General features: G+C 39.8%; 3 protein-coding genes and 1 non-coding gene across 5 annotated transcripts in view; 3 read left to right on the top strand and 1 right to left on the bottom strand.

Annotated features, from left to right (window-relative positions):
- The window catches only part of LOC110794204 (zinc finger CCCH domain-containing protein 6-like), a 1,654-nt gene extending 861 nt beyond the window's left edge, over positions 1 to 793 (bottom strand). Inside the window, exons 1-2 of the mRNA XM_021999149.2 lie at positions 607 to 793; positions 1 to 65 (exon numbers count right to left, since the gene is read on the bottom strand). The exon at positions 1 to 65 is cut by the window's left edge and continues 861 nt beyond it. Coding sequence (XP_021854841.2) covers positions 1 to 65; positions 607 to 793 — 252 coding nt within the window. The remainder of the gene's footprint in view (positions 66 to 606) is intronic.
- Positions 794 to 2,483: 1,690 nt separating this feature from the next.
- LOC110794206 (protein TIFY 6B) lies at positions 2,484 to 4,349 on the top strand. Its single transcript, XM_021999151.2, has 6 exons — positions 2,484 to 2,751; positions 2,826 to 3,061; positions 3,132 to 3,222; positions 3,307 to 3,625; positions 3,760 to 3,817; positions 4,000 to 4,349. Exons 1-6 carry the CDS (start codon positions 2,641 to 2,643, stop codon positions 4,136 to 4,138), a joined length of 954 nt encoding a protein of 317 aa, XP_021854843.2. The 5' UTR covers positions 2,484 to 2,640; the 3' UTR covers positions 4,139 to 4,349.
- Positions 4,350 to 21,352: 17,003 nt separating this feature from the next.
- On the top strand, positions 21,353 to 52,603 carry LOC110794202 (methylcrotonoyl-CoA carboxylase beta chain, mitochondrial). Of its 2 annotated transcripts, XM_021999146.2 has the most exons (10): positions 21,354 to 21,717; positions 21,922 to 22,041; positions 23,150 to 23,584; positions 23,782 to 23,872; positions 25,388 to 25,629; positions 25,738 to 25,902; positions 27,145 to 27,219; positions 50,152 to 50,283; positions 52,072 to 52,128; positions 52,236 to 52,603. In XM_021999146.2, exons 1-10 carry the CDS (start codon positions 21,502 to 21,504, stop codon positions 52,437 to 52,439), a joined length of 1,737 nt encoding a protein of 578 aa, XP_021854838.1. In that variant the 5' UTR covers positions 21,354 to 21,501; the 3' UTR covers positions 52,440 to 52,603. The 2 variants fall into 2 exon arrangements, 1 of the variants encoding a protein (XP_021854838.1); XR_002534956.2 differs by lacking the exons at positions 52,072 to 52,128; positions 52,236 to 52,603 and adding an exon at positions 48,913 to 49,043 and having other exon boundaries at positions 21,353 to 21,717; positions 50,152 to 50,284.
- LOC130464552 (small nucleolar RNA R71) lies at positions 42,788 to 42,892 on the top strand. The gene has a single exon (XR_008924950.1). It is a non-coding gene; the product is annotated as a small nucleolar RNA R71 (small nucleolar RNA).
- Positions 52,604 to 72,089: the final 19,486 nt, after the last annotated feature.

Below are 72,089 nucleotides of genomic sequence, written 5' to 3'. Positions count from 1 at the left end.
CTGCCCAGCACACACTATATCTGGTGCATAAAATATTGCATTCAACCGCAAAACATCAAGAAAAACTCGTAATCATAAAAAATAAAAATAAAAAAAAAGGAAAGAGACTAGAGAGAGTAATACCTGAAATGTAATGAACAGATTATACATATAGTGATTTTCTTGATTTTGTTGATCATACCTGAAGTGAAATGAACATATACCTGTGAGACTATAAAAGATGACTTCTTATATAGTGATTTTTTGGTTATTCCAAAATAGTGTTATAATGCTTTTTACATTTCACAAATATGACATAATTTTTTTTATGTGTAGATTAATGATGATTCAGGTGGCAAAGGTAACAATTAGATCAAGATATGAAGCTCCGATCTCAATCACGGGGATTTAGGAACCAACAGTTCTTTGATGTTAAAGGAACGAAATAAGTTATTTTTATTTCTAGTGTGATTTGTTAAGACAAAAATTTGATGTATGGATATATAATATAGGATCCTATTTTTATTTTGGTATGTTCTTAACTAGTTTGATTATTGGACAGTGCAAATACGCACATTGATGTTTTTAATTAAAATTAAGTATGTGATTACAAGTACGTTTGATTACTGGACAGTGCAAATATGCACATGGATGAGTGTTTGCTGCTGTTTTGTTCTGTTGTTGCAGTCAGTTGTTTCTGTTGTGGTTGGTTGCTGAGCTGTTTGCAGGTTTTATAGTGTTGCTGCTGTGCTTCTTCTGCCTTCTGTGGTCTGCTTGGTGCATGTGTACGTTTCTGCTGCAGTTTGGGTTTCATGGACTGCGGGTTTTTGGGCTCTTTTGTGTTGAAGGAGCTGCTGGTGTGTTGTTGCTTGCAGGTTGTCTGCTCTATTCTTTACTGCTCAATGATTCTAGGTTGTTCTGATGGATGCTTGCTTTTTGGGTTTGTCTCTTAGGGTTGCGGTCTGTACACCCATTGTTGTGGTTTTTGTTTCTTCGTTTGAACTTTTCTTGTAATACTTCATTTTGGTTATAAAGTTTCTCTATTTAGAAAAATATTAAAAACAATATGATTGGTAGCTAAATTGTGACGCTTTTTTGCATCAAAGGTGTTTTGGTGGGAAATAATGGGGAGGTAAGTTGTGACGCTTTTTTGCATCATAATCGTTTTGGTGGAAAATATGGGGAGGTAAATTGTGACGCTTTGTGGCGGCACAATCGATTTGGCTCAAATGTAACTCGACAAAAATCAACCATTAAAAGCGTCCTTATATTGAAGGAGTGGCTCAAAAATACGTCACAAAATTTGAGCTTTGTGGCTACTAAAAGCGTCATTATATAGCGGCCCAAAATATAATGACACTTTTGTGAAGCGTCACTATAGAAAATTGTGACGCTCTTTAGCGCCACTTTTTCGACCAAAAAAGCGTCACTATGAGTCATTTTTTTTTGTAGTGGTTGTTGTGAAGCTAAACAATTTGAAATTCAAAATTAAAATCTCAAAACAAATTTCAAATTTCAGTTTAAAATTTTAAAGGGAAGGGAATCTTTTAAAATAATGTGGCATATTTTAATTGGTGGTATGCAAGATGCTCTTACACACCATGTGTACTCCTATCATCCCTAAGTTGCGACAATATTTAGTTGTCACAATCCTACCTGTCATATTCTAAATGGTGCATATGAGCGTCACGTAGGTCATGAATCATCAAAATATTTCTTTACTATCAATGCAATATTTTAACTATGAAAATATGTAAATAAGATATTCGATACAAAGAAAGAAAGAAATATTTCATATACAAATCATAAATATTTTTTGATGTAAAAAGACTCCGTATTCAATTTGTAAATTAGAATATTCCCTCCGTTCTTGTTTATTAGTCCCATTTCCGTATTGTGTTGTTTTTTTATTAGTCCCTTTTAAAATATTTCCTCATTTGTTCAACAATTATTCTCCTTTTACCCTTACAGTACAATTGTAATTCCCTATTTGTCACAAATAAATACGCATGTGGTCCCTTTATTTTCTAATTTAACAACACTAAGCATCCATCTACCCGTATTTTCTTAATTCTTTATCTGTTCTACCCACATGGGTCGGATTCTTTAGAGATTTACATGCAATGTGTCATTTTACTAGATTGTTCAATATTTTCAAAGGGACTAATAAACAAGAACGGAAGGAGATACAAGTTAAATATTTTAGTTTCCAATTTAAATCACGACACAAAAAACATGTCATGTCATCATTGTAACCTTTTATCATTTCCGATTAAATAATACGGAGTAGTAGTAGAGTTGAGTGCATTAGACGATTAATAGTCAGATGCATGGTTGTATAATGTACTAATATAGTAATTTAATACGTGGTTACTGCTCCTTTAATTTAATTAATATGATTGCTTATTTTATTCAACATTGCTGGAATTATTAATGTGTTTACAGCCATATATTATATTTAATTAATTTAGTTTTAAAGTTAATTATATTAAAAATTTGGGTTATTATTTAGAGTTTTAAGGGGGGCATCAATGGATCTGATGCTGTTTTAGCTCCATTACATATTCATTTTAGGTCATAGTATAAAAAAATCAAAAGTGTGAGAAAAAGGCGGTTATTCAAGCTAATCTTGATCAAAATAATCTTGTTTTAGCAGCAAGAATGAGAAAGTCTAACTTGCAATGGTCTTTTTCAACTTCCCAATTTCTTTCTTTCAAGTCTGCTCAAGATCAAGCAGGAACTCACAAACAATACCCTCCTGGCTTTTCACAGGTTTGTCCATTTAGAGGCATTGATTGGCATTGAAATAGTATTAATTTTGAATTAATGTTTGATCTTATTTGCAGAAGAAGTTGGGTATGGATATTAAAGGGGGAAGTCAATATCCAATAAGTAGTCATCATAGTTGGCAGCCTAAAGAGGTGGTTTCAGTAAATCAGTCCCCTGATATACTAAGCAGGATGTTTCCTGCTATTGGGCAAGCAAACCAGTTTATTCCCGTCATAATAGGTTCTGCCGTGGGAGGTGCAAATGTTTCTGTTACGCCTGCAAACGGTCCAGTCGTAGGAAGTACTGATCTCAAGTATGTAATGGAACTATATTTGACTATATTACATTGGAAAAATGAGAGTGGCTAATGATGTTTTCTGTAGGAGTTGTCCAAGTATTGCAACCGGTTCCTGCCAGTTGACCCTCTTCTATAATGGATCAGTTTGCGTCTATGATAATGTTTCCCCTGAGAAGGTATGTACCCGGTACCCCTCATTCTATTTTACTCCATGTAATCAGTTTCTTCTTTATTCAGTTCCCCGTCTCAACTTTATTCAGGCTCAAGCCATAATGTTATTAGCTGGAAATGATGAATCAAACAATTCCACTGCCTCAGCTGCTGTACCTAAAATACAGCCATTAGTGCCACCAGCAAAAGAAGCTGCTGTTCTAAATCAGTCTGCAGGCATCTCAATCCCTGTTTCATCGCCCATGCCTGTCAGTTCACTTCCTACATCTGCGCCTAATTGTGCAGTTGAACTAAATCCAATAATAAAACCAGTTGTTGCTCCTTCTGCACATGTTAAGACCCCTGAATCACCTAAATCAGCTGCCTTTGTCGGAGCTGTTTCTGGTGCTGTAAAATCAATTCCATCAGGTATATCTTCAATTAAGTTCCTGTTTACATACCACTCTCTATATTATACAGTGTTTCTCAAAATAAGATATTTCTACCAGTTGATTTCATCCTTGTAATTAATTTCATATGACTGTGTGCTATATCTACTGCAGCTGTACCTCAGGCTCGAAAAGCATCTCTTGCAAGATTCTTGGAGAAACGCAAAGAGAGGTCAGCAAAACACACCACTGCTATAATTAATTCAGTCAATATACTATAATTTCTCTGGAAATGATGCATTTTTACAATTAAGGCCTAAAGCTTTCAGGAAGTTCTGATCCTAAACCTGAAAGATTTTGGTGCCAATTGGTACTAACTGTTAAAAAATGACTAATGAGATGTCTGCCAAACAGGGTAACTAGTGCATCTCCTTATGTTGTTAGCAAGAACGCCTCCGGATGCAGCATTGTTGAACCTGGTAGATCAACTTCACCAGCGAAATTGACCTCCTCAACTCCCCTACCAGCTACCAGTGTAGATATTCTCCGATGAACTCTAGCACTAGGATTGTTTTGAAAATATATTCAACTTGTTAAGATAATCATATATTCACATTCACTGAATTCAAATATTTATCGCAATTATAATATATTGTATTCTTTTGACTTCAAATTTATCGCTATGACAATATATTCATGTTCTGTTTTATTCGTTATTTTTTTAACAGATGCAAAAAGGCTAATGCCAAGGCTTACTGCTATAATCCTACTCATATAATAGCTAAACACCTTATTTTTTAATAATACTAGTTGGTTGTGACTTGTGCGCACGGTCTCCCAATGTATTACATACTAATTATCAAAACCGAAGGTTAACTAGTTGGTGATTAGGTCTAGGAAACTACATTAGTGGCAGAGGTCAGAAACATGTAGCAGCTTATAAATCAATTGAGTTTTATTCGATAGTTGGAATTAAAATTTGGGTTTGTGACTTGGTGATGGCACTGGTGGCAGCTTTGTGGAGAAAGGGAATGTAGAAGCACAGACGGAGTTAGGGGGGCTAAGTGTGCTGTGGCCTTCCATCATCCAAAATATTACTACATTTGTATGCAGAAGAAAGCAATAGCTCAATTGGTAAACATGCTTCTTGGAAAAATCCTTGTTCCACAGCTGAAGTAGACAAAAACTAATACCGGTTTAGTAGGTTTTTTTTTTTTTTTTTTGTGACAGCTAGCTAAACAAAACTACAAGAGAAAATTGTCCGTTCTTGCCCTTTGTGCTAGAAAGTGGGCCTGATGGACTGTAACTCTTCTAACTTTAAGAATAATAACAAAGGAAGCTAATCTAGCTACAATATTAATTTTCGGAACGAGAGGTCTGACTTTCGGTGGGCTAGAGCTTGGGTCTTTGATGTATTCCACAACATTCTTGCAATCCGTTTTTATGATAATATTTGACTCACAGATAAGGTCCTCCCGTAGGCCACGAAGAATAGCTTGACATTCAGCCTAAATGGGGGAGATAGCAAAGATACGATCCGCTTCCAAGATATAACTACCACTTTCAATAGCCCCCCACCGCTGCCGACCATGAGCCGTTCCTACAGTCTTGGCTACTCTTCCAAGTAGCGTTCGCCAAAATAGGAACGATTATGTGGGAGTTGACTGAACCATGCTTCCAATGACACCCTTCCCTGTTACCTCCATTTCTATTTTCCCTAGCTCTTTCTGAATTCCAGTTTGCTCTCCTGGTGTCTCCACTCCGAGATGTATCCTCCCACCTGCTCTTAAACTCTTTAATGCGTCTCATGACAGTATCCAAGCTCGGGGTTATTCCTTTAAAAATGATATCATTCCTATGAGTCCAAATAGCCTAGAGAGTTATAGTAAATTGAGCCACCCTATTATCACCTTTCTCATCCTCCTTCATTAGGTACTTGATGATGTTTTTAACCCATCTTTGTACAGGTATGCCCGGCCGTGAAGAACAAATACCTAGGTGACCAGCTCTCCATACTCTATCCGAAAACGGGTAGTCCTTGAACAGGTGGTCCAACGTTTCGGCCATGGTTGTAGAGGCTGCAGCCCTCATCCAAGTTTATTCCCCGTTTAGCAAGGATGGCCTTCGTAGGTATGGCTTTATGCATGAATTTCCAAAGGAACAATTTCCATTTAGGTAGGAGACCTCGTTTCCACCATTGCACCCAGCATTTGTCTTTCATACTCTCTCCCATTAAGTTCTCCATTATAATCCAATACCCTGACTTGATGGGATACGACCCTGAAGTAGTGTTGTCCCACACGATCTCGTCGACACAACTTTCAGCTGGTAAGTGGTTTGCTAAAATGTTTCTGCCGTCCTTTCTTTCAAAGGAATTCCAGATGAGGTTTAAGTTCCAGATACCTGGAGCAGACATTAAAGAGTCAACTTTTTGGTTTTGGAGGGTCGTGACGACTTCTTGTCTTACCGTAATTGTGTTCTTCCCCACGCATTTATCTCCCTCGGTAAGGGTACTCGCTGTTAGGTTATGATACATATGACAATTCATAAATCATGCGGAAAAAAACCATAAACCCAGGAAAACATATTATTTACACATAATCATTTAGCATAGATTAGATGCATACTCTTTGTTGCGTGCCTTCCCTAGCTGCGCCCGAACCGAACAAGAACAAGTCTTTAGGACTCCAAGTGTCGTCCCTCCGTAGATAGTCCACAGCACGTCCGGATCCGCCTTAAGATTGACCAACTAGAATCGCCCTTAAGGTACTATTATTTTCGGCACTTTATGAGCAAGATGTGTGTTTTAATTTTCTCTCAAAAACTCACTTTTGAATACTTTGAAACTTGTGTTATAAATTGTGAGCCCTAGCCTCATATTTATAGCGGTATGGAAAGGGAATCGTAATCCTATTCAGATACAAATTAATCAAACCTAGAATCCTACAAGAACTCTAATTTAATTAATTTATCAAATAGAATTAGGAATTTAATCATTAACCGAACTCTGCATGTTTTAGGAAACGTGCACGAACACAAAACACTTGCACACACACGCACGACAGCCACGATGGGCCTCATGCGTGCGCGCGAGCAGCAGCCCACTCAGCGCCCGCGCGCGCTGCGCGCTGCGCGCGCTGTGCGCGCTGTGCGCTGCGCGTGCTGTGCGCGCTGCGCGCTGCGCGCAGCCTGCTGGGCCTGGCCTTGCTGTTTGTGCGGCGCGCTTGGCTTGCTGGGCGATGGCCTGGCTTCGTGCTGGGCCTCGTCCGGCAGGCCTCGTCCGATGCTTATTCGTACGATGCGCTTCCGATTAAATTTCTGATTCCGGAATTCATTTCCGATACGAACAATATTTAATATTTCCGATTCCGGAATTAATTTCCGTTTCGAACAAATATTTAATATTTCCGTTTCCGGAATTATTTTCCGATTCCGGTAATATTTCCGATTCTGACAATATTTCCGTTTCCGGCAATATTTCCGATTCTGGCAATATTTCCATTTCCGATAATATTTTCCGATACGTATCATGTTTCCGTTTCCGGCAACATCTACGACTTTGGATAATATTTATTTTTCCGATACGATCCATATTTCCGTTTCCGGCAATATCATCGTTTCCGGAGTATTCATTTCTTGCCTGTGACGATCTTAGCTCCCACTGAAACCAAGATCCGTCGGTTCCGAATATTCATAGATAGAGTGTCTAATGCCATTAGATACTTGATCCGTTTACGTACTATTTGTGTGACCCTACGGGTTCAGTCAAGAGTAAGCTGTGGATTAATATCATTAATTCCACTTGAACTGAAGCGGCCTCTAGCTAGGCATTCAGCTCACTTGATCTCACTGAATTATTAACTTGTCAATTAATACTGAACCGCATTTATTAGACTTAACATAGAATGCATACTTGGACCAAGGGCATTATTTCCTTCAGTCTCCCACTTGTCCTTAGGGACAAGTGTGCATTTCCTAATTCCTTTGTCGCTCGATGCTTGCTCTTGAACATAAGGTAAGAGTTGTCATCCTTATTATGTCCAGAGGTGTTCCTCGGTTTCAGAGTTCAACTGATCAAATAAACAGATAATCATAGCCTATGATTCATCCGAGCACGGCCATGCATTTCACAGTTTCTAGCTCTCCGAGTGGCCTTGTACAACTTTTAAGCATCTCATCCCGATTTATGGGAGGACAATCCCAATCTTGCGATCTTGAGATTAGACTTCGTTTGATAGGTGATTACCTGAGCGTTGCCTTTATAGCCTCCTATTACGGTGCGACGGTTGGTCAACGTCAAAGCAACCAGTTCTCAAACAAGTAATCTCAAATCACTCAGGTATTGAGGATTTAGTGTCTAATAATTTAATGAAATTTACTTATGACAGACTTTCATCTCTTACAGTAAAGTTTCATAGGTCTTGTCCGATACTAGTCTTCCCAAAGTAAGTATCTATGCAAATGATTATGACATTGCCATGTCCACATAGTTCAAGAAACAGAACTACTAGTCATCTTGCATTCTAATCGTCTAACGTTTTCTATGCGTCCAATTTTATAGAAAACTCCGATTAGGGACCATTTTCAACCTTTGACATTCAAGTTCACTTGATAGACATTTCTTAGTCACAGGACTGGTCCTGACAGTCTATCTTGAATATATCGTCAAATTGAAGGGACTCATCATTTAATAAACCACAAATTAAATGGAACAATGAATTTTTTCATTTATTGTGAATGATTAACCAATAATGTTTTACAAAGATTTAAACTCTAAAACTTTAAAACATTAAACAGAGACATCAAAGCCATTCTCCAATATGCTTGATTCCCATAGCTGCAGTGTGCGAGTTGTGCTTCGCTTGCGGCAGAGGTTTAGTTAATGGATCTGATATGTTGTCATCAGTTCCAATTTTGCTTATCTCGACTTCTTTTCTTTCAACGAACTCTCGTAGAAGGTGAAATCTACGAAGTACATGCTTGACTCTCTGGTGGTGTCTAGGCTCTTTTGCCTGTGCAATAGCTCCGTTAATATCACAATACAGGGCTATTGGTCCTTTAATGGAGGGGACTACACCAAGTTCTCCTATGAACTTCCTTAGCCATATAGCTTCCTTTGCTGCTTCATGTGCAGCAATGTACTCCGCTTCAGTTGTAGAATCCGCAATGGTGCTTTGCTTAGCACTTTTCCAGCTTACTGCTCCTCCGTTGAGGCAGAAGACAAACCCAGACTGTGATCTGAAATCATCTTTGTCGGTTTGGAAACTTGCGTCCGTATAGCCTTTAACAATTAATTCATCATCTCCACCATAGACCAGGAAGTCATCTTTGTGCCTTTTCAGGTACTTCAGAATATTCTTGGCAGCAGTCCAATGCGCCTCTCCTGGGTCTGACTGGTATCTACTCGTAGCACTGAGTGCGTACGCAACATCCGGGCGTGTACATATCATAGCATACATTATTGAACCAATCAATGATGCATATGGAATCCCATTCATTCGTCTACGCTCATCAAGTGTTTTTGGGCACTGAGTCTTGCTTAGAGTCATTCCATGAGACATGGGTAGGTAGCCTCGCTTGGAGTCCGCCATCTTGAACCTATCAAGCACCTTATTGATATAAGTGCTTTGACTAAGTCCAATCATCTTTTTAGATCTATCTCTGTAAATCTTGATGCCCAATATGTACTGTGCTTCTCCTAGATCCTTCATCGAAAAACATTTCCCAAGCCAAATCTTGACAGAGTTCAACATAGGAATGTCATTTCCGATAAGCAATATGTCGTCGACATATAATACTAGGAAAGCAATTTTGCTCCCACTGACCTTCTTGTATACACAAGATTCGTCCGCGTTCTTGATGAAACCAAAGTCACTGACTGCTTCATCAAAACGTATATTCTAGCTCCTGGATGCCTGCTTCAATCCGTAGATTGATTTCTTTAGCTTGCATACCTTTTTAGCATTCTTTGGATCCTCAAAACCCTCAGGCTGTGTCATAAACACAGTTTCTGTTAAAACGCCGTTTAAGAAAGCGGTTTTGACATCCATCTGCCATATTTCGTAATCGTAATATGCAGCGATTGCTAACATTATCCGAATAGACTTTAGCATTGCAACTGGTGAAAAGGTTTCATCGTAATCCACACCGTGGACTTGCCTGTAACCTTTTGCAACCAATCTAGCTTTGAAAACTTCAAGTTTCCCATCCTTGTCCTTTTTCAGTTTGAAAACCCATTTGCTTCCAATGGCTTGGTAGCCATCTGGCAAATCGACCAAATCCCATACTTGGTTTTCAGACATGGAGTCTAATTCAGATTGCATGGCTTCTTGCCATTGCTTGGAGCTAGGGCTCGTCATAGCTTGCTTGTAAGTCGCAGGTTCATCACTTTCAAGTAATAGAACGTCATAGCTCTCGTTCGTCAAAATACCTAAGTACCTTTCCGGTTGAGATCTATATCTTTGCGATCTACGCGGGGTAACATTTCTAGATTGACCATGATTCTCACCAGATTCTTCTAAAGATCTCTGAGTTTCATCTTGAATGTCATCTTGAGCATTCTCTAGAGTTTGTTGTTCGACTCGAATTTCTTCGAGGTCTACTTTTCTCCCACTTGTCATTTTGGAAATGTGATCCTTCTCCAAAAAGACACCATCTCGAGCAACAAACACTTTGTTCTTAGATGTATTGTAGAAGTAATACCCCTTTGTTTCCTTTGGATAGCCCACAAGGATACATTTGTCAGATTTTGGATGAAGTTTGTCTGAAATTAATCGTTTGACGTATACTTCACATCCCCAAATCTTAAGAAAAGACACATTTGGAGGCTTTCCAAACCATAATTCGTATGGAGTCTTTTCGACAGCTTTAGACGGAGCTCTATTTATAGTGAGTGCAGCTGTATTTAGTGCATGTCCCCAAAATTCTAATGGAAGTTCGGCCTGACCCATCATTGACCTGACCATGTCTAGCAAGGTTCTGTTCCTCCGTTCCGACACACCGTTCCATTGTGGTGTTCCAGGAGGAGTCAATTCTGATAGAATTCCACATTCTTTCAGATGGTCATCAAATTCATAGCTCAGATATTCACCGCCTCTATCAGACCGCAGTGCCTTAATCTTCTTGCCTAATTGATTCTCTACTTCACTCTGAATTCCTTGAATTTGTCAAAGGATTCAGACTTATGCTTCATTAGGTAGACATAACCATACCTACTGAAGTCATCAGTGAAAGTGATAAAGTAGCTGAAACCACCTCTAGCATTTGTACTCATTGGTCCACATACATCTGTATGGATTAAACCTAATAGTTCATTTGCTCTTTCTCCAACTTTAGAGAAAGGTTGCTTTGTCATTTTGCCAAGTAAACATGATTCGCATTTACCATAATCCTCTAAGTTAAATGGTTCTAGAATTCCTTCCTTTTGAAGTCTTTCTAAGCGTTTCAAGTTTATATGGCCTAATCGACAATGCCACAGATAGGTGAGATCTGAATCATCCTTTTTGGCCCTTTTGGTATTTATGTTATATACTTGTTTGTCGTGATCTAATAAATAAAGTCCATTGACTAATCTAGCAGATCCATAAAACATCTCTTTAAAATAAAACGAACAACTATTGTCTTTTATTAAAAAGGAAAATCCCTTAGCATCTAAGCAAGAAACTGAAATGATGTTTTTAGTAAGACTTGGAACATGGAAACATTCTTCCAGTTCCAAAACTAGCCCGGAGGGCAACGACAAATAGTAAGTTCCTACAGCTAATGCAGCAATCCGTGCTCCATTTCCCACTCGTAGGTCGACTTCACCCTTGCTTAACTTTCTACTTCTTCTTAGTCCCTGTGGATTGGAACATAAGTGTGAGCCACAACCTGTATCTAATACCCAAGAAGTTGAATTAGCAAGTATACAGTCTATAACGAAAATACCTGAAGATGGAACGACTGTTCCGTTCTTCTGATCTTCCTTTAGCTTTGGACATTCTCTTTTGTAATGGCCTATTCCATCACAATAAAGACAGCTTGATGTGGACTTGTCCTGCTTTGATTTAGCATTGCCCTTGGACTTTCCACCTTTCTTGAATGGTCTCTTTCTAGCCTTGAGTAAATCTTTGGCTTCACAGACCAGTACTATTTCAGCCTTTCTGACAAGGTGAATAAATTCTGCAACTGTTTCTTCTCTTGGTTCACTTAGGTATAGTTGCTTGAAGCGACCAAACCCACTGTGTAGTGAATTGAGCAAGACAGAGACTGCCATCCTTTCGCTTATTGGTGTTCCTAGTAGACTTAGGCGATCAAAATATGAACACATAAGATCCACATGGAACCTCAGTGGGACGCCTACCCTCTGTTTAGTGCGAAGGAGCTGAACATGTGTTTCTTGGACCTCCATCCTATAACACCTGTTGGGAGAACTAACCTTTAGACCAGACATTGATTCAATCAACTCATGGACGTTCAGGTCCCTGTCCTCCGTACTTCCACGACAGATATCCCTCAGATTCTTGATGAGCGTAAAAGGTTCATAGGCTAAAAACCTTCTAGCCCAATCATCAGGGATATTGTTCAGCATGAGACTCATAACCTTTTTGAGATCCGCATCCCAGGCGTAAAACCTCTCAGGGGTCATGTCTCTGGCATAGTAGCTTGGCATGGGATGTGACAGTACATACTCAAGTCCATTGAGTTTGACTATATCAACTAGCTTAGCTTCCCATTCAAGAAAATTTGTCAGGTTCAGCTTGACCATAAGCTCAGAACCCATGATGATGTTTTGATTGTTGTTTGCCATATTAAAAACTACAATTGAAAAGAATAAACAAATAAATAACCATTCACAGTTTCTCTTAATAAACTTAAATTCTAGCATACATGCATAATTCAGTGTTTATTAAGCATTTTATTCAAATTAAGTGTTCCGGCAGGTGTGAATAAAATGATTCCAAGATCCTAAAATCATTGAAGAACTAAGCACAGTTTGTCGACTTAATCCTAGAACATCTTAGGTAAGCAAAAGCCTTTTGCTAATAGTCTAGAAACTATTCTTGGTTGATAGGTACGTCTAAGAACTTATTAGGTAAACCTATCGAATTTGCCACGACATAAAAGGACTCCTTACTTATATCGTTGAGTTTCACCAAAACTAACATGTACTCACAATTATTTGTGTACCTTGCCCCTTTAGGACCAATAAGTAACACCTCGCTGAGCGAAAACTATTACTAGATTGATGTAAAGGATATCCAAGCAAGTGTATATTTTGGCATGGCACCTTTTAACTCAATTTTTAAGTTTGGAACTTAAGGCTCTTACTATGTTGGTTAGATTTTAAGTGAACTAAAATCCTTAATCATGCAACATAATCAAGCTTTTGATCTCATGCATTTTAAGACATATTTAAAACAATAAATAACTTAAAACATGCATAAGATATTTGTGATCTAGTATGGCCCGACTTCATCTTGAAGCTTTGACTTCAAAGTCCGTCTTGAAAATCTCCGTGGGAGGCACCATTTTCTTCAAATAGGATAAGCTATAACTAATTACAACTATTCGATGGTACGCAGACCATATTTGAATTGAAAAATAACTTTGGTACTTTAGACCAATTACATTCAAATTAATGGTACGCAGACCATATTTTCTATCCTATTTGGGCCATACTAGTCACTTCATAACCTGCAAAACAGTACATATACAATATATACCATTCACCCATTCATTATCATGAATGGCCCACATAGCTGGTTAGTAAAACACATTATGCATCACGTAAACATTTGCATCAATTAATCAAGGGCACCAATAATCTACCAATTATTCAGTCCTTATTAATTCTAATCAAGTTGTTTTAACCTTAAGGATTTGTAGACCTAATCAAGAGTTTATGACTAAAAAGCGCTCCCACTTAAACCAATAAATTCACATGCTTTACCAATTTTAAACATAAAAATGTATTTCTAGTCTAACCGGAAACATACAAATTTAATTAAAATTTAAAGCTCATATCAATTTATAATTGAATCCAAAAATTTAATTTAATTTCAGTCGTATTTAAATTAATTCATGATTTTAATTTTAGTAAAATAATTAGAATAAATAACATTTATTATAATTATAATATTCAAAATTAAAATCCAAGAAAATAATTCAAATTATTAATTTTAAAATTAATTAAAATTACGTGAACTGAAATTTTCAAATTAAACATTCAAAACGATCTAATCGTAACGCAAACACCCTATGCGTTGCACGCCCATGGGCCGCACGCACACAGCCATTGCTGGCCATGTGCGCGCAGCCCATGCGCTCGTCGCATAGCTGCTGCATCCCTATCGCAAGCCTCCGCACGCATTGGTGCTCGCTGGGCGCGCGACATCGCTCGCTGGGCGCGCGAGCCATCGCTCGCTGGGCGCGCGACATCGCTCGCTGGGCGCGCGACATCGCGCGCTGTGCGCGCGAGTAATGCTGGGCGCAGCGCTCGCTGCGCGCGAGGCTGCGCGCTCTTGTGCGAGGCAGCGCGCGTTGTGGCGCAGCTCGCTTGCTGCCCACACGCGACTGCCTTGGCTCGCCCTTCGCCCATGCCCATTCGTTCATTGCTCGTGGCACACGACACAAGGCAGGGCTGCTGCCTTGTGCTCGTGCACTACGCCCTTGCTCGTGCACTATGCCCTTGCTCATTGCATTCGTGCCGCACGGGCGACGAGCTCCCTTGCTCGTCGTCGCATGCCCGCATTATACAACACCCCTTAAGGGTAACACGAAGCGTCCATTGCTTCGTGCGTGCAAGTTTTATGAACGAATCGCATAAATTTTAAAATTTATATTTAAAATTAATGACAAATTAATAAATAATATTAATTTCATAATTTTAGGGCGAAAAAATCGAAAATTTATTATCCAATTGATTTCCGATTGATATGGATTCAAGTCTAGGTCATAAAAATTTAAAATTTATCGTAAATTTACAATTTTTATGGTGGTTTTTAATCATAGGTTCTAATTAAATTACAATTAATTATGAAAATCAAATTAATTCTAAATTATTCTAATTTTCAACAAATTAATCATAATTACAAATTAGATTGCATAATTAACAAGACTAGGCATTCAAACTTGTTAAACATATGCAGTAGGTCAATCAAAAATTCAAGATTTATCAACAAGAATCGCAAATATTTAATTTAACATCTTAAATTTACGAAATTTTGCATTCGAAAAACTAAAACCTTCGAAAAGTCATAGTTAGGCTTCGAATTTGAGAATTCTGGGTTCGGCAGAAAAATACTATTTTTGTCAAAATTTTAGAATGCCTTTTACATGCGGAATTGATACAAAAATCACTCAATTCGGATGAGCAACGAAGAAACTGCCGAAAAACTGCGTACGTATAATTAAATAAACGCAATTTGCAATTAATTAACAATTACGAAAATTAATCACCCCTTTTAATTCTTGCAAATTTGTAATATTTAACCATGTTCATGCAATTTAGATTATGAAAATAATAAGGGGCTCGTGATACCACTGTTAGGTTATGATACATATGACAATTCATAAATCATGCGGAAAAAAACCATAAACCCAGGAAAACATATTATTTACACATAATCATTTAGCATAGATTAGATGCATACTCTTTGTTGCGTGCCTTCCCTAGCTGCGCCCGAACCGAACAAGAACAAGTCTTTAGGACTCCAAGTGTCGTCCCTCCGTAGATAGTCCACAGCACGTCCGGATCCGCCTTAAGATTGACCAACTAGAATCGCCCTTAAGGTACTATTATTTTCGGCACTTTATGAGCAAGATGTGTGTTTTAATTTTCTCTCAAAAACTCACTTTTGAATACTTTGAAACTTGTGTTATAAATTGTGAGCCCTAGCCTCATATTCATAGCGGTATGGAAAGGGAATCGTAATCCTATTCAGATACAAATTAATCAAACCTAGAATCCTACAAGAACTCTAATTTAATTAATTTATCAAATAGAATTAGGAATTTAATCATTAACCGAACTCTGCATGTTTTAGGAAACGTGCACGAACACAAACACTTGCACACACACGCACGACAGCCACGATGGGCCTCATGCGTGCGCGCGAGCAGCAGCCCACTCAGCGCCCGCGCGCGCTGCGCGCTGCGCGCGCTGTGCGCGCTGTGCGCTGCGCGTGCTGTGCGCGCTGTGCGCGCTGCGCGCTGCGCGCAGCCTGCTGGGCCTGGCCTTGCTGTTTGTGCGGCGCGCTTGGCTTGCTGGGCGATGGCCTGGCTTCGTGCTGGGCCTCGTCCGGCAGGCCTCGTCCGATGCTTATTCGTACGATGCGCTTCCGATTAAATTTCTGATTCCGGAATTCATTTCCGATACGAACAATATTTAATATTTCCGATTCCGGAATTAATTTCCGTTTCGAACAAATATTTAATATTTCCGTTTCCGGAATTATTTTCCGATTCCGGTAATATTTCCGATTCTGACAATATTTCCGTTTCCGGCAATATTTCCGATTCTGGCAATATTTCCATTTCCGATAATATTTTCCGATACGTACCATGTTTCCGTTTCCGGCAACATCTACGACTTTGGATAATATTTATTTTTCCGATACGATCCATATTTCCGTTTCCGGCAATATCATCGTTTCCGGAGTATTCATTTCTTGCCTGTGACGATCTTAGCTCCCACTGAAACCAAGATCCGTCGGTTCCGAATATTCATAGATAGAGTGTCTAATGCCATTAGATACTTGATCCGTTTACGTACTATTTGTGTGACCCTACGGGTTCAGTCAAGAGTAAGATGTGGATTAATATCATTAATTCCACTTGAACTGAAGCGGCCTCTAGCTAGGCATTCAGCTCACTTGATCTCACTGAATTATTAACTTGTCAATTAATACCGAACCGCATTTATTAGACTTAACATAGAATGCATACTTGGACCAAGGGCATTATTTCCTTCACTCGCTCCATCTCCAACAATCTTGCGAAGTCCCCCTTTGAGTTGACTCACACTCTTTTGGGTACTCCTCGCCGCCCAATGGTGTTAGAGTGGAGAAGAGTCCCACTAGCGTTGGATAGAGGCGAACCTTTGTACTTTGACCGGTAGAGTTTGCTAATCAGGAGGTTCGTTTTTGAGTGAATCCTCCATGCCATGTTGAACAGGAGGGCCAAATTTAGCGCAGCGACATTCCTCAGCTATGACGAGCCCTAGCTCCAAACAATGCCAAGAAGCCATGCAATCTGAATTAGACTCCATGTCTGAAAACCAAGTATGGGATTTGGTCGATTTGCCAGATGGCTACCAAGCCATTGGAAGCAAATGGGTTTTCAAACTGAAAAAGGACAAGGATGGGAAACTTGAAGTTTTCAAAGCTAGATTGGTTGCAAAAGGTTACAGGCAAGTCCACGGTGTGGATTACGATGAAACCTTTTCACCAGTTGCAATGCTAAAGTCTATTCGGATAATGTTAGCAATCGCTGCATATTACGATTACGAAATATGGTAGATGGATGTCAAAACCGCTTTCTTAAACGGCGTTTTAACAGAAACTGTGTTTATGACACAGCCTGAGGGTTTTGAGGATCCAAAGAATGCTAAAAAGGTATGCAAGCTAAAGAAATCAATCTACGGATTGAAGCAGGCATCCAGGAGCTAGAATATACGTTTTGATGAAGCAGTCAGTGACTTTGGTTTCATCAAGAACGCAGACGAATCTTGTGTATACAAGAAGGTCAGTGGGAGCAAAATTGCTTTCCTAGTATTATATGTCGATGACATATTACTTATCGGAAATGACATTCCTATGTTGAACTCTGTCAAGATTTGGCTTGGGAAATGTTTTTCGATGAAGGATCTAGGAGAAGCACAGTACATATTGGGCATCAAGATTTACAGAGATAGATCTAAAAGGATGATTGGACTTAGTCAAAGCACCTATATCAATAAGGTGCTTGATAGGTTCAAGATGGCAGACTCCAAGCGAGGCTACCTACCCATGTCTCATGGAATAACTCTAAGCAAGACTCAGTGCCCAAAAACACTTGATGAGCGTAGACGAATGAATGGGATTCCGTATGCATCATTGATTGGTTCAATAATGTATGCTATGATATGTACACGCCCGGATGTTGCGTACGCACTCAGTGCTACGAGCAGATACCAGTCAGACCCAGGAGAGGCACATTGGACTGCTGCCAAGAATATTCTAAAGTACCTGAAAAGGCACAAAGATGACTTCCTGGTCTATGGTGGAGATGATGAATTAATTGTTAAAGGCTATACGGACGCAAGTTTCCAAACCGACAAAGATGATTTCAGATCACAGTCTGGGTTTGTCTTCTTCCTCAACGGAGGTGCAGTAAGCTGGAAAAGTGCTAAGCAAAGCACCATTGCGGATTCTACAACTGAAGCGGAGTACATTGCTGCACATGAAGCAGCAAAGGAAGCTATATGGCTAAGGAAGTTCATAGGTGAACTTGTTGTAGTCCCCTCCATTAAAGGACCAATAGCCCTGTATTGTGATAATAACGGAGCTATTGCACAGGCAAAGGAGCCTAGACACCACCAAAGAGTCAAGCATGTACTTCGTAGATTTCACCTTCTACGAGAGTTCGTTGAAAGAAAATAAGTCGAGATAAGCAAGATTGGAACTGATGACAACATATCAGATCCATTGACTAAACCTCTATCGCAGGCGAAGCACAACTCGCACACTGCAGCTATGGGAATCAAGCATATTGGAGAATGGCTTTGATGTCCTTGTTTAATGTTTTAAAGTTTTAGAGTTTAATACTTTGTAAAAAATTATTGGTTAATCATTCACAATAAATGAATAGAATTTATTTTTCCATTTAATTTGTGGTTTATTAAATGACGAGTCCCTTCAATTTGACAAAATATTCAAGATAGACTGTCAGGACCAGTACTGTGACTAAGAAATGTCTATCAAGTGAACTTGAATGTCAAAAGTTGAAAATGGTCCCTGGTCGAAGTTTTCTATAAAATTGGACGCATAGAAAACGTTAGACGACTAGAATGCAAGATGACTAGTAGTTCTGTTTCTTGAACTATGTGGACATGGCAATGTCATAATCATTTGCATAGATACTTACTTTGGGAAGACTAGTATCGGGCAGACCTATGAAACTTTACTGTAAGAGATGAAAATCTGTCATAAGTAAATTTCATTAAAATTATTAGACACTAAATCCTCAATACCTGAGTGATTTGAGATTACTTGTTTGAGAACTGGTTACTTTGACGTTGACCAACCGTCGCACCGTAAAAGGAGGCTATAAAGGCAACGCTCAGGTAATCACCTATCAAACGAAGTCTAATCTCAAGATCGCAAGATTGGGATTGTCCTCCCATAAATCGGGATGAGATGCTTAAAAGTTGTACAAGGCCACTCGGAGAGCTAGAAACTGTAAAATGCATGGCCGTGCTCGGATGAATCATAGGCTATGATTATCTGTTTATTTGATCAGTTGAACTCTGAAACCGAGAAACACCTCTGGACATAATAAGGATGACAACTCTTACCTTATGTTCAAGAGCAAGCATCGAGCGACAAAGGAATTAAGGTAAATGCACACTTGTCCCTAAGGACAAGTGGGAGACTGAAGGAAATAGTGCCCTTGGTCCAAGTATGCATATAATATTAAGTCTAATAAATGCGGTTCAGTATTAATTAACAAGTTAATAATTCAGTGAGATCAAGTAAGCTGAATGCCTAGCTAGAGGCCGCTTCAGTTCAAGTGGAATTAATGATATTAATCCACAGCTTACTCTTGACTGAACCCGTAGGGTCACACAAATAGTACGTAAACGGATCAAGTATTTAATGGCATTAAATACTCCATCTATGGATATTCGGAATCGACGGATCTTGGTTTCAGTGGGAGCTGAGATCGTCACAAGCAAGAAATGAATACTCCGGAAACGATGATATTACCGAAAACGGAAATATGGATCGTATCGGAAATATAAATATTATCCAAGTAGTATATGTTGCCGGAAACGGAAACATGGTACGTATCGGAAAATATTTATGGAAATGGAAATATTGTCGGAATCGGAAATATTGCCGGAAACGGAAATATTGTCAGAATCAGAAATATTATCGGAATCGGAGAATAATTCCGGAAACGGAAATATTAAATATTTGTTCGATACGGAAATTAATTCCGGAATCGGAAATATTAAATATTGTTCGTATCGGAAATAAATTCCGGAATCGGGAATTTAATCGGAAGCGTATCGTACGAATTAGCATCGGACGAGGCCTGCCAGACGAAGGCCCAACACGAAGCCGGACCATCGTCCAGCAAGCCAGTGCGCCACAACGCAACAGCCAAGGCTGCGCCAAGCCCACCGCAAGGCAGGCCCAGCGCGCGCCAAGGCTGCGGCAGCGTGTGGGCCTCGTGGCAATGGGTTGCGAGTGCTCGCGGGCTGCGCGCGCGCGCATGGCGCCCCTCGTGGGCTGCTGTGCGTGCGTGTGTGTGTTTGTGTTCATATACGAATCCTAAAGCTATCAGGATTCGATATATGATTAAATTCCTAATCCTAAAAGGATAAATTAATTAAATAAGAGTTCTACTAGGATTCTAGTTTAATTAATTCGTATCCTAGTAGGATTCCAGTTCCTTTTCCATACCTCTATAAATATGTGCCTAGGGTCATAATTTATAGATACAATTGAAGTATTCTAAAGGTAAGATTTTGAAGAAAAAAAATCAGCCATACACTTGCACCTAAATAGCCGAAATTCCTAAGCAACCTTAAGGGCGATTCTAGTTGGTCAAGCTTAAGGCGGATCCGGACGTGCTGTGGACTATCTACGGAGGGACGACACTTGGAGTCCTAAATACTTGTTCTTGTTCGGTTCGGGCGCAACTAGGGAGGGCACGCAACAAAGTGTATGCATCTAAACTATATATGCTAAATGATTATGTGTAAATAATATGCTTTCCTGGCTTTATGGTTTTTCCGCATGATTTATGTTTTGTCATATGAATCATAACCTAACACTTTTTTGGATTGCCAACAATTAGACATCGAAATAAAAACATGAAGCACTTGGCATGTTGTTAAGAAATACAGAATAATATTTAGGTATACATATAGTTTTGGAATATAGAGTGAAATTGTAGCTATTTTCTAAAATAGTACGTCAGAGAAAAAGACTAAAAGAAGCACTTGGATCACTTTAAATAGATGATCTTAGAAGATTAGAGTGTACCTACCGGCTTAACTTACAAAGTTTGATACTTCGTATTTTGATTAACTTCTTTGGCTGGGAAGAGAAACTTAAAGAAGCATTATTTTTCTTAAGGAAATGAAAGAGGTAAGCAGCAAAGTAAGCTTTACAAATACTAAAAATATTGCTCGGAGAAAGTGACGTGTGCATGCAACAGATATTTAGCATCACGAATAATATTGATTTAGTTGGTTGCTTTAAAAAATGATAATTATAATTTGATGGAAAATGCTATTTGATACTCCATAATTATCTTTAACTGTGTATACCACGAAAAAATAATAACCATTTACATAAAAAAGTCCGTGCATTGCACGGGTTCAAAGACTAGTTAAACTCAAAACGTGTTATATAATAATATAATTAATTTATTTTTCTACTATCTGGGACATCGCCCGAGGTACTAACTAGTTGATCCTCAAGCTTCCACAAAATAAATTAATATTGGTGATGTGGACAAGAAAATCCCAAGGAGGAATGGATTAGCTTTCCATGTCAACATTAACAAGACACACGGATCATTATTCCAGCACTTTCCCCAGTTGCAGCGATGATCACATTAAAACACTAACAAATGCGAGAGGAGGAGAAGATAAGAAAAACGAAGCAAAATCAAATCATCAAATCATCAAATCAAACATTCTTTTAATTAAGTACGCTGAAAATGCTGGGTTTCATCACAAGATATTCAACAACAAAAATATCATCATATTTGAATTCATGGCTCCTGAAATCATCCCCTTCAATTCTTCAATCAACACGAAGACAAATGTGTTTAGGTGTTCTTCCCGACGCTGTTGATCGAAATTCCGACGCTTCTACTCGCAATTCCCTGCTTATGCAGGATTTACTCTCTCAACTCCATTCCAACATCAACAAGGTCTTCTCTCTCTTTTTGCTAGATTAATTTTTATTAACTTAGATGGGATTCATCTTAGGTCACGGGTACGTGTACAATCCGAACATGACCTTATTAACTAAGCTAATTGGCTTTGCGAGTTTAGTAATAAGTTTTCATTTTTACAATTGTTTTTAAATATGGCAAGCTATGTAGATAATGTGATATTTAAAATTACTATAAAAGGTAATTGCTGGCGGAGGAGAAGAAGCAGTGAAGAGGAACAGAAGTAGGAAGAAGCTTCTTCCTAGAGAGAGAATTGAACGGATTCTTGATCCTGGTTCTTCATTCCTTGAACTTTCTCAGGTAATTAATTAATTAATTCATTATATATCAATTAAATAGGGTGATTTCATATTTGGGAATTGGGAACTACTTACAGTATGTTTTAGTTTAACAATCTAATTGCAAGTTTGTTGTTACAAAATTGGAGCAATGTTAATGCTATGTGGTTTTACTTATTTTGCCAAGTCAAAGTATTGTTGTGCAGCTTAACTTTGAGCTAAACTTCAATGTTAATGTATGGTAAGCGCGGTGGGGTGATAAAGGACATGCTCATAAGGTTTGTAGGAGGCTATGCTTAGCTCATTGATGTGTGAGCCTTGTTTGGTGGGTAAATTGGAGATATTATTTCAAAGGCATCTTGGTTATGTTTCAGAATGATCGCTGAGAGATTCATGAATAAGTTCTGAACTCATACAAAAACAGTTTTTACTCAATATTGCAAATAAATTCTGTGCAATGAGATTATTTAGGTACATTGAGTGAGCAATTGGTGTTTAGTATAGGGGAATGTTTCGACATTCAGTGTTGAATCCTTCTGTTTGATAATCTAAAGTTATTGTTAATTTATGCCATTGGAGTTCTGGTTTCAATTATATTAGTCATACAAGTAAGCAGCCACTTTACTAGTTTTGACTTGTAGTTGGCATACACTTTTGACTTCCGTAGGACGGGGAAGGGGGTCCCGCTTGGGTCCTTCTTGGGTTAGGTAACCTCTTGAAGCATTACATAATGAGTATGTTCTCCTTTTGGCTGAAAAAGTATAAAAGACTTAGCTGTCTGGAACTCTGGATACAGTCTCTACATTCCTTTTTGAGTGTAGATGACGCCTTAAGGATGATGTTGTTATTCTTCGAAAGGTGCCTGTTCAAAATAAGTTGGTTATCGTGGGAGGTCATTATTCTGGATTTCTTGCTTCAGTAAAGTGCACCCATGATGTGTTTGAGTTTAGATGCTCCTGCAGTGATCTCATCATTGAACTGTTATCTGCTTTTTTTCTTAAGAGTTAAACCTTCATGTTTTCAGCTCTTATTCTAGTAGTATTAGCTTCAATTTGTCATTCCACTCATTAAGAAGATATTGAAATGAATTTTTTGAGAGAAGTTCTCTAAGCTCAAATTAATGCGATTAGCTTGCAGGCCATGAACTGTATGAAGAATCCCTTCCATCTGGTGGAATTATTACAGGAATCGGACCTGTTCATGGAAAACTTTGTATGTTTGTGGCTAATGATCCCACTGTCAAGGGAGGAACTTATTTTCCCATTACAGTCAAGAAACACCTCAGGGCACAAGAAATTGCTGCTCAATGCAAACTACCATGCTTGTATCTTGTAGATAGTGGTGGTGCTTTTCTCCCCAAACAGGCTGAGGTCTTTCCCGATAAGGAGAATTTTGGCAGAATCTTTTACAATCAAGCTATAATGTCCGCACAAGGCATACCCCAAGTTGCACTTGTTTTGGGTTCATGTACTGCTGGAGGTGCATATATACCTGCAATGGCTGATGAAAGTGTCATGGTAAAAGGAAATGGAACTATATTTCTTGCTGGACCTCCACTAGTGAAGGTTAGTGATAAGTTGTGGCATCTGGATAGGGTACCATCACTACCATTCAGTTTTCTGTTTAATTTTGTTTTTGAAAATATATGTTTCTTCGAGCCAGAGCCTGTTGGTCTCGTGACTCTCGTTTTAGTTCTCTGAACTATTGAAAATGCAATCATATTTTGTGTGTGTGTCTGTTGCTGATTAAAAAATTGAAGCAGGCTGCTACTGGCGAGGAAATTTCTGCTGAGGATTTGGGAGGTGCTAGTGTGCATTGTAAGATTTCGGGAGTGTCTGATTATTTTGCAGAAGGTATTCTGCTGCTGTTGCTGTAGCATCTTATCCCTTACTTGGTTATAGTTGGTTGATCAATGATTTTGTTGACTATTTCCTTTTGTAAGCTTCATGACACCTTTACTTCATCTGAACTAAAACATTTTGAAGAAGCCATACTGCCCTCTAACACTTGTACTTAGCTAACAGAGATTATTATCCGAATAATTGAATAACTAAAATTGAATACCAACATATTTAAACTTCTGCACTCTAGACATGAAACTGTAACTGGTTAAGCCCCTCAAATAACTTCCAGACTGCCATCATTTATAGCAGGTTCATTTATGACTTTTGCTAAAGGAAAGTATTATTGTTTGAGCTAGTTTTGCATTATCTAAGGTTCAATATGGTTTCCGACATGATGCCTCCCCCTCCTCCTCCTCCTCATCCTCCTCTTCATTGAAAAGTTCATAACATGAAGATTTTAGACGCACTCATCATTTCCAGCGGTCTATTTACTGCAAAACTTATGCTATTTCAGGCTTTCAGCTGCAATTTGTTGTTTTCCCCCCTTATTATAAAAATATTGCTCCATAGCACATGTTTTCAGAAAATCCTATCTTTTGGAAGTAGCTCCTTCCACGCAATACTTATTATCTTCCCGTATGACAAAAGTTGGCATTCTCGTGTAAAGCTGCAAGTGAGATACATTTGGTTTTGTATCTGTTGTGACTAGACTTGCAAAACTGACCCCCACCCAGAAAACCGATCTGATTGACCCGATTTGTTACCCGATTTGATCCGAAACGACGACCCAAAATCAAACAGAAACCCAAATTGCTCCAACCCGGAATTGATTTGACCTGAAATAACCCGATACCCGATACCCGAATCGAACCGAAGTAACCCAAACCAATCTTCACCCGAAACCAAACTAACCAGAACTGAAAATAACTGTAAAATTTGAATTAACCCCAATCAATTCGAACCGAAGTCCTGAAACCAACCCGAGCCGAATTGAACTAACTTGTATGCTTTATCCCGGTCAAGTGAAGTATTAATGTGAATTAGTAAATACTTTTATTGGTGATAGTTTCAGTTATATTACGTGCGAAGTTTCAGCCCTGTCTCATTAAGACACAAGTAACACGAAACATGGCGAATGGGATGTGTCAATTCAACCAGCTCCTGTTTCTCGATTTGAGATTTTTTGTGAACAAATCTCAGAGCTGAACAAACCCTTTGGAATGGAAACATCAGAGATCAAGTCTATCTCCATTTCTTGTTTTACACCTGTCTTTGAATGCAAATCCTCACTTTTTTGGTCTGTATGCCAAAGATGTCCCTTAATAAGATTGGAAATGAACATTTGTTCATGTCCAGAATGCAGTTTTTGTGTCCTTGCACTATATAGAAGCAAAAATGTAAAACCTTGGAAGTATGGCATTCTGCGGCTTCGTTTCTAGCATCACTCTCTTCTCCCGTTGAAGGGATAGGAACGGCCAACCAAAATCATTTTCTTCTTAAAATTGTTTGTGCATTTCCTTGCAGATGAACTGCATGCACTACATACTGGAAGGAGTATTATTAAGAACTTGTACAAGGCTGGAGGAGAAGAATTACCTGGTACCTGGAATTATGCGATAGCAGAACCTAAGGAGCCTCTTTATGATGTAAACGAGCTCAGATATATTGCCCCTGTAGATCACAAGCAGCAATTCGATATACGGTCTGTTATTGCTCGTATAGTTGATGGGAGTGAATTTGACGAGTTCAAGAAACTGTATGGCACTGTGAGTCCTGTTTGAATCACTTGAACACAACTTCCTGAATTCAAAGGTCATAGGTAATCTTTATTTCAAATTCCTTTTTTAATTATAGTTTCCTGTTCATCTTTGCAGACCCTTGTAACAGGTTTTGCCAAAATTTTTGGGAAACCTGTTGGCATCATTGGAAATAATGGAGTACTATTTAATGAATCTGCTCTTAAAGGGGCCCACTTCATTGAACTATGCACTCAGCGTAGTATTCCTTTGGTTTTTCTTCAGAACATTACAGGATTTATGGTAAGGGAGGATTCTTTTTTCACTTGAATATGGAAAAAAAAATGCTTGGAGGTGTTTCCTTTATCAAAAGGGAGAGTTAGAAGGGGTAAAATAGTCACACACACACACTAGTTACCAAGTCAGATAATACATATTAATAAAAGGTCTTTCGAGGGCCACCAATAAAGATACATTGGAAACAAATATATGAACAGAGTGCACGTTGTATATAAAAAAAAAGTGGTGACAAACGTCTATTACAAGTGAACTATGCTACAAATGATATCAAAGCTGCAACACGTATAGTTTTCTTACAGTCACTCTCTAGCTTCTAATGCATTATAGGTTTCTTGTGTATTTTGCGGTTTAACTCATCCTTAAGGTCTAGACTCCAGAGACTTGTTCTTTCCCAAATTCATGTTTTTGCTATTGTAGTAGGGGGGATGAGGGTGGGGGGGGGGGGGGGGGGGGGGGGGGGTGGGGGTGGTGGGTAATGTATGAGGATTTCTTCCCTGTATGAAGTCCTTATCAGACTTGATTGAAATCAATACGAGGATTGTTTAATTTCCCTGTCTTTACTTCAAACAGATGCATATCAAGAACAAAAAAAAAAATTAGTGTCACCTCATTTCGAAGATCCGTTTCGGAAATTCTTCATATCAAAATGAGTATTCCTTTTTGTTGGACATTGAATTTGTATCCTTATTGAAGATGGCATATTTATGTGGTACTTGTATTCTTGAACATACCTATCTTACATGCACAGGGTGTGGCCAAAGTGCCAAACAGATAGCCTTACGTTTGGAATTTATTTTTGCTAACCAAAGAGAGGGTGGTGAAGGGAGGGGGGGGGATATTTCTGATACTTGTAATTTTGATACAAAATCATTAACTTCTTATATCTTTTGAATAGGTCCACCTAAATTGTAATTTCAGGTTCCGTCCTCTTTTTCTGGAACACAACATTCTACACCTTCCAGTGTGTTGAGTTTACTTTAACTAGCGCACCATTTTCTTCATCCCTAACTTTAAATGTTAATCCCTTTTTGTTTCAAGTCTACTAAGTCTTCTCTAATTTTTTTTGTCTTTACTATCCGTCTCAAGTTTAACATATTAGTTAAAGTTGTTGGGTTTTACCGAAGGCTGTCCTCTAAACAGACATGTTATGTGTGAAAGACACAACGGAAAATGATACTTATGTACTACGTATTTAACAGACAAGTGTTTCATTAGGCAGTAACTCATGGTATAATGTCTTGGTAGGTTGGCTCAAGGGCGGAGGCAAATGGCATAGCAAAAGCTGGGGCTAAAATGGTGATGGCTGTTGCTTGTGCAAAGGTTGGTTGTGAAAATTTGACTCTTACCCTCCATTTTAAGTGCGCGCTCCCTTTTTTCTTTCTCCTTTCACAGGGATATCTTCCTTTTCCTATATTGTGGTTTTTAATATACATATGTGGCCTGTAGGTTCATTTTGTGATTTTTATTTCATTACTAACTCTCTATGTGTGGGCTAGGATTTACATTTTACATGTAAATAGTTTATAATATGGAGTGCTGTTGATCTGGAGTGCAGTTATAGAGTGTTCCAAGTTTTGTGATATCCATGACCCTAAGAAAAAAAGTAGAATGCCATTGGGTGATCTAATCTTGGATCTGACCTTATCACTAAGGTTCCCACTTCTCATCTTATTAGTTCCATGAGAGATCTATGTTGTTCATGTGTAATTCTCTGGATACTCAATTTTGAGGAAGAACATAATGATTTTCCTTTTCTGTTGATGAGATATGTAAAGAGTTAAAATAATTGCTGTACTGCAAAATTGCACACTATTCATGCAACTGTTGCTGCAAAGTTTAATCATCTGGAGAATTTAGAATTTTGATTAATAACAATGGCATATTGGCATGGCAGTGGAAGTGGGGGGGGGGGGGGGGGGGGGGGGGCGTGGTGCAAGGAACTCAAGTATTCCAAGCAGCCAGATAACTCAAATTACAAAGGACTCACAAATAGAGAAGAAAGGGTAGGGTATCTGATTATATTAATGATAAAGTTTAAAGCTTAATTACACCAGAGAACGTTCGAGAGGTTCTCACTCTCCTAATACAACCAAAATACTCTCAAAGATGATTTCTGTTTTCCCCCCCTCCTTATTTAAACAAAACGCCTAATAAAGGACAATGCAAGTACAACTCTAATTATAATGAGACAAAAGCTTTAATGACCCCAATGGCTGCACCCAATGTTACCTAATTCTCTAATCACCCCACGAACCGTGAACCAAAAAAGCGAATTATAACATGAAAATGGTACACTTTTGGTCTTATTTAGCAAATTAGGTAACGAATGGCGAACCCGTACCTAATCTCATACTAGCGAATCAGGTAACAGTGGCTGCACCCACTAAGTGGTTCCTTTCCTCTACACTGTTGTGCCTTCTGCTGTTTCTGCCCCTTTGTTGTTGTTAAGTGCAAGCTGCCTTTTTCCTCTCCTTGTATATGTCTGTAGAATAGGGTGGTTAGGTGAGTGCATAGCAATACTCCCCCCCAAAAAACGCACCTTGTCCTCAAGGTGGAAGCCTGAAAAACGCAGATTGATCATTTGTGCATCCTCCCAGGTTGATTCAAATTCAGACAACCCTTTCCACTTGATCAAAACTTCCAACTGTGTTTCCCCATCTTTCTTCACTGATCGGATTTCCTTCACTGCCTCAGGTTCCACTTCGAGTTCCAGGTCAGGAGTGAGGTGGGATATGCAGTGGTGTGATGTGGCTCCCAATCGCTGGTTTCAGTTGAGATACGTGAAAAACAGGGTGTATTTTGTTCTCCAGAGGTAGCTGCAGCTTGTAGGATGCTTTGCCTACCTTTTGTATCACTGGAAAAGGCCCGTAAAATCTAGCAGCCAGCTTCTCGTAGGGTCTTTTTGCCACAGATTTCTGGTGATACGGCTGGAGTTTCAAGTAGACCATGTCTCCAACTCAAAGTTCACCTCCCTTCTCTTCCGATTTTCTGTGTCCTTCATATGCTGCTGTGATTTGAACAAGGCTAATCTCAACTCATCCAACATCAAGTCTCTCAACTGCAGACTCTCCTCAAGGCTGTACACCACTGTGTCCCCTCGGTTAAACTTAACAATGGCAGGTGGTTCCCTTCCATAAACGATCTCGAAGGGTGAGGCTTTGGTGGCGCTATGTGGTGACGAGTTGTAGGAAAATTCTGCCCATGCCAACCATTGGGCCCATGCCAACCATTGGGCCCATGCCTTCGGCTTCTCCGAAGTGAAACATCTTAGATAGGATTCCAATCTCTTGTTCACCACTTCCGTCTGTCCATCCGTTTGTGGGTGGTATGCGGTGCTGTGTTTGAGAGAAGTACCCTGTAATCAAAATAATTCCTTCCAAAACAGACTAAGAAATATTCTGTCTCTGTCAGATACAATGGAAGATGGAAATCCATGTAATCTCACAACTTCTTTTATGAATGCTTCTACCACTGTCACAGCTGTGAAAGGGTGCCTAAGGCCCACAAAATGAGCGTGTTTAGATAGCCTGTCCACGACCACCAAAATAGTGTCGATTCCCTTTGAAACAGGAAGTCCTTCGACAAAGTCCATGGACACATCTTCCCAAACTCTCGACGGAATGGGCAATGGTTGGATTAAATCGGCTGGCCTTTGTTGGGAGACCTTGTTTCGCCGATAGACTTCGCAACTCCTCACAAATTCAGCCACCTTCTCTCTCATTCCATCCCAAAACCATTGTTGTGCCACCCGTAAATAGGTCTTCACATCTCCCCCATGCCCTCCGGTGGCTGAGTTATGGTATTCGTGAAGCAAAACAGGGATCATGGTAGAAGACTTAGGAATGACATACCTTCCTTTGTAAAACACCCTGCCTCAATTACCTCAAACCCTGCCTTCTCTTGACCCTCCATTAATTCTTCCTTAATTCCTTGAATTAATGGGTCTGCATTTATCTCCTTCTCCAAGGTATCCCAGTGCACCCCAAATTCTGAAACTAATGCCCCACATTCGACTTCACCGTAGGTTTTTCGTGACAACGCGTCAGCTACTTTGTTGGAAGTACCGGGCTTGTACTGGACTTCGAAGTCAAAGCCCATTAATTTGCTGACCCATTTCTGATAATCGGCACCAATTTCCGCTTGTTGAGTGATGAAACGCAGACTTTGTTGATCCGTGCGAACCACAAAGTGTCGATCCAACAAGTAGTGTTTCCATTTGAGAATGGACAAACAGACGACCATGAATTCTTTCTCGTAGACCGACTTGTCCCTGGCTCGCACCCCTAGAAGGCGGCTGTAGAAGGCTATAGGTCGCCCTTCTTGCATCAGAACCGCACCAAGGCCAAATCCTGAAGCATCCGCTTCCACCACAAAAACTTTCTTAAAATGGGGCATAATCAGAACTGGGGTTGCACACATTGCTCGTTTGAGCTTTGTGAAGGCCTCCGTTGCTTTCTCGGACCACCCAAACGAATCCTTTTTAAGTTGCTCTGTGAGGGGTTGTGCAATTTGCGCATAGTGGAAGATAAATTTCCTGTAGTAAGAAATCACGTAACTCCTTTAAGTTTTTGGGAACTGCCCAATCTGTCATTGCCTTTATCTTCTCCAAATCAACTGATACTCGATCACCAGAAACTACATGCCCAAATATGCCACCTTTTCCTTGCCAAATTCAACATGTTCCTCATTATTTGTACTATAAATCAAAATATCATCGAAAAAGACTAGTATAAATTTACGAAGGAAAGGTTGGAATACCTCATTCATCAAGGCTTGGAAGGTTGTCGGGGCGTTGGTTAGGCCGAACGACATTACTAGAAATTCATAGTACCCCTCGTGAGTTCTAAAGGCAGTTTTTGGAGTGTCTGCCTCCCTCACCCGAATCTGGTGATAACCAGATTTCAAGTCCAACTTCGAAAAAATTCTGGCGCCATGTAATTTATCCAACAATTTATCAATGACTGGGATAGGATAGATGTCTGCTATGGTTTCCCGGTTGAGTGCCCTATAATCTGACAGGCTAAAGTCGTATCACCTAATAAAAAATAACCTAAGGTCCACTAGCTAGGTAGCAAGGGAAGTCAGGATCGAATCCACAGGGAGACAGGCGTTCTTTCTACTATTAATTAATTAAACTAAACTATTGGGAATAAGATTTGGTTGATTGTTTGTAAACTAAGACTACGAACGATAATTAAATAAGTATGAATCAATATATTAAGGAAATCTAGGGCATAGGTTCACCAGCAATTAACAATCCACGACAATGAACAATCACGATAATCAACAAAGTAATTAATTAGACTAGCATGCTATCTCGAATCGATACTAGTCATAGACTTAGAATTAACGGGCTCTCGCTACTTATTAATCCCAATTCTACCTATTGACACAAGCCTAAACATCAAATTGCATATCTCGAATCTTAACTTGATATTGCATAACTACACAATTAAACCTGCGCAAATCTAATTGAATAGTGGAATAAACCAATCAATAGGAATTAATCACAATGCCAACAATCACAATTATTCAATATACCATCATATTAATTCATGGATCCCCAAACCCTAGAAATTAAACTACTCAAGCATGTTGACAATAAACAAAGCAATTAGCATAATTGAAAACATAATTAAAGCAAAAGAAATGAATGAAATAAAGAACAATACCTAATTGAAGAACAATGGAATAATAAAGTTTGAACTTTTGATTGGAAATAAAACTAAGTGTTTGGGACAAATTAGAGAGAAAACTAAGCTTAGGAAAATAAACTAAGTGTTTGATATTAGAAAATAAGGTGTCTCTAAAAATATAAGGGGCTAGTATTTATAGTTTGCCCAAAATACAAGCCAAAAAACGGAAAGAAAACTCGCGCATAAGTGCAGGAGGTTGGCGTCGCCCGATCGGACGTCGCTTCGCCCGATCGGGTGATGCACTCGATAGTCGGCCCGATCGGGCCAAAATCCGCCCTATCGGGCGGTTTGCGAACTCTCCACATAAGCTTCCGGATGACCGCCCGATCCGGATCGGGCGAGCTGCGCCCGATGGGGCGCGCGTTGATGAGTCCAATTTGCTTCAATTCCGCCCGATGGTTGCATTTCGCCCTCAGCTTCCAAGGTGATTTGCAATCTTCAATATAACTCGCCCATATCACTGAGTCTAACTCTCGGGCTCAACCATAAGCATCCAAGGCTCCCGAAAGTCGACGATGGAGGTCCCGAACTTCCTCGGGCTCTTATAGTGGCCTAGATCAACATGAAACGGGTCTAAAAGACCAATTTCTCATAATCAAACCTGAAACTCAAGGCACACTCAATAACACACATTAGTACTAGAAACGGCTCCTAAGAGCACGTTTGACACATAAAATTTACTAAGGGACGGGGGTGAAACACTATATAAAACGCACATATCAAACCTCCCCAAGCTAGATCCTTGCTTGTCCCTAAGCAAGGAAATCATCGATGAACACAAGACCAACTTCACCCCCAACATATTTCAAAATGAAAACATAATCCAAGGTAAAATTCAACAAGCATGCATCAATGTCAACCAATCAAATCCATTCAATCGCTAATCCTTCTTAACAATCGTCACGCAAAGCGAACCACAAATGCACATTGGAATTCAAGACTAGTGCTCACACACTCGTCACTCATTTATGTGGCGGATAAAAGATGTACCCGTTCGCTCCCCTCCCAACATATAAGTGAACAATGCCCTCCCAAACTCACAACACTCGTGTGTCTAGAAAAACATACACTCAACCTAGTAGTCGACTCGGAATGTGTCATGTCATAACTTGCATTGATAAACAACTATTTTCACATAAGTACGACTCTATGCACAAAGGTCGGAAGGTCTTCAAAGCTTGTAATGTTAGGCTTAGATAAGGGTGCGGTAAATTTGGATATAATGTGAGTTTAAAGCCTTGGCTTTGGGGAGCATAAATCCTAAATACAACCATGATCAATCACAAGTGATGACCACAACTCTCCCACTTAACACATGAACAATCAAATGAACTACACCATACTTTCTTGCCCTTTTTCATCTATAAAACCAATCACTCATAATGATAAGGAATTGTAATACTTGAATGACACAATGCTTTGAATTTTTTTTTTTTTCCGAAAATAATGAACTTCTCTTTTTCTTTTTCTCTTTTTTTTTCTTTTGGAAAACCTTCACATCTTCTCATCTCTTTCATTTTTCAACTCATTTTTTTTTTTTTTCAACAACTATCATGATGAGAGAAACTCCCTTTTTCAATGCTCAAAATGCTCAAAATGTACCACACTACAACTCTCTCACCTCACTACTATTAGCTCCCCCAAGCTAGGCTTGAGACTAGTAACCAATGGGGCTTTCATGGGCTTGTAATATGGTTAGTCACCGAATAAAGGGCACAAGCACAACATGGGTAGAAAAAGAGGGAACAAATATATCTAAATTCATCTGAAGGCTACCTAAATAGAAAAAATGCCTTCGTCCTCCACAATGTGCATGTATGTGAGTCATAAAACACTACTAATAGTTTCAAACCAATACTCAAAATCAATGACACACCAGGAAGCTATCACACATCCTAACCAAGTCAACTAGTCAAGCACCAAGTCCACAAGTAGTTAGTCGGAGTTGACTCATGTTAAGGCATCAAAGCAATCGAATATCAAATCATGGCTAACACATCTACATTGCCCATCATCAAATACCAAGAATCAAAACAATTTCCGCTCAAGGGGCACAGGGAAGCATGATATTGTATTCATCGGAACGTATTTTTGTATTTTTTTTTTTTCAAAGCAATAAACTACTCTACGAAGAAATAAACACACCAAAGAAACACACCAAAATAAAGAAATGCGAAAAGAAAAGAAAAACATACCTACAATGTACAAATAATGCCCGAGTCGGGCGATGCTCTGCCCGATCGGGCGCTGAAGGCGAGTGATTTGCCCGATCGGGCGAAATTATTTTGCCCGATCGGGCGGTTGAGGAAAAGTTCGTGGAAAAGTCAAGGAAGAATTCTGGGCAGAAAAAGTCAAGGAAAGAGGCATTCGCAAATCGCCCGATCCGGATCGGGCGAGGTGCGCCCGATCGGGCGCGCACGTATCAGAAGAAATAGATCGCAAATCGCCCGATCAGGCGAGATGTTGCCCGATCGGGCGAAATGCGATTTCAACGACAATAATACGGGATCTCCTTTCTTTTCTTCACTTCCTCTTCATCTTCAACCTAACTTTCTCTCACTTCCTCCATTAAACCCCAACCTCCAAAAACTTCCAACCACCATATCTCCCTCAAATCTCCACCAAATTCAACAATCTTTTCACCAAAATCATCCTCTCACTATCCTCTACAACCTATACCCAACCGATTTCAGTTTGTTCCAATCTCCCCAAAACCCCCAAATTCACCCAAAAAGCTTAAAAACCTCAAAAAATTCAGATTTTCATCCATGGCAACCCGACCAAAGAGGAATTGCACAAGGGTACCAAGGCATCAGCATGAAGCTTCGACGAGCCGAGCTCGGGAGCCGACACCACCACCTCCGCCGCCGCAATTTGAGCCCGACACGGATTTTCCGGATGTCATTTTCGTTTCGGAGGGGCAACGAGCACGTTTCATCCACCTCAAACTGAGGGAGGTAATCCCTACTCGCTTTATTTGCCAAAAATCTTTACATGAAATGGGTATTGAAAGTGATGTCAAGCGTGTCTTTGTTGGTGTTGGAATGAGAAATATGTATAGCATGCTCCGTCTCACATTTAGACGGTTAACTCTGGAATTTTTGAGTAGTTTCAATGTGCGTAGAGATGGTTATCGAACCGTGTCGTCGGTTCAATTTCGTGTGATGAACCGAACTTTCACCATGAGTTTAGCTGATTTTGGTAGGATTTTTGGGTTGTCTACCACCTATAGTAGAAAACCTAAGGAAACCCATAATAACTGTGAAATGTGGGGAAAGCTTACGGGTAATGCCAATCCCGGGAGTATGCAACATTTGCATGCTTCCAAGATACAACACCCGGTCCCTATTGTCTTCTACAGGTTTCTGGGATTTACGATCTTTGGTAGGGATGAGACCCAAAATATTAGGAGTACGGAGCTTGAGATTCTAGGTGGCTACGTTTTAGAAGGGGATGATAGCTACAAAATGAACCTTGCACACCATATGGCCTCTCAATTCTATTCCATAGCCACTTCCACCCATACTACTCGCATTACCATTGGTGGGTTGATCACCCACATAGCCATGGCCACGACCAACTTTACTGAGGCTAACCAGACTCCAGTTCTGGGTAGCAACCTACTTGACTTGGCTTACTTTGCTGGACTCCGTCGGCTACAGGGGGAGCATGGGTTGTTTAGGCCGGGAGCCATGTATTGGATGTTTGAGAGAAACAGGCTTTTCACCTTGCCTGACCCTCAAGGCCGCACTAGTTTCAGACCCGATCAGACTCATTACTTATATGTTGGATTTGAGCAAGAGCCTCAGCCTGACCCGGTCAGGCTGGGGGTCAGGCTGGGGGTTAGGCTGAGGCTGGGGGTCAGGCTGAGGCTCTTGCTCAAATCCAACATATAAGTAATGAGCCTGACCGGGTCTGAAACTAGTGCGGCCTTGAGGGTCAGGCAAGGTGAAAAGCCTGTTTCCCTCAAACATCCAATACATGGTCCCGGCCTAAACAACCCATGCTCCCCCTGTAGCCGACGGAGTCCAGCAAAGTAAGCCAAGTCAAGTAGGTTGCTACCCAGAACTGGAGTCTGGTTAGCCTCAGTAAAGTTGGCCGTGGCCATGGCTATGTGGGTGATCAACCCACCAATGGTAATGCGAGTAGTATGGGTGGAAGTGGCTATGGAATAGAATTGAGAGGCCATATGGTGTGCAAGGTTCATTTTGTAGCTATCATCACCTTCTAAAACTTAGCCACCTAGAATCTCAAGCTCCGTACTCCTAATATTTTGGGTCTCATCCCTACCAAAGATCGTAAATCCCAGAAACCTGTAGAAGACAATAGGGACCGGGTGTTGTATCTTGGAAGCATGCAAATGTTGCATACTCCCGGGATTGGCATTACCCGTAAGCTTTCCCCACATTTTACAGTTATTATGGGTTTCCTTAGGTTTTCTACTATAGGTGGTAGACAACCCAAAAATCCTACCAAAATCAGCTAAACTCATGGTGAAAGTTCGGTTCATCACACGAAATTGAACCGACGACACGGTTCGATAACCATCTCTACGCACATTGAAACTACTCAAAAATTCCAGAGTTAACCGTCTAAATGTGAGACGGAGCATGCTATACATATTTCTCATTCCAACACCAACAAAGACACGCTTGACATCACTTTCAATACCCATTTCATGTAAAGATTTTTGGCAAATAAAGCGAGTAGGGATTACCCCCCTCAGTTTGAGGTGGATGAAACGTGCTCGTTGCCCCTCCGAAACGAGAATGACATTCGGAAAATCCGTGTCGGGCTCAAATTGCGGCGGCGGAGGTGGTGGTGTCGGCTCCCGAGCTCGGCTCGTCGAAGCTTCATGCTGATTCCTTGGTACCCTTGTGCAATTCCTCTTTGGTCGGGTTGCCATGGATGAAAATCTGAATTTTTTGAGGTTTTTAAGCTTTTTGGGTGAATTTGGGGGTTTTGGGGAGATTGGAACAAACTGAAATCGGTTGGGTATAGGTTGTAGAGGATAGTGAGAGGATGATTTTGGTGAAAAGATTGTTGAATTTGGTGGAGATTTGAGGGAGATATGGTGGTTGGAAGTTTTTGGAGGTTGGGGTTTAATGGAGGAAGTGAGAGAAAGTTAGGTTGAAGATGAAGAGGAAGTGAAGAAAAGAAAGGGGATCCCGTATTATTGTCGCTGAAATCGCATTTCGCCCGATCGGGCAACATCTCGCCCGATCGGGCGATTTGCGATCTATTTCTTCTGATACGTGCGCGCCCGATCGGGCGCACCTCGCCCGATCCGGATCGGGCGATTTGCGAATGCCTCTTTACTTGACTTTTTCTGCCCAGAATTCTTCCTTGACTTTTCCACGAACTTTTCCACAACCGCCCGATCGTGCAAAAAAATTTCGCCCGATCGAGCAAACCACTCGCCTTCAGCGCCCGATCGGGCAGAGCATCGCCCGACTCGGGCATTCCACTCGCCAGACCGCCCGATGGGGCATGCTGCGCCTGATCGGGCACAAAGAAGCTGCATTAATTTCATCCGTGCGCGCCCGATCGGGGGCACCTCGCCCGATTCGGATCGGCGGTTTGCAGCATGCTCGGCTTTGTACGTAATTTCACTTTCTCGAACTTGGAGCTTTAGGCCTGCACATTATTAAACACCCAAACAGCGTAATGCCCTCTTCTCACCTCTCTAACACCAAAAACAATACTTATACTACTAAAGCGATAAAATACGGGTTGCCTCCCGCAAAGCGCTGGTTTATTTCTAGGTCCCGCTCGACCTTGTTACCTCAGATATGCTGTCTATGAGGCGGAGGGGTTGAGGTAATGTACCTCAACAACTCCTACAGTAGCCCCATCATGGTACAACTTCAGACGTTGCCCGTTGACCTTAAATCGCTCACCATTATCATTCGCTACTTCAACAGATCCAAACTTGCTAACCGTGGTCACGGTGAACGGTCCAGACCACCTAGACTTGAGTTTTCCAGGAAATAACTTAAGCCTAGAGTTGAATAGTAGGACCTTGTCGCCCACCGCGAACTCTCTATGCAAAATGCGATTATCGTGCCACTTCTTGGTCTTTTCCTTATAAATCCGGGCACTATCGTAAGCTTGCAGTCGGAATTCATCGAGCTCACTCAATTGAAGTAACCGCTTCTCACCGGCTAACTTGGCATCCATGTTGAGCTGTTTGATTGCCCAATAAGCCTTGTACTCCATTTCTACTGGTAAGTGACATGCCTTGCCATACACCAATCGATACGGGGAAGTACCAAGGGTAGACCTGTCAAACGGATCGGTCGGGTCGGGTTGTAAAATTTTACTTTCGGGTTAGGGTTGAATCGGGTCGGTCACTTTCGGGTTCGGGTTTACAAATGCTTGTTCAAGACCCAGAACTTTCGGGTTCGGGTCGACCCAACGGGTTGAGAGATTTTAAAACGCGCATTATATTTTCATTAATTTAGGTGAAAAATATACAAAATATTGGCACAAGTTAACAAATTTTCCTACGAAAGTTTATATTTTGTCAAATTCAATCATAAAATGGCGTATAATTCAAATTAAAATCATATTACACAGAACAATAGTAAAAACAACGTGTCTTTTATGCTTAAATTTTCTCATAATCTCATTTATTACTATAAATACAATGATTTTCAATCAGTCGGGTCTAAAACGGGTTCGGTCGGGTTTTGACCCATTCCTTTTCGGGTTGTTCGGGTTCGGATAAAATCGGGTTACGGATCACAAAATCTTGTTCAGGACCCAGTATTTTCGGGTCGGGTTCGGGTCGATTTTCGGGTCGGGTCGATTTTTAACAGCTCTAACCAAGGGGTGTCTTAAAGGCGGTTCTGTATGCCCATAGAGTATCATCCAACTTATCGCTCCAATCCTTCCTAGACTTTGCCACCACTTTCTCAAGTATAGATTTGATCTCTCGGTTAGAGACCTCAACTTGCCCACTCGTCTGAGGGCGATAGGCTAGCCCAGTGCGGTGATAAACCCCATACTTGCGCAGGAGCGCATCCAGATGCTTTTCATGGAAGTGTGACCCTCCATCACTAATCAAAGCGCGCGGAACCCCGTATCTCGGAAAGATGATTTTCTTGAACAGAGAAATGACTGTCTTTGCATCGTTGGTAGGTGAGGCAACGGCTTCCACCCACTTTGACACATAATCTACAGCAACAAGGATATACAAGTTACCCTTGGACGATGGGAATGGTCTCATGTAATCAATTCCCCATACATCGAAAACCTCAACCTCAAGGATCCCGTTCTGTGGCATCTCATACCTCCTCGAAATAGTGCCGGCCCTCTGGCACGCATCACAAGCCATAATAAAAGCTGTGCATCCTTGAACATAGTAGGCCAGTAAAAACCACATTGTGACAGCTTAGCGTTTGTTTTAGACGGTCCATGGTGACCACCATAAGGTGAAGAATGACACCTACTGATAACACCTTGAACTTCCCATTCTGGAATACAACGCTTGTACAACCCTTCAGCAGTCTCACGAAACAAATAAGGGTCGTCCCAAAAGTAGAACCGGACATCATGTAGGAATTTCTTCTTCTGTTGATATGTAAGATCGGCCGAAAGAATTCCCCCCACAATGTAGTTAGCAAAATCTGCGAACCATGGTGACTGACTGGCAAGTGCAAGTAAATGATCATCCGGAAATGAATCATCAATCGGTGTAGATCCCTTACCATCATCATACCTAAATCTAGACAAGTGATCTGCAACCACATTCTCAGCCCCTTTCTTGTCGCGGATCTCTAGATCAAACTCCTGTAGCAGTAGTATCCATCGAATAAGCCTAGGCTTGGCTTCCTTCTTAGAGAGCAGATACTTAAGGGCCGCATGGTCAGTATAGACTATCACCTTGGATCCAATCACATATGTGCGGAATTTATCCAAGGCATAGACTATGACTAGAAGCTCCTTCTCAGTAGTAGCATAATTAACTTGAGCTTCATCTAAGGTCTTACTTGCATAATAGATGGCATGTAAAACCTTCTCCTTTCTCTGACCCAAAACTGCCCCAACTGCATAATCACTTGCATCACACATTATCTCGAACGGAAGATCCCATTCGGGAGAACGAATGATGGGAGCCGAAATCAGTGCCTGTTTAATCCTGTCAAAGGCCTCAAGACAAGCATCAGTAAACACAAACGGGGCATCCTTGAGGAGGAGCTGGGTAAGTGGTTTAACAATTTTAGAAAAATCCTTGATAAAGCGGCGATAAAATCCCGCATGACCAAGAAAACTTCTAACACCCTTCACATTAACTGGAGGGGGCAATTGTTCAATCACTTGGACCTTAGCTCGATCCACCTGAATGCCCTTATCAGATATCAAATGTCCCAAGACCACCCCTTCAGTAACCATGAAATGACTCTTTTCCCAGTTCAAGACTAAATTACACTCTTCACATCTTTTCAAGACTTTAGTCAGATTTAGCAAGCAAGAATCAAAAGAAGTACCAAAGACACTAAAATCATCCATAAACACTATCATGATAGACTCAATAAAATCAGAAAAGATACTCATCATGCAACGTTGGAAAGTAGCGGATGCATTACACAGACCAAAAGGCATCTTACAATATGCAAAGGTACCATAGGGACAGGTGAAGGTGGTCTTTTCCTGGTCGTCTGGATGTATGGGAATTTGAAAGAAACCAGAATAACCATCCAGATAACAGAAAAACTTGTGACAGGCTAGCCTTTCTAACATTTGATCAATGAAGGGAAGGGGAAAATGGTTCTTTTTAGTAGCAACATTAAGACGCCTATAATCAATGCACATGCGCCAACCTGTGACTACCCTAGTTGGTATCAACTCATTTTTTTCATTTCTCACCACAGTTGTCCCCCCTTTCTTAGGCACTACCTGAACAGGATTCACCCACTTAGAATCAGACACAGCATATACAATACCCGCATCAAGCAATTTCATAACTTCAGCTTTTACAACATCTTGCATGACAGGGTTCAAACGACGCTGGGGTTGGATGCATGGTTTATGATTTTCATCTAGATGTATCCTATGCATACAAAAGTCAGGGCTAATACCCTTTAAATCATCAATACTGTACCCAATGGCCTTTTTGTGCCATTTCACACAATAAGAAGTTGGGATAACTGGTCTGCATCAAGTGCAACGATCACAGGGCAAAGTTGTTCATCATCTAAAAACGCATATTTAAGGTTAGCAGGAAGAGGCTTAAGTTCGGGTTTCTTTACCTCTTTAACAGAACAAACGGCCGAACTAACCTCTTCAATTTGGTGCTCTCCGGCTCAGATTCTCCACCATTAAGAGCCAACTCCAGAGCATCCACTTCAGCACTCCAAGAACTGCTATCACCTGCAGAACACTCACAACAAAGCACTGCCTCCAAGGGATCTCTTTCGAGAACTTGGGAGACGTTATCACGAGTAATAAAATCAACTACATCTATACGATAGCATTGTTCCTCCTCTAGCATGAGACTTTTTAAGGCACTATTCAGATTAAAAGTCACCTTATCATCCCCAACAGACAAAGTCAATTTTCCACTTTTAACATCAATGACCGCCCCCGCCGTGTGAAGGAAGGGTCTACCTAAGATTATGGGAATTTGAGAATCCTCCTGCATCTCTAGTAATACAAAGTCTACAGGTATATAGAATTTACCTACTCTAACAGGGACGTCCTCTAAAACACCTAAGGGGTATTTGACAGATCGGTCGGCCATTTGTAGAGTGATATTAGTAACCTTAAGCTCACCCATATTCAGTTTAGTACAGACAGACAAAGGCATGACAAACACACTAGCACCTAAATCACATAAAGCCTTATCAATAAATACAGTGCCAATGTTACATGGGATGGAAAAACTCCCGGGGTCTTTAAGTTTTGGTGGAGACTTGTTTTGCAAATAAGCACTACATTCCTCAGTGAAAGCTACAGTCTCTACCTCACAAAAAGCACGTTTTCTGGTCAAAATATCTTTCATGAATTTAGCATAAGCAGGAACCTGTAAAATTAATTCAGTAAAAGGAACCGTTACCTGCAAATTTTTGACCACTTCCAAGAATCTGCCAAACTGCTTGTCTAGCTTATTCTTGAGTTGTCGGTTTGGGAAGGGGAGTGCAATAGGTGGTACTTGAATATCTGCCCCCTTCTTAACCTCGGTTGTAGCCTCATTCTCATTGACTACCTTTTCAGCTTCCTTACCATCCATAACTATCTTCGGGATTTCCTCACTGACCAGATCACTAGTAGACACCCCAGAATCAACCTCAACCGGCATAGAAGGACCATCATAATCCCTACCACTCCTCAATGTAATTGCATTAGCAGTCTCCCTATTTTCGGGCTGTGAAGGAAATTGGCCTGGTGGCCTCCCTGCAATAGTAGTAGCCATCTGTGCCAACTGTGTGTCAATGATCTTGTTGTGAGCAGTAAGAGCATCGATCTTTGCATCCTTTTCACTTAGAGATTTTTGCATTTGAATCATCATGTTTCTCATCTCTACTAGCATAGGGTCAGGCTGTGTGGCTTGAGGTTGTGGTGGTGGAGGTGATGTGTGTTGTCTAGGGAACCCAGGTGGTCCACTAGACTGTTGGTTGTAGTTGTTCCGTGGTTGGTAGGATTGTTGATGTGGGGGTTGGTATGGTTGTGGTGGATGTTGGACTTGGTGAGGGTTCTGGATATTGTTGCTCCTGTAGGATAGTAGAGGGTTGTTTTTGTAGCCCTCATTGTAAGAGTTGGAGAATGGGTTATTCTGTTTGTAGGATTGAAATGCGTTACATTGTTCAACAGAGCTCCTACATTCCTGTGCATAATGACCAGACATTCCACAACTTTCACAAACAGTAGCAGGTTGGGCACTCATAGCAGCTACACTAGCAGGTTGGGTAGGTTGAGCATTGGCTGCTTGCATATTATCAAACTTATAGTGTAAAGCAGTCAATTGGGCAGTTAATTGTTCAATAGAATTTAAATCATGCTTACCACCCCTATTAGATAGACCTCTAGGATTCCCATACTGGGCATTGTGAATGGTTATCTCCTCAATCACCTCCATAGCTCTAGGCACCTCAAGTTGCATGAACCTCCCACTGGCAGCCGAATCTAACAAACATCTAGACTCATTGCCTAGACCATTATAAAACTGCTGAATCAAGAACCAATCTTCCAAACCATGGTGCGGGCATTCTCTTTGCAAATCCTTGAATCTCTCCCACCTCGAACAAACTCTCATCTGCTTGTTGTGAGATACCTAATATCTGACCCCTCAGACGAGCTGTTTTCTCCGGTGGAAAATATTTAACATAAAAAGCAAGAGCCAAGGACTCCCAATTAGTGATTTTCAAAGCCGCCCGATTCAACCCATTAATCCACAGTTTAGCTTTCCCACTCAAAGAGAACGGGAAAAGTATCTCCATAGTCTGCTCCGGAGTCAATCCCTTTTGCTTTATGGTGGAACAATACTGGATGAAAGACTGAATGTGAAGATTCGGATCTTCACCTGGTTCCCCACCGTACTGGCGTCTCTCAATCATGTTAATCAATGCAGGCTCAATCTTGAAGGTCTCAGCTGCAATAGAAGGCATGATCGCCTTTGGTAGCACGGACAAACTTGGCTTAGAATAGTCTGTAAGCCGTGGGGTAGGTGGCGGTAGTAGAGTTTCGTCACCCATCTCTATCTCTGAAACTGAATCTGTATCTGAAGGAAAAAGATCGCCAATATTATGATCAGAATCAGAGTAATTCCCACACTGTGCAATGAAAGTTCTTCGTCTACGAAAGGTTCTTTCGGGCTCAGGATCGAATGGAGTAAGATTACTAGTACCTACGGTCCTGGGCATAGACAAAGACTACAAAACAATGTGAGATCCGGTCTCAAGGAACGTGAGTTCCTTGAGTAGTAACAAACAATAATCTAGGATAAGCAATCAACAACAGAAAATAAAACCGTCTCCCCGGCAACGGCGCCAAATTTTGACAGGTTAAAGTCGTATCACCTAATCAAAAATAACCTAAGGTCCACTAGCTAGGTAGCAAGGGAAGTCAGGATCGAATCCACAGGGAGCCAGGCGTTCTTTCTACTATTAATTAATTAAACTAAACTATTGGGAATAAGATTTGGTTGATTGTTTGTAAACTAAGACTACGAACGATAATTAAATAAGTATGAATCAATATATTAAGGAAATCTAGGGCATAGGTTCACCAGCAATTAACAATCCAGGACAATGAACAATCACGATAATCAACAAAGTAATTAATTAGACTAGCATGCTCTCTCGAATCGATACTAGTCATAGACTTAGAATTAACGGGCTCTCGCTACTTATTAATCCCAATTCTACCTATTGTCACAAGCCTAAACATCAAATTGCATATCTCGAATCTTAACTTGATATTGCATAACTACACAATTAAACCTGCGCAAATCTAATTGAATAGTGGAATAAACCAATCAATAGGAATTAATCACAACGCTAACAATCACAATTATTCAATATCCCATCATATTAATTCATGGATCCCCAAACCCTAAAAATTAAACTACCCAAGCATGTTGACAATAAACAAAGCAATTAGCATAATTGAAAACATAATTAAAGCAAAAGAAATGAATGAAATAAAGAACAATACCTAATTGAAGAACAATGGAATAATAAAGTTTGAACTTTTGATTGGAAATAAAACTAAGTGTGGGGGACAAATTAGAGAGAAAATTAAGCTTAGGAAAATAAACTAAGTGTTTGATATTAGAAAATAAGGTGTCTCTAAAAATATAAGGGGCTAGTATTTATAGTTTGCCCAAAATACAAGCCAAAAAACGGAAAGAAAACTCGCGCATAAGTGCAGGAGGTTGGTGTCGCCCGATCGGGCGTCGCTTCGCCCGATCGGGCGATGCACTCGATAGTCGGCCCGATCGGGCCAAAATCCGCCCTATCGGGCGGTTTGCGAACTCTCCACATAAGCTTCCGGATGACCGCCCGATCCGGATCGGGCGAGCTGCGCCCGATCGGGCGCGCGTTGATGAGTCCAATTTGCTTCAATTCCGCCCGATGGTTGCATTTCGCCTTCAGCTTCCAGGGCGATTTGCAATCTTCAATATAACTCGCCCATATCACTGAGTCTAACTCTCGGGGCTCAACCATAAGCATCCAAGGCTTCGAAAGTCGACGATGGAGGTCCCGAACTTCCTCGGGCTCATATAGTGGCCTGGTTCAACATGAAACGGGTCTAAAAAGACCAATTTCTCATAATCAAACCTGAAACTCAAGGCACACTCAATAACACACATTAGTACTAGAAACGGCTACTAAGAACACGTTTGACACATAAAAAGTAATAAGGGACGGGGGTGAAACACTATATAAAACGCACATATCATAATCCACACAAAATCTCCATGATCCATCTCTCTTCTTCACGAGCAATACGGGCTGGAAAATGGACTAGTAGATGATTTAATGATCCCGGCCATGAGCATCTCTTTGAACAATTTCTCGATTTCATCCTTTTGGAATTGTGGGTACTGGTGCGGTCTGACCCCAACTGGATTGCTCCCTTCCCGTAGAACTATGGCGTGTTCCCTGTACCTTGTGGGCGTGGGCGGCAGACCAGGTGGCATTTCAAAAACCGACTGAAACTCTCCCGGTGATCCCTTTCAAATTCTCTGGGGATGTTGTGCTCCTCCTTCTCAACTCCACCTTCTGCCTCCACCGCGTTCATCACTATTGACACTCCTCTTCCTTCCCTGTTGATTGATTTTATCATTGCCTTTAGCGAGATTCGCGTGCGGGATAATGATGGGTCACCTCGCAAGATGACGGTCTGCCCACCTGTTTGAAATTGCATAGTCTGCAATTTCCAGTGCTTACCACAGTTCCTAATTTCTCAAGCTAGTCAATACCTAAAATCAAATCCGAGTTTCCCAAATTCAAGGGAAGGAAGTTTTCCTTACGATTGAGATTCACCTCTACTCCTTCAGAAATGCCCGTCCCTCTCACTGACTCACCATTTCCCAGCGATACCTCTAATCCCCCGGACTCCGTCACCGGAATATCATACTCTGCTATTGTCTTCAAGGATATGAAATTGTGGGTGGTTCCGGGATCAATCATGACTATTACCTCCGTTCCTCTAATTTCGCCAAACAACTTCATAGTTTTTTGGGCTTGTTAACCCAATTACTGAATTTAGCGCTACTTCAGCCGCCACATTGTCCACCACCTCCAGCGGTTCTTCGTTAAAATCCTCCTCCCTCCATACTCCAACCTCATCCTCATCAATGAGCTGTACGCTCAGCTCCTTTCGCCTACAAATATGCTCTATTTCCCACTTACCCTCACATTTGAAACATAGCCCTTTCGATTTCTTGTCTTGAAGTTCCCTTTCGGTCAGCCGCCAGAAACCACCATTGGGTCTGGAAAAGTTTGAGGAAAGTCGTGTGTAATTTACTGATGATTGATACTGGGAAGCGGATGAAGTTGTTGGTCCAATTCTGAATGGGTTTTGTGTGTTGTTGGGTTGGGTGTTGGAATGTGTTTGGCCCATCCCAGTTGGTGGTGTTGCTTTGGGTTTGGCTTGATTCTGTCACTGACCCACTGTTGTAGGATCCACCTGAAGACAAACCACGCCCATATATGGAAAACGATCCGGGTCTGCTGGAGCCCGAAAACCCCCCATTGCTCCTATGGAAAACGAACCGACTCTGCTGGAGCCCGAAAACCCCCCATTGCTCCTCTTGAGCCCAGAAATTCTATTCCTCTCTTCGACCCGCACAACCACTTCCATCGTCTGCTCCAAAGTGAGCGGATTTAAAAGTCGTACCTCTGCTTTTATATCATCCTTGAGGCCATTGATGAATTTTCCCATGAGCAGGCTGTTAGGTATGCCATCTCAATAAACAACCTCCGATATTCGACGACATTGGTGGTTTGAGAAGTGGTTAACCACTGTTCGTGTAAGGACCCAACATTTAAGGGGCGAAATTGGTGCAGAATTCTTCCGACCACGAAACCACCGGTGTACGGCCATTCTCCCATTGATACCATCTCAAGGCGTCTCCTTCCATGGCTACGACGGCGGCTTCGACCTTTTCATCCTCGTTCAGATGGCACACTGTGAAATACTTCTCGCTTCTTAAAATCCACTCGTCTGGGTCTCCTTCAAAAAGGGGCATCTCTATTTTTCTGTATTTCCAGTTTCCCTTGCCTCTCTCAAACACCCGCCCACCATCTTTGTCTTCCAGATTTCCTGTTGGTCTTTCTGTGTTTTCAACTTCGTCCTCCACCTTGAAAAGCTTTTGGTGGTTTCTTGTGGCTAGACACAAGCTCTCGCATCTCTTGTTGGAATTTCTCTTAATGATTCTTCATCTCAGAAATCTGCCCTGCTTGGGTTTCTCTGAAACGGTTAAATCTCCCTTCCAACTGAAATATAGCTCCCTCCACCTTTTCGTTGTTTTTCTGGGCTGCTTCTTCACCCGTTTTCTGGGCTTGCTCGTGGATGGTGTTCATCTGTTGAGCCATTGCATCTGCTACTATCCTGCCAATGCCAACCCATCAAATTTCCCTTGTAGTGAAGTGCAAGGAACTCAAATATTCCAAGCAGCCAGGTAACTCAAATTACAAAGGACTCACAAATAGAGAAGAAAGGGTATCTGGTTATATTAATGATAAAGCTTAAAGCTTAATTACACCAGAGAACGTTCCCAATACAACCAAAATACACTCAAGATGATTTCTGTTTTTCCCTCCCTCCTTATTTAAACAAAACGGCTAATAACGGACAATGCAAGTACAACTCTAATTATAATGAGACAAAAGCTTTAATGACCCCAATGGCTGCACCCACTAAGTGGTTCCTTTCCTCTACACTCTTGTGCCTTCTGCCCCTTTGTTGTTGTTAAGTGCAGGCTTCCTTTTCCTCTCCTTGTATATGTGTATATGTCTGTAGAATAGGGTGGTTAGGTGAGTGCATAGCGGGGGGTGGGGTGGGGGTGGAGAGATATATTGTAGCATATACTTGAATGGAGCCCAATGCTTCTTTACCATTTTACTTTGGATTCGAATGGGCTAAATCAAAATAGCTTATAAAAAACTTAGCACTTATTGTGAAGTGGCTGACCTCGTACCATTTGATGCTAGGATTTGTTTGGTATAACATTAGGGGAAGGAAGGGAAAAAAAACTTAAATTATTTTTCGTTGTTTGGTTTGAATGGAAGAAAGTGAGGGGAAAAGAAAGGAAAATGATTTGACAGCTCTTAAATTTCTCTTTCTTTCCAAATCCCCCCACTTTTGCGAGGAAAGGAAAGTGAAGATTTATTAATGATGTTTTCCTTGCATTTCCCTTTCTTTCCCATTAAATCCCATTAAATTTTTGCAACCAAACAAAGGAAACTACAATTTTATTTTCCTTTCTCTTTTATTGCAAGGGTAACGTATACATTCACCACCCCTGCTGTAGTAGGGTCCCTTTTTCGCGGCATTGGGGTATCGTTGATGTATGTACGAGTATTAAACAAATACAGTTCATGTTGTTTCGAAATGTGTCTCTATCAAATATCAACTGCATGGACTTTCTTGTTTGAAGGAACAAAATGTACCTTTCATATTCCTTTCATCTTGCTTTTTTCTTGTGACAATTGTTTGTTGATCTTCAAATGAGTATGCCACGGATTCTAGTCTTCTTCCTCAACAAAAGACGACCAAATGTATTCATTTAACACTTCATATCATTTTGTGTGCTTCCTATTTTCATGCCCTCTCTAGAGCTCATTTGTCAACATAAGAATGATAAGCTGCATGATAAAGCTCAAGCTTTAGTTCTGTACTTCTGTTGCCCAGATTAGCTTGAGCTGTTGTTTACCTGCTTATGGTGGAGCTATCATTGTTAATAAATTCTAACTAATGGCTATTGCCATTGTTATGATATCATATGAATAACATCATTATAAGAAGCTTTCCTATGTCAGAACTGTGTGAACAAGTTCAGGAGTTGGGTGTTATATACTTCATTGGGGTCCTAAAAGTTGTGTCTTAGGTTTAATTGTCTATGTTCGCTTTTGTTAAGATTTTGAGATTGTTATCCCACAGGCTTAAACGCGCCAAATATAGTAAAGCCAGCTCGAATTACTTACATAATTAAAACTATCTTGTTTTTCCAGGCTTGAGCAAACTACAACTGACTGATTCAGTTTTAGAACTCAGTGCTTGTATTTACTACTTAGTTATCAAAGTAAAAAAATGGCATGGGCATGCTTCTCATTTGCATGCAATTGATATTTTTTGCTCTGTGAAGGCTGTAAGCTGTAAGGACATTATACTCTGTGCTCGATGCGTTCTCTCGTGATGAAGAGTTTACAAAGCATAGCTTGGATGCAATATCGTTTGATTGAAAATCAAGGCATTCTTTCATTCACTGTTACATTGGTACTATTACTCTCTGCTGTGCTGTTTACTTCTGACAGTACACACACCCTCACACAATTATTCCTGATACCTAATCATTGTCACACTAGACAAGAGAAGGAAATCACAAGGAAAGAGCAGAGATGAAGCTCGGAAATAATAGAAAGTAGAGTAACCAAAATTGCAAAATATCTAATAGGCAGATGGGCGGGATGCCGGAATGGACCCTTCTTTAGAGGACAGGACCTCATTCTTCAACACTTGATTTGAGCAAATAATGTAATTCGTAACAGAACCCTCAAATTTCAAATGAAATTGAATGAAGTTATAAATGTTTATGTACTTGAAACCTGTTTGATAAAAATCTTAAATGCATTGAAGCACTAATTTTTATGAGAGAAAATTCTACACCAGTTTCCCAGCCGTTAATGTGGAGATTATTTTGCTCATTCTTCCATGGAGATTGGGTAAATGAGACACCCTTGAATCCCTTATGCTAGCTATTGAATCGTGTCGACTTCAGTCTCTTGATTGACCTTGGTCCATGACAATCAAGATTAATTAGCAGCCCAAATGAAGTATTGCATCAAAATAAAGACCAGACTGGTTGTCCGTGTAGTTGTTCTAGACAGTCAGAACGCCTAACTGTGTTTTTAAAGACATTGATGTTTAAATTAAACTGTAAAGAAAAGCTGGTCTTGTATTATCATTACGCTCATTGTTTCTAAAACACAGTTTTATGTGGAGTGTTTTCTTCAAAACCATTGAATCTTATTAATAATGTTTATAATAGGAGGCCCATTATGTTCATAGTTTTTCTCTAACCTCGTAATTCTTGCGAGGTGGAAGGAAGAAAGACAATTTAGTCGTATGAAAATATTGAGGTTCAGAAAGATGGTCAGAGTGTTGGATTAGTTGTTGCACACTAACAATTTAAATTAATAGGCTGCAGAAATGTTGTCTGTATCTGTAAGGCTTTAAGCTGAGGTCTCATGTTTGGTCTGTGATTCTATAGCTCTCCCAAATCTTTGCTAAACTGTAAGGTACAAATTAACATCCTAGGAGTAAGTAGCTGTACCGTTTCAAATGTGTTATCTGTCTATGTTATTTGAATTATTGGTCTGTGCAGGTTCCAAAAATCACTGTTATAATTGGTGGAAGTTTTGGTGCTGGAAATTATGCGATGTGCGGACGTGCATATAGTCCCAATTTTATGTTCTTCTGGCCGAATGCGAGAATATCAATAATGGGAGGGGCACAGGTACTATGCTTTTACTGTATTACTCCATTTTATATATAGTATTGCTTTCTGTTGTTTAGAATTTTAGTGTGTCTAAAGTAGTATATAATAACTGAGGTTGCTGATGTATCCCTATTTGGGTTCATGTGACAACCCCGAGGAACACTTTAAGGCTTAAGCCACCCTGAGATTCGACATCTGTAAAATCAGTTATGTTTTTTGCACACGAGTCACTTATGGCAGTTAGTTTTAATCCATTCAAACATCTCTTAATATGCTTGGCTTGTCTACTGCTTTACTTTGCAAGGTATTTGCATTTTCTATTTCTAATCACTTAGGGTCATCCTATCCTTTATATCAAATGCATAGCAATGCTGCTCTTGACACTGCCGCATATCAGACTTTAGGATTAGGGGTTCAAAAGACTTAATATCTCGGTGTGAAGTTAGTTCCATGCTCACACCTCACAGATGTCAACGATCACCTCTGCTTCCAGAAAATCTTTCTTTAGTAAAAATTCTTCCAAACTCACAACCTCATGGATGAGTCCGTTTATGGCATCTGTCTTGTCAGTTTCCTCTTGAGATTTCTTGTTCTTTGGTTTTTGCATTTGCTATTCTTTGTTTAGGGTATCCTGTAGATCTGTTGGCATGACTGTAGCAGATACTAACTAGTAATTGTTAAGGAAGACTAACAGTGGAACAACACGAAGGTTGTTATCTCGAGGAGGGGGGAAGATAAAGAGAGAAATTCAGGTGCTTAGGAAGGGGGTTTGGGTGTTTTAGGGGACAGGAAAGGGCTGAAATGAGTTGGACATAACCAGATCTCCACCAGAGGCCTTAGGGGTGGCCAAGAACAGAGCCCAGTGTTTGAACTGAATATTGGAGCTTGAGTACTGAATGAGCTGAACTCAAATTCAGTTGAATTGTGGCCTCAGGAAATTAAGAATTAAACGGACATCTTTCAAATTATAGTGAGATTGTTATATATCCTTTACCTCAAGGCCTAAACAGATCAGGGAAGTGGGATGGGTGGGCCATGCAAGAGTTTGGCTCGTGGCCAGCCCTAGGGAGGGGGTTTGATGGCAGGGGAGCGAGGACAGGGTCATGCAGATCGGGAAGTGGGATGGGTGGCCCATTTAGTTTTGTTCCTTGCCATCATCCATTGTCAAAATGGGTAGTTGATATCACATTTCATTGTTCTTACATGAAAAACTTCCTATACCTGATGATGATGATATGCCAATGTTCTCGGGAGCATCACATTTTAAAATCCTAGTCTTGCTTCTTTTTGTCTGGTTCATTTGTTGATTTATGACTAAAGTAACACACATCATGGTTGATGAATTCAATCTTCATCTGTAAGTTGAGTGATTAAAATTAAAGTTGGTCTCTGGAGAATGCTGCTTCATGTTTCAACTAAAATGATACACTGAACCTTAATCCTTCGTGTGATTATAATCAATCTGGGCATTCTATGCTTTTTCTTGTTGCAAACGAAGTATCATATACGACACCTTTAACCGGATGGAAATATTTTTTTTGTCAGTCATTCGCGATAGACTACAGTCCCAAATTCTCAATATGCTCAAATGCAGGATCATGCTTTGTTAAATATGTGTGAACCGGATGGTCAATAAATGCTCGATTATTTTTACAAATACCAACTCATTGATAATGAAAAGAAAACTTATTTGGTGGTTGCTCTCATTGTGCGTATTGGTTAGCTGGGGCTGCAGGTGGGGGGACAAGAATCATGTGTGATGATCTCTGGAAAATGAGGACTGATTTCTTTCATGGCATTGTTTAGGCTGCAGGTGTGCTGGCTCAAGTTGAAAAGGCCAACAAGAAACGACGGGGTATACAGGTAATGTATAATTCTTGGAGATGCAGCATGCTACAATGCTATTAGCCTTTAGTTCATTTGCTGGACAACTACGCTTACCTGAGCTTGCATATATGATACATTTGCAGTGGACCACTGAAGAAGAGGAAACATTCAAAGCCAAGGTGGAACAGGCGTACGAGGAAGAAGGTTCTCCATATTATTCTACTGCCAGGCTTTGGGATGACGGCGTCATTGATCCTGCAGATACAAGAAAAATTATTGGTCTATGCGTATCTGCTTCAATGAATTGTGCTCCGGAAGAGACCAAGTATGGTGTATTCAGAATGTAATTAGATAGATGAGATGACGATCATAGTAAGTAAATATGTTGTAATTTGTAAATATCAGTGGAAGCAACTACGATAATTTCACGTTATTCATACATCATGACGATGGGCACAATTTGAGATAATTGTTCCATTAATGCTTTTTAAAGGTTTCAACACAGGAACAACTATGCAAACTGAAACTACCTTATATTCCATAGCGGTAAAAGAAATTGTATGTGTTACGCACATACTATGTATGATTTCAACATTTGGCCGATTTTTTTTTAATTAAGCCTACCTATGCGATATTTTTCAATTATCTCACTTTTAATCCCCAATTACTTTAATCAGGCCAAAGTGATTGGCTACCGGGAACAAAGTCAACGTTTCTTTTGTTAACAGCCTAAACTTGGTTTCCCTCCTAATTTTTTTTTTTCCTATGCAGAACGGAGAATTATATTACCTTATGTTAAATAGGGTTCCAAAGGAACCTAGTGTTTTTATATAACTAGCAAAACAGCAGCTATGGATCATTACAAACCGAACCTTCCAACGCTCAACCATAGCTGAAAAGACCATTAACGCAAAAGAACAGATGGCTATCTAAAATACAAAACATCAAGCCGTAGACCAACGAGAACCTACTTAGAAGCAAAAACTAGGTTAGATATATCACAACAAAATACAGCTGATTCCATAGAAGATCAGTACGAAGAGTAGGCAGGCAGTTAGGCATCAACTGTAGGTGGGATCTCCTTCTGGTAGCATTGCATACCATTCTTGGGTGGTTGAAAGTGGTAAGTGCGCTCTCCATCCATTGTTCATCCAATATTCACAAGCCCATGAGCCACACACTTCACGCGTCACATGGAGAATGATTACATTCCAGTCCCTCTTAAGCAAAGCAGCCACAACCACAATGATTGCAGACAACTTGTGATCATGATAGTCCTGTGAGTTTGGGCATCAGTTTCAAGCTCCAAATTGGTGATTTCCCTCCCCCAGGCAATGAGCAAGCCTTCCTTAATTGCCAATAGTTCTGCAGAAGCTGGACAAATAGTCTTGAATTTAAGAGAGAAACCGATCTCCCATTTACCTTTGTCACAACGAATCACTACACCACCACCAGCATTGTTGATGGAGGAGATCCAGGAGCCATCAATAATTAGTTGGGAGAAGTTCTTTTGTGGGGGGGGGGGGGGGGGGGGGGGGGGGGGGAGCCAAGTCCTAAGTCCGTAGTACGTGACGGGAATGAATGGAGATCCCTATCAATAAAAAAAAGATGGAAAGAATATAGAATTAGGACCAGCAGTCATACTGGAGGGGGAAGCCATTGCTTTTCCTTTATCCATATGTAACAACTGATTAGTACATTTATAATCAACCCATAATTTATTGTAGAAGGGAGAAACATTTCCTATTTTTGCATCGAAATCAAATTTGTTCCTATAAGACCAGATATGCCAAATAAGAATACTAAAGATGACCTTCCATTGTGTTGAGCCTGAGAGATTATAGGTTATCCATTCATCCCAATGTTTAGAGTAAAAATGATTGTAATTTAAGTCAAAAGAATGTCCATGATATTGGAAGATCATTGACCAAAAAACTGAAGTACTATGGCAATTCCTAAAAAGGCGGAGATGATTTTCAACAGAATGATAACATCTAACACAGATTGAGTCTAGGCCTGGAACTTTACGTGTCAGAATATCAGCAACAGGTAATATTGAATGGCAAAGATTCCACAATAGCATTTTATATTTATAAGGGACATTAATTTTCCATAAGCTTTTCCAGGAGACTTAAATAGTGCAAACCGTGGCCGTAGCTATGTAGGTGGAATTATATGCACTCTAAATGGAGAATGAACCACTCTTGTCAAGGGTCCATCTAAGGGAGGCTTCCCTATTAGCAATTGCTGATAGAGGAATAGCCATGATGAGGTTAAAATAAGAGGAAGGCAGAAGATGTTTGATTTGGGAAAGGTCTCAGGCTTTATGTTTGAAACCCTCCAATGGGCCTTGCATTCAGGAGTTCTAATATTGGGGATAAGGTAGAGGGGAGCATCACAAACCCAATGATGAAACCACAAAGAAGTATCTTCACCATTCCCAATATTAATTATCATTCCTTTTTGATAATATGACGACCTTTCAAAATGTCTTTCCACAACGGTGAACACCTAGATGGTAGGGTTACAATCTATAAAATTCGAGAAATTTAGATATCTAGACTTGAGAATTTTAACCCATAATTTGTCTGGTTGAGTAAGAATCTCCCATCCCAATTTGGTCATGAAGGCAAGATTCCATCGTTTCAAGTTACGGATCCCTAGGCCACCTTTATTTATAGGGTTACAAATTCTATCCCAATTGGTACGGGGAATATATCTAGACCTATTTACCATATTCCAAAGGAATTGCTTACATTTTGACTCAAGTTCTTGGACAACAGACACGGGAAGAATTCTAGTTTGCATGGCATAGAGGGGGGTAAGCATTTAGGACCGATTTTATCATAGTACATCTTCCTGCCATGTTAAGGAGCTTAGCTTGTCACCCTCTTACTTTGTTAGTCGTTTTATCTAAAAGGTTGTAAAAATCACTTTTAAATTTTTTTTTTAAGGTGAAACATTATTCCTCAAGTATTTCCAAAGGATGTTGTGTCTGTAAAGTTATTACATGTCAATCTAACGATATTTCTAACCTTAAAATCCATTTTTTATAGGGAAAATAATAGAGGATTTAAAAAAATTAAGTTGAAGGCCAGACATTTGCCTAAAATCTTCTAGGGTTTCCTTCCTAATCTCAATATTGTGGGAAGTTGCTTTCCCAAAAAGGGAAACATCGCTAGCATAAAAAAAGGTGAGAATGGAAACTTCTTTTGAGATTCTTGTTGGTTTCCAAAGTTTCACATTAACTTTATTTTCAATCATTTTGGAGAGACGTTCAAGGCAAATCACAAAGATAAAGGGGGGAAAGGGGGTCTCCCTGTTGAGTACCCCTAGAAGGCAGGAAATGATTAGTAATCTGACCATTCCAAAATACTGAGATGGAAGAAGTAGTAATATAGTTCATTATAAGGTTAACTAGGGTTTTGGGCAAACTATAGATAATTAGGGTTTCATGAATAAAATTACCCTCCATATTGTCAAAAGTTTTAGATAAATCAATTTTAAGTGCCATCAAGTTTGCCTTTTGGAGGCCTTGTGAGCCCCTTCATATTGTGAGCCACTTCTTTAATTATTATCACATTCTCATCAATGGTCATGTTCATGACAAAGCTAGACTGAAGGGGATTGGTGTGAGGGGGTCGAAAAAACATGACGGAGCGCCTCTTAAAGAAAGAATGTAAGGCCCGCACAACTTTTCCCTCTTCTGGATGTGACAAGCATATTAAGTAAACAGGGACTAACAGTGGGTGTTAGCCTCTTTTTACTAGTCTTTAGGAGTCGCCATTCAGTTTTAGAAAACTAACAAAACCCGGTTATCGTGATATGCATGGAGTGCAAACATATGTGATTCACGACGGCCATAGATTCCCTTGTGATCCCTGGTGTGGAGATCCCTCAACGTACATCCAGCGGAGCAGAGATTGAGAGTTCGGGGGACGTTTACTAATACGGGGAGTGGCCAGCATTAGCCCACGCGGCGCAGTCCTTACTAGTTCGATTGTGACGATCATGGGACATGCGTTATGCTACATTACTACCCTGGATTGATTTTAATGCACATATATTTACTAAACAGATGTCAAAATGCTGATTTAGATTGATTAAAGGAACTTAATAATACCGGTTTGTCCAAGAATTTTCTGATTTAAGCGTGAGCAATATAACAGATTAAAGTTAGCAGATTTATATGGCAGGGAAAGCAATAAAAATATAATTCACGTTACAGCAAAGGGTAGGCTTTACTGTGGTTCTCAGGAACACCTACTACTTAACTTTGCTAGCTTTCCGTTTGGTTTTATAACTTTCCGACGACTGACTGACTATGGGGCAGGATTCTTCCAGAGTTTTAAGTATTTAGGCTTAAGGATTGTGTTTAGGTTTCAGCAGCACTTCGACTGTATTCGGTGAGTAGCCGGTCGTGCGGGCAGGGTCTGCTTGAAGGTAATAATGCCCTTGGTCCAAGTATGCATTCAATTCTAAGTCTAATAAATGCGGTTCTGATAGTTCAGTAGGAACACTTGACAAGAGGGGGGGGGGGGTGAATTGTTTCTTGGGAACTTGAGTAAGTTTATTGCAGAATTTAAACAATAAAGAGACTGAGAACAATGAGCGAAGAAAGATATAAAACGGAGGAACCTTCTTGACCCTAATCAAGAAGAACCTCACTACTCTTTTGTATTAATGCAATAACTCTATTACAAATACACTCTTTAACTCGAGTTCCTCTCGAACACGAGTTCCCCACAGCAATCCCCTTCGATTACTGTGCTACTCTTTCTCTCTCTGACTTAACTCTAAGTCGCTCCTTTTCTCTTTGACTTAACTCTAAGTCACTGTTTCTCTCTTTGACTAAACTCTTAGTCGCTCTTTCTCTCTTTGACTTAACTCTAAGTCACTCAAGGATCACTCAATCCTTAAACCCAAAATACAATATGATAGATAGATTCTAGTACGTAATAAAGCTTATAATAATAAGGAACTCAAGGAACACTCTATTTTGCCAACTGATTCTTTTAAAACGTTTAAGCTCTTTAAGATAGATTTTGTAGAAATCAGTTGTGTTTTGAAAAGCTAAAACTCTTCTCCTTTTATAGGAGAGTTTTACCTAGGGTTGGGTACCCATGTTCTCCTCAACTACCCACTAACAGTTACTGCTCAGTAACATGGACATAGTTGGAGAGAAACAGGGGAGACCAAATCAAAACACTAAATGCACGTTTAAACAGAAATACGTGGGAGAGTTTTAAGGATCATGGAAAATCTTTTGCTTGAGAAACAAGGAGAATGAAAACAGAATCCTATGTTTACATTTATTAATTAAATTCATTTTATTTATTAACAAAGATTTTCCAACTTAAAACTCTTTTATAATTACAGTTAATATATTTCAATTTAAAACGTACCAAAATACTTAGGTTCCTTTCGTTCCAAATTACGTATAAACAATATTAAATACTTACATAAATCCTAAACATAAACTCATATGTTGTAGTCTTCATGTTGCACCTTTAGAAGCTTCACTCGAAGACTTCCCAATTTGTTCCTTCTCTGGAACATCGAGGATCCACATAATATATGAGGATCTCGCCTTAGGAACTCGCCTAAGGATCTCGCCTTTGTAAACTTGCTTAATGATTATTTCTTCAATGTAGTGTCTGACATGGATCAGTTACTTGCTTATATTCCACATTGCTTAGTTTATACAACGCAGGACTCCTTAACTTAGCATTATTCCTCTAAGGATCTCGGAACCTATTATGCAACATAACTTAACCAACTGTCAGGAGTTTGCTTTGTCATCATCAAAACTTTAGGGTCAACAATATTCCCCCTTTTTGGTGATGACAACAAAAGCAAACTTTCACTAAATGTAACAATAATCAATTAGCATAAATATAAAGCAATAAATTAAATAAATTATTTTTATAAAAATTAATCTAAACTTCCTAAATGAAATTAAGGAAAATTGAAATTAATTTTAATAAACGAAAATAAAATTAAAAACGAGAAATAAAATTTTATAAACTTACATCGAGAAGAGAGTAGTGAGACGGACTCAAGTGATCAATTTAAGTTAAGTTTGCATTCATTTCCCCCTGTTGGCATTAACAAAAAGTAGAAAAATACAGTACTAATATATACCGATTATAGCGCCCTCCGATCAACGGTTGGCAAACTAAGTTAGCCTCAAAGTTAAGTTCCAACGTACTAAATTCGAATATAAAACATAATAATTAACAAGTCAAGATTTTAGAGATACGATTTTTTAGGAGTTCCACAGAAATAAAAGAATAAAAATCGTATGTTTCCCAACAGAGGGTTACATACCAAAAAGAATATAAAAAATAAAATAAAAAGTTCCAAAAAAAAATCAAAAGCGTAATGTAACACAAATGGATAGGATCAGGAAAGATGGCTTGGGTATGTAGCAAGTTTAGGTTGTTCCTTTTTCAACTGCATATAGATCCATATCCTTTCTCAATTTCTACTGCTTCCTTTAATTCTTCCACTTTCTCATCAATATCCTCATTATCAAAAGATGTATCAACAAACAACAGAGGACTGTTCACCTTAGGAACCACTTTTTAACCCTTTTATACTAACAACGTCCCCTTAATATATACATCATAACCCATTCAACGAGTTCTAGTATTTCAATAAATTCCTCAATATTTTTCACACCAAGTCTATAAACTGCAGACCCCTTCACCAATTTGCATCCTCAACCGAAGGAACACGGTTTGGTGTAAATTCCACCTGAGAACGAACATCCCCATTCCCCGACCGGTTTGAGGACCCCCCACGACCACCGCTGCCTTTTGGCGGGTCGGTGAGGCACCTCGGCGTTTGGATCGTTGCTGGAGGAGGGGTTGACATTGGAGGGTGGTTTAGGGACGATGGTCGGCGCGGCTAGGTGGGTGTCGGACACAGCCGGGTTTGGGTCATCAGCCGCCACCAGCGAAGGGACGTGGGTCACCGACGCTGGTGGCTCGCGTTTCTTTGAGGGATGGGTCAGTTTCGCTGGCAACGCGACAGTGGGCTCCGCGGCTGGGCTCGATCGGTTGGCCGGGTCGAGTCCGGTCGCTGGGCTGAGTGAGACTTGGCCGGTGGTCATGGCTAGCCGAGTCAGGCCGCCGGTAGTGGTGGTTGGTGTTTTAATTTTGGGGATTTTTGATATTTAGGGTTTGAATTTGGGGGTTTTTGATTTTTAGGGTTTCTTTTGTTTGAATTGGTGAAATTTGAATTTGGTGGTGGAATTGGGTATGAGAGATCCATAGGGGTGATCCATTAGCTTTTAATTTTGGAAAAAATAAAATTTGATGGAAAATAAAAAATGTATGGATATATTCATAAAGAAAAAAATAAAAATAATTTGTGGAAAAATAAAATAAATAAAAGATGAAAAATTATAGCAGAAAAAATATATCCATGATCCCCTTATTTTAGTGGAACTGTTTTAATTACGTATCTCATATTGCTTGACTAATTAAATACATATTTTAATTTTAAATTTTTAGTTGTTCCTTAACAATGGTAAACTTCAGTTATGCTTTACGCACATGTATTTATAATGGTATATAGTAGTTATGCATAAATCTATAAAAGTAATACCTTGTGAGGAACTTTCCTGCTTACTTATCTCAGCTTGATCATCCCGAGGTCCAATCTCATTTTCCCGTGCTTCTTTCTGCTTGTTTACTTTGCATGTTCCTTGCACAAATTTTCATTAGTTGTACCAAACAGTATATTATCAACGTAAAATTGTACAACTAGTGAGTCAGTTCCTTTTGATTTTAAGAATAAAGTTTTGTCATATCTGCTTCGTTTAAAATCATTTTTCAGAAGGATTTTAGATAATATTTCGCACCACTATCTTGTAACTTGCTTTAACCCATGGAGAGCTTTGTCAGGCTTATAGATGTGATTTGAAAATTCATGATTTTTATAATGGGGAGGTTGTTCCACACAGACGTCCTTTTTAAAAAATTCATTTATGGAGACACGTTTGACGTCCATGTGGTACAACTTAATTTCTGTAAAGGCTGCAAAAACAATTATAGTTTTTATAGTTTCTAATCTAACAACAGGAACAAAAGTTTCTTCGAAATTAGTACCTTCCTGTTGATTGTAGCCTTTAACAACTAACCTTGCTCTGTTCCTGACCATTGTTCCACATTTATCAAGCTTGATCCTGTACATCCATTTGAGTTCTATCCCCTTCTGGTTATTTGGCTTGATTATGGAGAGGAACGCATGGAAAGTACAGAAGTTCCTAAGTTCAGATCTTGTCACAATTCCTCTTTCAATGTCGCTGGCGATCAGATCCATTGGAGAGGAACTCTGATGTTTCCATGGCTTAGGTTGAGATTGAGCCACAAGAATATTCAAACTTTCCTCAGTTACTTCTGTTTCTTGAGTTCCTTGAGATCCTCGAGTTCCTTGTTCCTGTTGAATAATAGGGTGATCCTCAGGAACAGGAACTTCTGGATCATGAACTCTAAGATCTTGTTCCTCTTGAGTAGGAACTCCCTGATTCACTTTGATTTCTTGAACTCCTGATTCAACTGTCTCTTTATGTTGTCTAGCTGGAGAAGTTTCCTCATTGTTATCTGTGAAGTGAATCAAACCATTTTCGAAATCCTTCTGTTCCTGAACTTCATTAGTTTCATCAAGCATAATATGTACATTTTCAACTCTTTTAAAAGAGTCTTTAAGAGAGGTGTTCCTGTCAGGCAACTGAAAGAACCTACCATGTACATCAGATTTAACATTATCGAGGTAGGTTGTGTGTTCTTTCCTAAGTTCCATTGCCTTGTCACTTTGAGCCTTTATTACGATAAGCTTTTTAAAAATGTCTAGAGTTTCTATCAATAATTCCACTAATTTATTTACAGACAGAGATTGAAGAGTTGAGGAACTTACTTCACTTGATGGATCTTGTGTTGATTCATCGATATTTGCCATAAGACAAAGGTTTGCTGTTTCTTCTGGTTGATCCTCATCTTCTTCCGAGTCAGTGGCTTCTTCCCAAGCTTCGATCATTGCCTTCTTGAAGTTGGGCTTGGCAAAGGTGGATTTGTTGAATCTTTCCTTATATTGATCCTTTCCCTTGCCTTTCCCTTTTTCATTTTCCCATTGAGGGCAGTCTTTGATTTGATGGTCAGAATCACCGCACTTGAAACATCCTTGGTTAGACTTGGAACCGCTTGGTTTTCTCATTGAGTTCCTTCCTCTTAGATTTCCAGGTTTAGAGTTCCTGTAAAATCTTTTCATTCTTCTGAGTAGCAACCTCATCTTCATCAGGTTCTGAGTCCTCCTGTTCCTCAGCCTTGAGAGCAAGGCCTCGGTTCTCAGGAACAGCTCCTCCTAGATGTAATTCATGAGTCATCAAGGATCCCGCCAATTGTTCAATGTTGAATTTGGTGAAGTCCTTTGTTTCAAACAATGCAGTGACCTTGGTTCTCCATCTATCATCCTGTGGCATGCTCCTTAGGATCTTCCTAACCTGTTCATCAGAGGGAATAATTCTTCCAAGAGAAACTAGCTCATTAGTAATGTTAGTGAAACGAGTAAACATTTCCTGGATTGTTTCTCTTGGTTGCATTTTAAAACGTTCATACTTAGACATTAATAAATCAATTTTAGAACGTTTGACCTCATTAGTTCCTTCATGAGTTATTTGAAGGAGATCCCAGATTTGCTTTGCGCTCTTGCATCCCATAACTCTGTTATGTTCGTGAGGTCCAAGGCCGCAATGCAAGATTTTCACAGCCATTGCATTGATTTCAAATTTCTCAAAATCATCCTTAGTAAATTCAGACATGGGTTTAGGAACTACCTCATTTTGAGCATTGGTCATTGTTACCTTGAAATCACCGACTTCTATGACTCGCCAGACTTGATAGTTCTCTGCCTTGATATAGATCTCCATCCTGTTCTTCCAGTTGGTGTAGAATTTCCCGTTGAACATTGGAGGTCTTTGAGTGGAATAACCTTCCTCGAGTTTCTCGTAAGTGTTCATACTTTCCAGGAACTTTTTCTCAACAGGGTTTCCAGTATTTTTGTGAGATCCTGCTCTGATACCAACTGATAGTTCAGTAGGAACACTTGACAAGAGGGGGGGGGGGTGAATTGTTTCTTGGGAACTTGAGTAAGTTTCTTGCGGAATTTAAACAATAAAGAGACTGAGAACAATGAGCGAAGAAAGATATAAAACGGAGGAACCTTCTTGACCCTAATCAAGAAGAACCTCACTACTCTTTTGTATTAATGCAATAACTCTATTACAAATACACTCTTTAACTCGAGTTCCTCTCGAACACGAGTTCCCCACAGCAATCCCCTTCGATTACTGTGCTACTCTTTCTCTCTCTGACTTAACTCTAAGTCGCTCCTTTTCTCTTTGACTTAACTCTAAGTCACTGTTTCTCTCTTTGACTAAACTCTTAGTCGCTCTTTCTCTCTTTGACTTAACTCTAAGTCACTCAAGGATCACTCAATCCTTAAACCCAAAATACAATATGATAGATAGATTCTAGTACGTAATAAAGCTTATAATAATAAGGAACTCAAGGAACACTCTATTTTGCCAACTGATTCTTTTAAAACGTTTAAGCTCTTTAAGATAGATTTTGTAGAAATCAGTTGTGTTTTGAAAAGCTAAAACTCTTCTCCTTTTATAGGAGAGTTTTACCTAGGGTTGGGTACCCATGTTCTCCTCAACTACCCACTAACAGTTACTGCTCAGTAACATGGACATAGTTGGAGAGAAACAGGGGAGACCAAATCAAAACACTAAATGCACGTTTAAACAGAAATACGTGGGAGAGTTTTAAGGATCATGGAAAATCTTTTGCTTGAGAAACAAGGAGAATGAAAACAGAATCCTATGTTTACATTTATTAATTAAATTCATTTTATTTATTAACAAAGATTTTCCAACTTAAAACTCTTTTATAATTACAGTTAATATATTTCAATTTAAAACGTACCAAAATACTTAGGTTCCTTTCGTTCCAAATTACGTATAAACAATATTAAATACTTACATAAATCCTAAACATAAACTCATATGTTGTAGTCTTCATGTTGCACCTTTAGAAGCTTCACTCGAAGACTTCCCAATTTGTTCCTTCTCTGGAACATCGAGGATCCACATAATATATGAGGATCTCGCCTTAGGAACTCGCCTAAGGATCTCACCTTTGTAAACTTGCTTAATGATTATTTCTTCAATGTAGTGTCTGACATGGATCAGTTACTTGCTTATATTCCACATTGCTTAGTTTATCCAACTCAGGATCTCCTTAACTTAGCATTATTCCTCTAAGGATCTCGGAACCTATTATGCAACATAACTTAACCAACTGTCAGGAGTTTGCTTTGTCATCATCAAAACTTTAGGGTCAACAGGTTCAGTATTAATTAATTATACAAGTTAATAATTCAGTGAGACCAAGTGAACTGTATGCCTAGCTAGAGGCCGCTTCAGTTCAAGTGGAATTAATAATATTAATCCACAACTTACTCTTGATTGAACCAGTAGGGTCACACAAATAGTACGTGAACGGATCAAGTATGTAAGTGAATTAAATACTCCATTTATGGATATTCGGAATCGACGGATCTCGGTTCCAGTGGGAGCTGAAATCGTCAAAAGGCAAATTATGAATACTCCGGAAACGATGATATTGCCGGAAAGGAAAATATGCATCGTATCGGAAATATAAATATTATCCAAGTCGTATATGTTGCCGAAAACGGAAACATGGTACGTATCGGAAAATATTATTGGAAATGGAAATATTGCCGGAAACGGAAATATTGTCGGAGTCGGAAATATTATCGGAATCGGAAATATTAAATATTTGTTCGAAACGGAAATTAATTCCGGAATCGGAAATATTAAATATTGTTCGAATCGGAAATGAATTCCGGAATCGGAAAATTAATCGGAAGCGCGTCGTACGAAATAAACATCGGACGAGTTTGCTAAACGCAAGGCCCAACACGAAGCCAGGCCTGCGCCTAGCAAAGCCCATGCGCGCAAGGCAGCAAGGCAGCCCGCCAGCACCGCAAGGCCCAGCCAAGCAAAGCGCAAGGCCAGGCCTAGCGAGGCCAGTAGAGCGCGCGCCCTTCGTGGGCTGCGAGCAGTTGCTGGGCCGAGCCCTCTCCGTGCGCGCGCGCGCCCAGTGCCCCTCGCGGGCTGTGCGTGCGTGTGTGCGTTGAGTTCGTGCATGCATCGAATCCTTAAGCGATTAGGATTAGATTAAAGATTAATTTCCTAAAAACTACTAGAGTTAGTTGTTGAATTAAACATTAACTTAATAGTTTTAATTGATATCTAATTCTAATAAGATTAGATTAATAGATTCATAGTAGGTTTCTAGTTCCGATAATCCTACCATATAAATAGGTGATGGCATTCACAATTTATAATCAATCAATTCAAGTATTCATATAGTTTTAAGGTTAAAACTAAAGTTAATAATTTGCCACAAATTATATTCGAATAACTTAAAACCTTAGGTTGAATTCTAGTTAATTAAATCTAATGCGGATCCGAACGTGCTGTGGACTATCTACGGAGGGACTACACTTGGAGTCCTAAACTTGTTCTTGTTCGGTTCGGGAGCAGCTAGGGAGGGCAACCTACAAATGTATGCATCCTAAATTATGCTAATTGTTATGTGGCAATTAATTTGGATTCCTGGCTTTATGGTTTTTCCGCATGAAATATATATGCTTTATATGTATCATAACCTAACAGTGGTATTACGAGCCTCTAATTGATACTATAATAAATTGTAGTTAACATGGTTAAATTTTATAAATTTGCAATGAATTAAAGGGGTGATTAATTTCGTTTTTTGTAATTAATTGCAAATTCGTGCGATTATTTAATTATATGTTCGCAGAATTTTCGGCAGTTTAGTCAATAATGGTCGGAACCGCATAATTTTATAGTGAATTTCACATGTAAACGGCGTTTTAAAATTTTGACTAAAATCAAAGATTTGATGCCGAATCCAGAATTCCCAAATTCGAAGCCTAACTATGACTTTTTGGAGGTTTTAGTTTTTCGAACGCAAAATTTGTAATTTTTAAGATGTTAAATTAAATATTTGCGATTCTTGTTTGTAAATCTTGAATCTATGATTGACCTACTGTATATGTTTAACAATTTTAATGCCTAAGCTTGTTAATTATACAACCTAATTTGTAATTATAATTAATTTGTTGAAATTTGAATATTTAGAATTTGATTTGATTTTCATAATTAATTGACAATTTAATTAGGAATCCATGATTAAAAACCACCATAAAATTTGTTAAATTTGAAAATTTTAAATTTTTATGACATAGATTTGAATCCATGAAAATAAACTTGATCGGAAATTAATTTGAATAATAACTTTTCGATTTTTCGCCCTAAATTTATGGAATTAATATGATTTATTAATTCGTCTATAAATTTAAATTATAAAGTTTTGATTTTTATAAAAACCGCTCACGAATCTTGCACGCACAAAGCAATGGACGCTAAGTGTTACCGTTAAGGGGTGTTGTATAGTGCGGGCATGCGACGACGAGCAAGGGAGCTCGTCGCCCATGCGGTACATATGCAGCTAGCAAGCATGTGGCACGCGAGCACAAGGCAATAGCCCTGCCTTGCGTCGAGTGCTGCGACGTGCATGGGCGGATGGGGCGAGAGGCAAGGCACAAGCGAGACGAGGCGCGCGCGCGCAGGGAGCGAGAGCTGGCTCGACCAGCAAGCGCTGCCTCGCCCAGCAAGCAATGCTACGACACAGCGAGCAAGCTGTTGCGCGCAAACGTGGCTTGCTTGGCTTGTTGAGTTTGCGCGTGGCTGCTCGTGCCTTGCTGTGTGATCAGTCGAGTGGGGCGATGCTGCCTCGTAGACTCGAGGGGGCATGGGCGCAAGCCCATGGCCTCGTCTTGACCCGGTTGATTCGTTTTAATTTAATTTTGATTTTCAGTTAGAATAACGATATTAATTAAATTTAAAATTCGTAATTTAATTTTTTCTCGGAATTTAATTTTGAATAATTTAATTATTATAAATTTTATTTATACTAATTATTTTACTAAAATTAAAACCTTGATTAAATTTAAATTAATTAATTTAATAAATTGAAAATAAATTAAAGGATTCAAATAATAATTTATATGAGCTTGAAATTTTAATTAAATTTGTATGTTTCCGGTTAGACTAGGAAATACAATTTTATGTTTAAAATTAGTAAAGCATGTAAATTTCTTGGTTTAAGTGGGAGCGTTTTAGTCATAAACTCTTGATTAGGTCTACATTCCTTCAAGGTTAAAATAACTTGATTAGAATTAATAAGGATTGAATAATTGGTAGATTATTGGAACCCTTGATTAATTGATGCAAATATTTATGTAATGCATAATATGTTCTACTAACCAGCCATGTGGGCCATTCATTGATAAATGAATGGGTGAATGGTATATTGTAAATGTACTGTTTTGCAGGTTATGGAAAGTGACTAGTATGGCCCAAATAGGATAGAAAATATGGTTTGCGTACCATTAATTTGAATGTAAAATTGGTCTAATGCACCAAAGTTTTTAATTTAAATATGGTCTGCGTACCATCAAATAGTTGTAATTAGTTTCAATTATAGTTTATCCTATTTGAAGAAAATGGCGCCTCCCATGGTGAAATTCAAGACGGAGTTTCCAATCCATTTTCAAGACGGAGTTTGAAGTTGAAGCTTCAAGATGAAGTCGGGCCATATCACAATTATATCTTATGCATGCTTTAAGTTATTTATTGCTTTAAATATGTCTTAATTTTGAATGAGATTGTTGTTTGATTATGTTGCGTGATTAAGGATTTTAGTTCACTTAAAATCTAACCAACATAGTAAGAGCCTTAAGTTCCAAACTTTAAAAATTGAGTTAAAAGGTGTCATGCCAAAATAACACTTACTTGGATAACCTTTACATCAATCTTAGTAATAGTTTTCCGCCTAGGCGAGATGTTACTTATTGATCCTAAAGGGGTAAGGTACACAAATAATTGTGAGTACATGTTAGTTTTGGTGAAACTCAACGATATAAGGAGTCCTTTTATGTCGTGGCAAATGAGATAGGTTTACCTAATAAGTTCTTAGACGTACCTATCAACCAAGAGTAGTTCTAGACTATTAGCAAAGGCCTTGCTTACCTAAAATATTTTAGAATTGAGTCTAAATACATAATGTGCTTAATTCTTCAATGATTTAAGGATCTTGGAATCATTTTATTCACACCTGCCGGAACACATAATTTAAATAAAATGCTTAATAAATAATAGATTATGCATGTATGCTAGAATTTAAGTTTATTAAGAGAAACCGTGAATGGTTATTATTTGTTTATTCTTTTTGAAGGAAATATGTCCTTCACCCAAGGTGCATTAAGTCTAATACCAAGGTTCAGATTAATTGCGAACAATTAATTCAGTGAGATCAAGTGATCGGAACAGCTAGCTGGAGCAATGCTTCCGATCAGTGAGTTCTAATGGATATTGAACTCACAGCTTACTCTTGACTGAACCTACAAGGTCACACCAATGACACGTAACAGATCAACGGATTAAATGAATCGGAAATTCATTTAATAGCTTTTCGGGAATTAGTTGGAAACGTATTATACGACAAGACCTTCATCGGAATCGTATATCGTATCGCGAATATTCGTAAGCTGGGCGACACGAATAAATCGTATCGTACGACGGTGATTCGTCGAATACGAAACGATAAATAATATATCGGAGATATATTAAATCGCGAATACGAAGGGAATCAGAGTTGCCGGCCCATCGAGCCAAGCACATAAGCACGTAAACGATAAATAATAAGTTCCTACAGCTAATGCAGCAATCCGTGCTCTATTTCCCACTTGTAAGGGCCTTGTACGCTTACGTGCTTGGCTCGACGGGCCGGCAATTCCGATGCCCTTCGTATTCGCGATTTTATATATTTCCGATATATTATTTTCGTTTCGTATACGACGAATCACCGTCGTACGACACGATTTATTCGTGTCGCCCAGCTTACGAATATTCGCGATACGATATACGATTCCGGCAAAGGTCGTATCGTATAATACGTTTCCAACTAATTCCCGAAAAGCTATTAAATAAATTTCCGATTCATTTAATCCGGTGATCTGTTACGTGTCATTGGTGTGACCTTGTAGGTTCAGTCAAGAGTAAGTTGTGAGTTCAATATCCATTAGAACTCACTGATCGGAAGCATTGCTCCAGCTATCTGTTCCGATCACTTGATCTCACTGAATTAATTGTTCGCAATTAATCTGAACCTTGGTATTAGACTTAATGCACCTTGGGTGAAGGACATATTTCCTTCAATCTCCCACTTGTCATTCAGACAAGTGTGCATCCACATTCCTTTGTCACTTAGTGTTACGTACTGAACATAAGGTAAGATCTAAGCCATCCTTATTAGGTCCAGAAGTGTTCCTCGGATTACAGAGTTCAACTGTCAAACTTTTGCAGATGGTTAAGCCTAACCATTCTGAGCACGGCCATGCATTTTACAGTATCTAACTCTCCGAGAGGCCTTGTTACACAACAACACCATATCCTATCAAAGATAGGAGGACAATCCATTCTTGCAATCTATGAACACTCACTTTGATTCATAGTACGCCCAATAACTGCTTTTATAGCCTCCTTTTACGGTGCGACGTTTAGCTAGTATCAAAGCGAACTAATTCTCAAACGAGTAGACATAATCGCTCATGTTCTGAGGAACGATTTCTAATCACCATTAATGAAAACTACCTATGACATGACTTTAATCTCTTAAAGCGTTCTCATGGTCAATTCGATACAAGATCCAATAAGTATCTATGCAAAAGATTCTGACATCCAGTCACTCTAGTTCAAAAAACAAAACTAAGTAATCTACTTCCAATCTAATCTTCATTAGTCATTGGTCGTCCACCTTTCAATGACATGGATTAGGGATCCTTTGTGACTTCAATATTCAAGTTCACTTATGGGTGTTTCTTTGTCAAAGAATCCATCTTGACATCCCATTTGAATGATTTGAATCACATGGACTTATCATTTAATTCTAAACCACAATTAAATGAATGAAATAAATAAATTTCATAAATATGAAATGGTTAAACCAATTGTTTTAAACATAGATCTAACAGATGTTCTAAAACAATACTTAGAAAATCAAAGCCATTCTCCAACATGCTTGATTACCATGGTTGCTACATGTGCGTTGTGTTTCACTTGTGGCAACGGTTTAGTCAATGGATCCGCGACGTTGTCGTCAGTTCCAACCTTGCAAATCTCAATTTCCTTTCTTTCAACGATCTCTCGAAGTATATGAAGTTGCCGCAGTACGTGCTTGGACTTCTGGTGGCTCCTAGGCTCCTTTGCCTGGGCAATGGCTCCGCTATTGTCGCAATACAAAGCCACTGGTCCTTTAATGGAGGGGACAACACCAAGTTCTTCGATGAACTTCCGAATCCAAACAGCTTCCTTTGCTGCTTCTGAGGCAGCAATGTACTCGACTTCAGTTGTAGAATCCGCAATAGTGCTTTGCTTAGCACTTTTCCAGCTTACTGCTCCGCCGTTGAGGCAGAACATAAACCCAGACTGTGATCTGAAATCATCTCTGTCGGTTTGAAAGCTCGCGTCCGTATAGCCCTTAACAATTAACTCATCTGTACCACCATAAACCAGAAACTGATCCTTAGTCCTTTTCAGGTACTTTAGGATGTTCTTGGCAGCAGTCCAATGCGCCTCACCTGGTTCTGACTGGTACCTGCTCGTTGCACTGAGTGCGAACGAAACATCCGGCCTAGTACAAATCATAGCATACATGATGGATCCAATAGCCGAAGCGTATGGAATTCCACTCATCTTTCTACGCCCGTCAGATGTTTTGGGACACTGATTCTTGCTTAGATATACGCCATGTGACATGGGTAGATGGCCTCTCTTGGCTTCCATCATATTGAACCTAGCTAGTACTTTGTCAATGTAAGTGCTTTGGCTTAGTCCAATCATCCTCTTAGATCTATCCCTATAGATCTTGATGCCCAATATGTACTGTGCCTCTCCTAAGTCCTTCATTGAGAAACACTTCCCGAGCCAAGTCTTTACAGACTCCAACATAGGAATGTCGTTTCCAATAAGTAGTATGTCGTCAACATACAAGACTAGGAATGCAATTTTACTCCCACTTACCTTCTTGTATACACAAGATTCGTCCTGATTCTTGATGAAGCCAAACTTATTGACTGCTTCATCAAATCGTTTATTCCAACTCCTTGATGCCTGCTTTAGTCCGTAGATGGACTTCTTAAGCTTACATACCTTTCCTTGGTTATTTTGATCGACAAAACCCTCCGGCTGTGTCATGAACACAGTCTCTTCAAGAACACCGTTCAAGAAGGCAGTTTTTACATCCATTTGCCATATTTCATAGTCATGAAAAGCGGCAATCGCAAGGATTATCCGAATAGACTTAAGCATCGCGACTGGAGAAAAGGTTTCATCGTAGTCAACGCCGTGAACTTGCTTGTAACCTTTTTCTACCAATCTAGCCTTGTATATGTATACAATTCCATCTTTGTCTTTCTTCAACTTGAAGACCCATTTGCATCCGATAGGTGTTAACCCATCCGGCAAATCAACCAAATCCCAGACTTGATTTTCAGACATGGAGTCTATTTCAGATTGCATGGCCTCTAACCATTTAATGGAGCTTGGGCTCGTCATAGCTTGCTTGTAAGTCAAAGGTTCATCACTATCCAATATGAGAACGTCTAAGTTTTCAGTCAAGAGGACGCCTGTCCATCTGTCCGGCTGAAAAATAGTTCTATTTGACCTACGAGGGGCAACAACGTTTTGAGGAACTACTCCCACTGGCTCTTCTAAAGAACTTGGAGGTTCATCAACTTGAACTGCTTCTAAAGAGTTCTGAGTTCGTTGTTCGTCTCGAATCTCTTCGAGGTCTATTATTCTCCCACTTGTCAATTTGGAAATATGATTTCTTTCCAAAAAGACACCGTCACGAGCAACGAATACCTTGTTGTCTGACTTGTTGTAGAAATAATACCCCATAGTTTCTTTTGGATACCCAACGAAGAAACATTTGTCAGATTTAGGTTGTAGCTTGTCGGAAATTAATCGCTTGACATATGCTTCGCAACCCCAAATCTTCAGAAAAGACAACTTTGGAAGTTTCCCAGTCCATAATTCGTATGGAGTCTTTTCAACAGCTAATGACGGAGCACGATTCAGTGTGAGTGCTGCAGTTTGCAACGCATGTCCCCAGAACTGTAAAGGAAGTTCGGCCTGACCCATCATTGACCTGACCATATCGAGTAAGGTCCTATTTCTCCGTTCCGACACTCCATTCCATTGAGGTGTCCCCGGAGCAGCCAATTCAGAAAGAATACCGCATTCTTTTAGATGGTCATCAAACTCGTGGCTAAGATATTCACCTCCTCGATCTGATCTTAGAGATTTGATTTTCTTGCCATGTTGATTCTCTACTTCATTTTGAAATTCTCGGAATTTCTCAAACGATTCAGACTTGTGCTTCATTAAGTAAATATAGCCATATCCAATGAAGTCGTCCGTAAACGTTATGAAATAGCTGAACTCACCTCTAGCTTTCGTACTCATAGGCCCACATACGTCCGTATGTATTAGCCCTAGTAGTTCGCTTGCTCTTTCTCCCACCTTTGAGAAAGGTTTCTTTGTCATTTTGCCAAGTAAACAAGATTCGCATTGATCAATCTTCTCTAAGTCGAATGATTCTAGAATTCCTTTCCGTTGAAGTAATTCCATGCTCTTTATGTTTATATGGCCTAATCGACAATGCCACAGAAATGTGAGATCCGAATCACCAGTTTTAGCCTTTTTGGTATTTATGTTATAAATGTGTTTGCTCGTATCTAGCACATAAAGA

Source organism: Spinacia oleracea, chromosome 6, assembly GCF_020520425.1.
Source record: "Spinacia oleracea cultivar Varoflay chromosome 6, BTI_SOV_V1, whole genome shotgun sequence".
NCBI lineage: Eukaryota > Viridiplantae > Streptophyta > Magnoliopsida > Caryophyllales > Amaranthaceae > Spinacia > Spinacia oleracea.
The sequence above is the reverse complement of the archived record's forward strand: the minus strand, read 5'-3'. Positions and strand labels throughout refer to the sequence as shown.

Bases quoted from the DNA above. Each gene is read 5' to 3' on its own strand.
- LOC110794202 (XM_021999146.2), top strand. From the start codon at position 21,502: ATGCTGGGTTTCATCACAAGATATTCAACAACAAAAATATCATCATAT. The intron at 23,585-23,781 runs GTTAGTGATAAG...AAATTGAAGCAG, and splicing joins CTGGACCTCCACTAGTGAAG to GCTGCTACTGGCGAGGAAAT. The intron at 25,903-27,144 runs GTAAGGGAGGAT...ATGTCTTGGTAG, and splicing joins AGAACATTACAGGATTTATG to GTTGGCTCAAGGGCGGAGGC.
- LOC110794206 (XM_021999151.2), top strand. From the start codon at position 2,641: ATGAGAAAGTCTAACTTGCAATGGTCTTTTTCAACTTCCCAATTTCTT. The intron at 3,062-3,131 runs GTATGTAATGGA...TGTTTTCTGTAG, and splicing joins GTAGGAAGTACTGATCTCAA to GAGTTGTCCAAGTATTGCAA. The intron at 3,626-3,759 runs GTATATCTTCAA...TATCTACTGCAG, and splicing joins TGTAAAATCAATTCCATCAG to CTGTACCTCAGGCTCGAAAA.